Source organism: Myxine glutinosa, chromosome 5, assembly GCF_964187855.1.
Source record: "Myxine glutinosa chromosome 5, kmMyxGlut1.1, whole genome shotgun sequence".
NCBI classification, from domain to species: Eukaryota; Metazoa; Chordata; class Myxini; order Myxiniformes; family Myxinidae; genus Myxine; species Myxine glutinosa.
Genome location: NC_136265.1, coordinates 165,904,087 through 165,972,213, shown reverse-complemented (window position 1 = coordinate 165,972,213; position 68,127 = coordinate 165,904,087). Strand labels below are relative to the sequence as shown.

At 44.5% G+C, this 68,127-nt stretch overlaps 3 protein-coding genes across 12 annotated transcripts; all 3 read left to right on the top strand.

Annotated features, from left to right (window-relative positions):
- The first annotated feature begins 11,124 nt into the window (after window positions 1–11,124).
- On the top strand, window positions 11,125–36,488 carry MBOAT7 (membrane bound acylglycerophosphatidylinositol O-acyltransferase MBOAT7). Of its 3 annotated transcripts, none has more exons than XM_068115707.2 (7): window positions 11,125–11,292; window positions 22,969–23,181; window positions 25,515–25,641; window positions 29,099–29,255; window positions 29,467–29,818; window positions 31,127–31,309; window positions 33,976–36,488. In XM_068115707.2, the coding sequence occupies exons 2-7, from the start codon at window positions 22,973–22,975 to the stop codon at window positions 34,316–34,318; spliced, it is 1,371 nt and encodes a 456-aa protein (XP_067971808.1). In that variant the 5' UTR covers window positions 11,125–11,292; window positions 22,969–22,972; the 3' UTR covers window positions 34,319–36,488. The 3 variants fall into 3 exon arrangements, with proteins under 3 accessions (XP_067971808.1, XP_067971807.2, XP_067971809.1); XM_068115706.2 differs by having other exon boundaries at window positions 11,148–11,292; window positions 34,026–36,488; XM_068115708.2 differs by lacking the exon at window positions 33,976–36,488 and having other exon boundaries at window positions 11,148–11,292; window positions 31,127–31,313.
- A 2,314-nt stretch (window positions 36,489–38,802) lies between these two features.
- On the top strand, window positions 38,803–52,192 carry TSEN54 (tRNA splicing endonuclease subunit 54). Of its 7 annotated transcripts, none has more exons than XM_078779021.1 (12): window positions 38,803–38,848; window positions 42,232–42,286; window positions 44,663–44,827; window positions 46,124–46,187; window positions 46,346–46,429; window positions 46,873–46,971; window positions 47,114–47,166; window positions 47,339–47,446; window positions 47,553–48,394; window positions 48,511–48,571; window positions 48,837–48,947; window positions 49,112–52,192. In XM_078779021.1, exons 2-12 carry the CDS (start codon window positions 42,243–42,245, stop codon window positions 49,272–49,274), a joined length of 1,794 nt encoding a protein of 597 aa, XP_078635147.1. In that variant the 5' UTR covers window positions 38,803–38,848; window positions 42,232–42,242; the 3' UTR covers window positions 49,275–52,192. The 7 variants fall into 7 exon arrangements, with proteins under 7 accessions (XP_078635147.1, XP_067971760.2, XP_067971756.2 ...); XM_068115659.2 differs by having other exon boundaries at window positions 38,834–38,908; window positions 44,663–44,831; window positions 49,112–49,485; XM_068115655.2 differs by having other exon boundaries at window positions 38,839–38,897.
- A 2,122-nt stretch (window positions 52,193–54,314) lies between these two features.
- Window positions 54,315–58,126, top strand: LOC137426783 (protein NATD1). Of its 2 annotated transcripts, none has more exons than XM_068115661.2 (3): window positions 54,315–54,630; window positions 57,301–57,419; window positions 57,522–58,126. In XM_068115661.2, exons 1-3 carry the CDS (start codon window positions 54,363–54,365, stop codon window positions 57,651–57,653), a joined length of 519 nt encoding a protein of 172 aa, XP_067971762.1. In that variant the 5' UTR covers window positions 54,315–54,362; the 3' UTR covers window positions 57,654–58,126. The 2 variants fall into 2 exon arrangements, with proteins under 2 accessions (XP_067971762.1, XP_067971764.1); XM_068115663.2 differs by having other exon boundaries at window positions 54,324–54,519.
- The last annotated feature ends 10,001 nt before the right edge of the window (window positions 58,127–68,127 follow it).

The window sequence follows — 68,127 nt, the reverse complement described above, 5'->3', positions numbered from 1 at the left end:
ACGATTTCGATGAAACTTCACCACCCGTGACGTACCAAAGTCTGTTCACGGCATTTAAAAATCTGCCCCTTTGGGGGACTACGGGTGGGGTTGCCCCCCAGAATTGGTGTTTGCTTTCTTCTCAAAAACTACACACGCAATTCCGATGAAACTTAACCACAACCTTCATCACCCGTGATGTACCAACGTTGTTTCCTGGCATTTAAAAAAATCGGGGTCTAAAGGGGTCTATGGGGGGAGGGGGGGGGGGGTAACCTCCCAAAATAGGAATTTGCTTTTTCCTCTAACTACACACACAATTTTGATGAAACTTCACCACAACCTTCATCATCTGTGATGTACCAATGTTTGTTCAAGGCATTAGAAAAATTGGGATCTAAGGAGGTACATGGGGGGTGTGGGAAGGGAAAGTTTCCCCCCAAAATAGGTTTTTGTTTGTTTGTTTAAAGTCTTATGATTATGTTAGTATGATTCTACATGCTGCCCTGTCTTCTAGCAACCATTGAAATTGGTTTAAAATACCCTTAGTCAGTGCAGTATACTGTTTATTCCACCAGGTGAGCATCAGGGGTATTGCCCCTTTGTTTATTTTTATTATTGATATTTTTCTTTATTTTGAACACCTCCTCACATTGTATTGCAACACGCTTGTGGTGAAGCCTGCGTTGTGTGTGTGTATATACATATACATATTTATATATTATATATATATATATATTATTCTTTGGGCCTGTTTTTATTGATCGACACGATGGTATTTTGTATTTTCTACTTCCAGCGTGAAGTTGTTTCATTGGAGGATTAGAGTGTATATAACAAGTATATAATTCTTTTTTTTATCACCGATCACTGATGTTGCTCTGATTACGTTAGTCATCTTTTATTTCGGATCTCTCCAAGCGAGCTTAACAGTCTATCAGAGTTGTTGCTTTCTTGCAGGACACTCGACTGTCTCGGAGACTAACTTTTTAATCCTCTCGAAGCTAAATCGTTTTTACATTAATGATTTTTGTTTGGTTGATTTTTCGTTGTGGTTGTGTTCCTGATAGATGGCCTTTAAAACGACTTGTGGTTCCTGTTTTTTTTTTTCTTCTTGTGTTGTATTTCTCTCGGAATCTCTCAGAACGGTATCCTCCGGACATTGCTATACAACATCATGGTCCAGAGGACATGTTGTTCAGCTTTTTCGAATGAATCCTTGGTAACTAGGATAATGACCATGTAAACTTTAAAAAGGGTTAGAGACCTTCAATGTAATGCTTGTTTGAGCTCTGTGGTGGAGGCCTAAATGCACGCACCTTGCATGATAAAAATCCAGTCGAACCTTTCAGTCCAAGTTGCATGATGCTCCATGTGCTCCTCCTATATAACTCTTACACTGTTGTTTTACAAGTCGGGATGTTTGCTGTTTTTTTTTTTGTTTTTTTTGCTGGTTGAGCACATAATATGTGTAACATTGCAACTACACTTTTGGTAAAAATGGGATCTGGTTCTAAATTTGCTTGATGCATACTCATAAGTGCAAAGGTAGAGGATCTGCACTTTATCTCGGAATCGCTCGATAATGATATTGTGATGTGATTGAGAAATTAAACTGAAAAGCTCAACGTGTTCATTAAAATGTGCTTGCAATGTTTTGTTTGTGCTTGGCCAGTGTCTGACCTGTGTGTCTTGTGGTCTTGGCCAGTCACTTGTTGGCCAGTCAGAAGTTGGCCAGTCACTTGGCCAGTGTCTTGTGGTCTGACCCTTTGAGTAGAGAATTGTACGCACAATGGAAACCTTGTTGATACGAGGACTCGAGTCGATCTTGGTCGGCGGAAAAAAAAAAAATAGGGACTAACGTTTCTCAACCCAATGTTGAGCGGGGTATGCTAACTGTCATGCGGGGTTGCGGTGAGTAGTTTCGGGCATGAGGTCTTCAAAACGAGAGAGAGAAGAATTCATGCTGGAATTGTTGCTGATTGCCGTCCTTCCCGCTGCGATTAGCATACCTCTCTCAACCTTGTGGTGAGAGAGTCTATTAATTGAAAGAAGAGCTGCATTGTCTCGCAATTCCTTTTTCGAAGATGCAGATTTTTTTTTTTGGGGTGAGGGGAGGGGAAATTGATAGATTTTGGGTTTGTCAAGTTAGAGAGCTAATTTTTCATGTACATTGTTATAGAGTCTGTGGGTGAAGGCTAATACTATCAATGCCCTAAGACCTAAGTTATGTGGCTTTAAGAGTGGAGGAGCTTGTACAATACCACACACAGGATGTAGACAATAGGACACTCCTTTGTACTTTGGTATGAACCGCAAGAACATTGGTATCCTGTCGGAGGCGTCGCTGCAACATGCTACGGGCAAAATAAACCCAAAAAATATTGGGGCATTTATTTTCCACCTTTTACATTCTTATCCTTCAACATCGTCTCATGTCCATCTCGCCTTCCTTATCCTGGTTATATGTTCTTTCGCCACTGTAACACCAAGATTCCGTGAATGTTAAATGCAAATGCAGGCAATTCATCCTTCTGACAACCATTCTCTTCATATTCCATTGTGTCGCCACATTGAAAAAGAAAATTCCTTTCCCATAGCTGGCCAAGCTAATGGTCTTGTACACCTCAGGTTGAGATGTACTTTAACAAACCGTCGGCCTGTTTGGCATCACAACGACCGATCTGTATTTAAAGGGTCGTAGTATGTTTGCAGCGAGCCCCCAAAACACCTTTGCGTTACTGTCTACCTGCAAGCTGGTCGGGGCCGAGCCTATGTGCTGTTGCTGTGCAGACCAAAATAAAACTCGGTGATACATCTGGCTACATCTCCAATAGCTTTGGGACATTATGGGATCAAAACTTTGGATCCCAACATCCAAGAGCCACGCTGTCCAGAAGGTAACACCAATTGGATTTCAGTAATGCTTTTATCTTTAGCAGCTGCAGCATTTTATATGTAAACATCTGCTGCACTCTGGTGGTGAATGATTTATGGACCTGATCAACATAGCTTGTGTGATTCTGCTCTATGATCATTAAATAGTAATTGATGCAAAACTTTAACCAGAGTTGCATATCTAGAAAACCTCAACAATTTGTGGTTCAGGTACACTATTGATGCACTAACCCAAGTAGTATTGTTGGGAGAGTCCATAATGCCCATAAATGTCAGAAACAAATGGGAGAAACGTGAAAGCACAAACAACTTGAGGTTTATTTAAAATATATATTTTGCAAAAAGGCAAAAGCCCAGAATGTCCACTTCAACTGCAGAGTGGCCTTCATCTAGGATTAACACAAGCTCTCTGTACTTTGATCATAAGTGCCCTCCCTTTGAGGGACAGAGCAACAGAGTGATACAGACCAACACAGAGTGATACAGACCTACGTTGTATAGAATTGGGACTTCCAGATGTTCCTCCGGCACTCGACTCTTCCCTTCTCCATTTACATTTCCCCACTCCCTCACAGAATGCAATCGATCATCAATCATCAAATAGTATTTTGGATGTCTATGCCACAACAACAACAATAACGACGTCAAAATAAACAAGTTGGTTGTGCTTTTGCATTTTCCTCTCTGCATTTGTCACAATTTGGGTAACTATGGATACAGAACTGTTGATATGAGCTTTCCTTGGCCTCCATATCAGAGTATATTATTCTGAATTTTGTTTATTGGCCACATTTTCAATGCAACCAGTAGTTTCATAGATCTTGGGCCGGTTGATGTGGTTGTACCTTTGAAATGGCAAGGTATGGTAGATGACTACAGAAATATTTGTTGAGCCCTAAGTGGGGGTTAGCAGAGAAGTGGTTAGAATTAGAACTCCTTCTAATGCTGGCACTCGATAACAAAAACTCCTTTCAGATCTGGCTTGGTAATTTTGCCAAAAAATATATCCAGTCTCAAATGGACTCAGAACTCGGATAAGTATGAATTTTTTTTTTTTTTTTTTTTTTTACATGATCGAGGTTTGTGGAAGAGCTAGAATGAAGTGTATGTAAATCAATCGCATGGTCTCAATCTAAGCTATTTTGACAGGTACTGCTGGCCACATCACTGCTCGCATTACCATTCAACAATGTCATACGCAGGAAATGATAACGATTAATTTGTCACTTGATAGTGCAAAGATTCATGGGGACCGTGTTTTAATTTAAATTAATTAAATGTTTTTAATTTTAAATTTAGACCGTTTTAATTCAGTGTCATGGGGACCGCAAGGCTAACCCCCGCTCTTGCAGGGAAAATGGCCTTAAAATGCCTGTTGTGTAGTGCAAAGATTATTTCCCTTCCTTTCATCCTATAATCCATCCAGTAATATCTCGCTTCCTTCACGCTACCCATAGAACGCTGATTCATTAGAGAGCTCTTCGTCCTGGAGAAGAATTTCATTAAGAAACATAAAAAATTTAAATCCATAACATAGCGCTCGGGAGTAATTATTTTTGGTATTTTTGTGACTGAAAACTTCTAACTTTTCTTCACTCCTCTTGCAATTTGCATTGCTACTGGTTATCTGTACTACTACTACTACTACTACTACTACTACTACTACTATGATGACTTGATGGCCTCAATTATTCCCATCTACTTGTGGGGTCGGATGTGGTACGTATTTGGCCCAAGTCTTTCATGAACCAGCTTGGCCATGCCTGATGCTCTACTAAAGGTTGCAAGAATTTGTAATTTGTTCAAGGTGTCGGCAATATCTCGATTTACCATATATACCATGAGGGCTTTAAGGACCACAAAAGACCAGTGCTGGCAGATGGGTCCTCCAGCTTAAATACCTCCTTTGGACAACGCTCACATTGGCCTCTCATCTTGCATGCGAAATACCAGGATGACAGTTTGTAGCTAGGCCGAGATTCGAATCCAGGTTCCAGATAAGGGGTGAGTGTCCGAACCTCTCGGTTGTTCTGGACGCCCTATTGCTGGTCCAATGCATGTAATCATTTATAACCAACAACTGGAAAGGCTTTTTTTGAACTTTGTTCCACGACGACTCTTAGTTGTTTGTACTTTGTGATACGGTGTGCAATCAAATAAAATATCTATTGTCTTCCTCCTTATCGTCGCAGAAATATTTATTGTCTGCAAATAAGTGGAAAGGTCGATGAAAGTTTTGCACATAAATTGACTGTACCTCTTGTCTTCATCATTAAGCCAGAATCAATTTAAAATAGAGTGCAACGTGTCTGTCCGTCTGTTCGCTTATGGGTTCAAATGGCTTGGTCGATCTCCACCAAATTTTGCATAAAGTGCTGGGGATGCCCAGGGTCAGGTCATGGGCACAAAATAATTCAGCCTCCCAATCTCTCCCTCTTTCAAGCTGATCCTTCTTACATTCGTTTTGGCAGTGAAGCAGTCATTGGGTTAAAAGGATTTGGAGCCAGATGATGAAACGAGCGATAACGTGTGATATGTGACTTTTGCACACTTGAAATGCAAACTTGTGAAGGGTGAATCATTGAAATCGATTATCTTTTTTAATAAATCTGGTCCTCTTACATTGCTATGCTGAATGGCTTTGATAAGTAGGATTCATTGCTTCTTATACCGCAGTGATTGAAGTCTGCGTCGCATGGTCTTTCATTAAAAAAAAAATCGACAATTTATCACTGATTATACGGAACATTTTCAGTTGATGAAGTCACCTTGTAGATATTGAGTACCCACCTCGTCCTAAATGTGCATGTTTATGGCCTTGTGTTATTGTGGCTCCTGGAGCCTGCTTCCAGAAATATCCACAAGAGACGTCTCAGAAAAACAATGATTTTTTTTTACTGTTTAATAATTCCGATGTCTCTCGCACGTTGCTTGTTTATATTGTTGTAATGGTTGCTTGTGAATGTACAAATTTTTTGAGACCAAATAAATTTTCTCAGGATATAGTTGTTTTGACATACCGGTTTTAACTATCACACGCTAAGCTTGCATGGATTGCCAGGATGGTCTCTAGCAAGGGTCAGCAACATACATGAGTGATTTTGAGTGGCATGTGCAACAAGAAAGAGCAATCAGATTGCAGACCCTCGCCAGGATGTGTTTTTTGTGTTTTTTGTAAGGATTGTAAGGCTTTTGTGTTGAAACAAATATGGAGGCCGAACCATGTGACCAATGACGTCATCTTTTTTTTTCTCCGCCAAATTTATCTCAAGATTATGCTCAAGAAATTTCATCTTGATCAGAAGAAGTTTTGTACTTGTTGAATTTTGACATCATAATGGAGGCACCTATGACATCATCATTAACATTTTATTCCCCCATGGAGAGTTCTTTACAAAGAGCCATGTCACAATTTTTTCTATGCAGTGCTTTCATAGATATAGTGGTGCAAAGTTTTTTGGTTTTTCCAAGATGGCGCCCGTACCACGTGACCTATGAAGTCATAGTTATCACTAAAAATTATACAGGAGGTGGTGCACCTGTGGTGAAAATTTCCTGTCAATCAGACCGATAGTTGCAGAGAAAATCGTATTTATTTTGTGCGGACAAACAGACAGACAAACAAATGAAACATCACTCGTATAGCGACACTTGGCAAAACGGAACTATGTAGAATGGCACTCAGTAGAGCATCCTTTTTACCACAAAAATAATTAGTGGTTGAATTCGGTGACCTGATATGAAAATCGTCTTCAAAGTTTAAGTTAATCGGATGTAAATTGACAATTTTAGAAATTTGGCCGATGTTCATCTTTTGGCCTATGTTGACCTAAAAAATAGTTGGTGGTTGAATTCAGCTAACTGATATGTAAATCCCATACAATTTTCAAGTCAATCAGATGAAAATTGAGGATTTTAGGAATTTGAAAAAAGTAGTTGACCTTTGACCTTATGGCCTATGTTGACCTCAAAAATAGTTGGTTGAATTCAGTTTGCTGATCTGAAAATTCTATTCAAATTTCAAGTCAATCGGATGAAAATTGAGGATGTTAGAAATTTGAAAAAAGCGGTTGACCTTTGGCCTATATTGATCTTATGGCCTATGTTGACCTCAAAAATAGTTTGTGGTTGAATTCAGTTAGCTGATCTGAAAATTCTATTCAAATTTCAAGTCAATCGGATGAAAATTGAGGATGTTAGAAATTTGAAAAAAGCGGTTGACCTTTGGCCTATATTGATCTTATGGCCTATGTTGACCTCAAAAATAGTTTGTGGTTGAATTCAGTTAGCTGATCTGAAAATTCTATTCAAATTTCAAGTCAATCGGATGAAAATTGAGGATGTTAGAAATTTGAAAAAAGCGGTTGACCTTTGGCCGATGTTGATCTCAAAAATATATAGGATTTTGTCGAACCACGAACTCTTACCATTTGGTGAAGATCGGTTTAAAATTGTGACCTGCAGGCAAGTATAAGTGAGCGGACAAACAAACAAACACACACAAACTGGAGTGATCAACATACTTGATTAAAAAAAAAAAACCCAATGAAAGCACTTTGACGTCGAAAGAAAAACGATTCAATTTCCTTATTTACGACATTACATTTAGCAGGACCAGCCAGGCTTGATTCCTAGGAAATCTGGTGATAAATGCCACTGATGACGTTTTTATATTTGAACAAAATGGCGGTTCTTAAAGAAAAGTTAGACGTTTGCTCATTTCAGTCCTCTTGGAGAAACGAATACGGATTTCTTCAACATGAAGACTGCACTGCTTGTATTCACATCAAGTATCCAACGACATTTTCAGACAAAACATGAGAAACATTTTATAGATGAGGCTGAGTTAATCAAACGGGCCATAGCGAGATACGGAAAGCAAAGCAGTGCCTTCACTAACGTCTGTCAGTAAAAATCAAGCCGCAGAGGGAAGTTCCTTGACATATCACGTGCCTTCGATACGGTCTGGCACCCCGCCATGCTCACCAAACTCTCCTCATGGTATCCATGGAAACCTCTGCACATGGCTTGCGGACCATTATCGTTCCATTCCTCATCCCTCAGATCAGCAGTCTGCAGCCTCCTCACTCTCTGCATACCTGGACAAAATCACAAACTGGTCAAACAAGTGGAACATGTCTTTCAATCCTGACAAATCTCACTCTCTTACTATGTCTCTCCGAAAAGATCGACTGGTCAACCCTCCCATCTACTTTCTCAACAATCCTTTCGAATAAGTTCTGTCGCTCAAGCTTTTGGGTCTCACTATCTGCCATGATCTTTCTTGGGAAAACCACATTTCCAAGCTGGCCTCCAAAGCCAGTCGCCGACTGGGCATCCTCCGTCGTGTGAAGTCCTTCCTCGGCACACCTGAGCTCCTCACCACATACAAGGCTTTCATCCGCAGCTCAATGGAATACTGCTCTCCCCTCTGGGCTGGTGCTCCTGCCTCACACCTACCTCATCTTCACGCTGTTGAAACCAAAGCATTCAGGATCATTGGAATCTGCCGCGATGAAACTGATTCTGAGGGCCTTTCACTCGCTCACCGTTGGCAGGTTGGTGGACTTCCTGTCTTCTACCGACTCCTCTCCGGCCTTGCTCCCCTGCTCTGTCTGTGCTCTGTACCCCAAATATGCCTGCAGGATGCACAAGATCTGCCAGCAACCCTCTTCTGGTTAAACTGCCAAAATCAAGACTCTCTGCTCACCTTCACTCCTTCATTCCTCTTTTGTCCCACCTCTGGAACAAACTTCCTCACTCTCTTCAATCCCTCTCCTCCATCCAGGTCTTTAAAACAGCTGTTCACCACCATCTCCTATCTTCCCCCATCCAAAACCTTGATCTTTTCTACCCCTGTTAATTCATCCCAGATCCACTTTTACTGAAATAACGACTTCTTTCCTGGAAGTCCTTGCAGAGTCCATGTATTTTATACTTCTCCCACCACTCCCCCCCCCCCCCCGCCCTCCCATGCCTCATCCCTCCCCCCAAGCCCTCCCCCTCCCACAGATCTCCCGATGTCCTTGCTCTGAAATGTTGTACTTGTGTGCTTCCCTCTCTCTCCCCATCTTGTCTCCTGCTCCCTTTATTGTATGATTTGTGTGTCCGTTTGTTTTTTCTTGTTTTTTTTGATTGATGTTAGCTCTTACACGAGCCTCGATCTTGTATACAAAAACAAAAAACCCCTCGACTATCCGCTATTTCCAACGTCTAAAAGACGCACCGTCACTGTTGCTGACATTGTAATGTCCACGCAAGAAATCGCATCAGAATTTTCAGTCAGATTTGGCCTGATGTTTTCCTTTCTGATTAAACCAGACAACTTTGATACCAGCGACGTGGATTTGACAGTGTTTCAGTGGACGGGTGTTGAGGATTTCAAATTGCAGCTCATTGAGACCTCAAAGTTGAGGCGGGCCAAAATGTGTGGGCCTCAAAGTTGAGGGATCTGCGGCACACACCTGAGGCTACCAAGAAAGATCACGGGGATCTCTATCCTGACCTGTCGGAAGTCCTTGCTTGTGCCATTTGACTGTTTGAAGAAAGTGGATTTTCGCTGCTCTCGGCAGTTGGATCTGCCTACCTCTTTGAACAGATATTTTGCCGAATGAAGTCAGTTCTTTGTCCCTCCCGAAGCCTGTTAACATCTGAACACTGAGGCTTGCGTGCTGCTTAAAGTATCAAACTAAAGCGTAAAGTATCTTTGTATTTTGTTCATTCATTTTTGGTTGCTTTCCTTATCATTTTTAAGTTCCATTCTGCGTTACCTGAATGTCTTCAAGAAAGGTGAAATTTGACAGGGATGTAGCGTATGTGAGCGGGACGAAATGATTAGATTTTGGTGAAGATCCGGATTCGGATCCGGCTCGTAGAATTTTTTATGTGATTCTTCACCATTAGGAGATGGGGCCAAAAACTATACATAGCAGGATATCTCAAAAAGTTGTGAACGGATTTGGACGAAATTTGGTGGAGAGGTTGGGTGTCTGACAAGGAAGAATCGATTCGACTTTGGTGAAGATCTGAGTATGGATTAGGATATGAGAGTTATTTAATTTTACGATTTTTAAATTTTACCATTGAGAGATGGGGCTAAAACCAACAAATAGCAGGATATCTCAAAAAGTTATGGAATGATTTGGACGAAACTTGGTGGAGAGGTTGTTTGTGTGACAAGGACAAATAGATAAATTTTGAAGAAGATCCGGATCCGGCTAGTTTCATTTGTTTGTTTGTTATGTTTGTCATTTTTTAAGTGATGCTTCACCATTGGGAGATGGGGCCAAAACGAGTGGATCTGGATTTCGGCAAATTCACGACGAGGGCGTCGCTGGTGGAGTGTACCACGTGCGTCCTGCAGACACCTGAGGGAGAGGGCAGAGTATGATTGACAGAGGTGCTTCGTCATGTTGGCAAAAGTGATCACCGCAGTCGGATTCAATACGATACTGCAACCAATGGAATGTCCATAGGCATGCCACGGCATTTCATACTTTGTTACTACTACAGGGGGTGGGGGTTGTGCCCATGGGCCGTGATGACCTGACCCTGGGGACGACCCGTCGTATGCAAAATTTGGTGGAGATTGGAATTTTTAGGCGGTGCCGAGCGCTCCGTTCCGTTGCAATGCTTGCTTGAGCGCTTTCAATCAAGCAAGTCACATGGATTCGACCGCCTGGGTACATATGTATGTCACAACTGCGTTCTCCTTAATAATAGTTCTATCCCATATGACATAACCAGGTGGATACGAGAGGCTTCTTGAGTCCCCGTTATCCGGTTTAATTCGTTTTAGATAGTATTGTACCCGAAGGTATCGCAGAATAATCGGAATGTGTCAATAATGGTGAAGTAAAAAAAAACAAAAAAAAAACTGATAATTTTAGGTCGGATTTTATATCCCGAAAATGTCACAATTAAATTAGTAAGCGAGCGGTGTATAACCATATCGCTGTTCTGTCAGATTAGTAAACGAACGGTGTATGCCCTTATCTCTGTTCTGTCCGCTCAGTTAGTGAGCGGTGTATAGCCTTATGGCTGTTTTGTCAGATGACTAAGCGAGCGGTGTATAACCATACCGCTGTTCTGTGTGATATGCCTGTTGTGTCATATAATTTATGGACTAACCTCACTGACGTATAATATGAAAGTTTATTATTAAAGTGTGAGGTGTACGGTGATTCTGGTAAATTGGAGCAGCGTTAAAAGTAAAAACGCTTTAATAAATGTTTAATATTAATATTTATGGTGAAGAATTGCTGCGTGGCGGTAGAGGTCGCTGTGTGTGATGAGGTGTGGGCTTATTTGGACCCGTCGTGGTTTCCTGCACTGTAACGGGGTCCAGTCTCACGACGTGGAGGGCCAGGGACTATCAAGGCTTTTTCGGTGAACCCTTCCTTGACCCACGACCCGGTGAGTTACGGTAACATCAGGTGTGGCTCCTCGTTAACACCTCATTGGCTGCACTGGTGGATCAGGGGAGTGGTGAAACCGCATAATGAATGATTCAGCATGGCGTTTTCCTCATGAAACGATCGCTAATTTCCACGAGAAAGAAACAACAGGTTACGGGGGGGTTGAAGAAGATTGTTGTCATGGAAACACTAAAAGTGATAATTTATAAATACTGTATGTAGTTTGTTACTTGTCAGACCCGTAAAGTTGGTGATCCTCTTTCTATTTATTTTATTTATTTATATATATATATATTATATATATGTATATATATTTATGTATATATATTTATGTATATATATTTATGTATATATATTTATGTATATAATTATATATTTATGTATATTGTTGCGGAAACGGAGTACGGCTCTCCCCTTAGCAAGAGGTGGTTAGCCCCTTGTCTTGTTAAGCTGACCGTCTCCGCTCCTGGTACTTGTAACGCTCTCCGGCGGGATGGAATGGATCAGGGTTATGGGTCCAGGGTTTATCCCGAATACCTTTATCCGTCCCTCCGCAGAACAGGGAGACAAGTACTGCTCGAACCCCGGTTTTTGGATGTTCTCGTTGCCGAGCGGTCTTAGCAACACGACGTTCGAGCCATTAACAAATACTAAACCCGGTTCATATGCGTCGGCCAAATCGTGCCACAGCTATTCAATGGGGAAATCACAAAGACGATCGGACGAGCATGAAGAAGAAGACGAAGGTAGGAAATAACAGGATTTATTATTATTTACACAAGACTAAAGGAAGAAAAGCAATCAAAGTAATATACAGAAAATGGAAGGAGCAGAAGGACACAGAGCAATTTCTAGCTCATCTATACAGGCTTAACTTATACCCCAGACAACACAGACAGACAGACGACAGTCAGACTTACACGGGGATGATGACAGGAATGGCAGGAGGTTCGTTCATCTGGCGAGGTTCCGTTCCGACCCACGACTCTCTCTCTCTGTCGGTAACACTGGGATTCTCCTCTCCAGTACCTCGAACCCAGCTCAGCAGCACGCACCCCGCTCTCGTACCAGTTCAGCAGCAGGTATCGGCTTCTCGTACCAGCCCAGTAGCATGTACCCTCCTTGCGCGATTGTCGCACGCCTATTTTAAGCGGGGCGTGACACGCCCTCGGCCATTTGGGTCCCGCCCCATGCTCTGTTTTGTGGCCTTATATGGCAATGCCACGGGCTTGTAGCCTTACTTGGGTATGGAGCTGAACAGCCCCGCCCCCCGTGGCGAGCCATGGGCTTGTCTCTTCTCGGCGACCCCACCCTTCTTGTCCAAACAGAGCACATATTCAGTATGGCGGCGAACGCCGCTTCCAAACCAGGGCCAGTTGAGAGGGCGCGCACCCCACGCTTATCAAGCGGTTTTGCACAGAGAGGGAGAGTTTGGTTGGGAAATGCAATCCTTGAAGGGGACCTATCTTGTTTCATTTGGTGCAATGCAGAGTCAATTAATGGGAAACAGAGCCTTAAACTCACATAGAATAAAGAAATAACTATTGAGCGGTTCTATGGTTCTCTACGTGTGTGTGATGGACTAACTAAAAGGACGACCTTTGATCTTTACACAAATTGATGGAGGTATTTACAAAGAATCTATATAATAATAGCGTAAGGACTCGACTTTGTTATCCCTTTTACGCCGCACCCAGTGAACCGATGCCCACGGCACGAATGGATTTACGATATACGAACCGCCCTCTTTGTTTATCACGTACAGCCATACTCGAAAAATCTGAATTAGCCGACGTTGGGGCTCAAAAGCATCCGATTAACTGCCGATACGACGCCATCTTACGACGCCATCGTATTGGCGTCTGCTGGGCGAAGGCGAAAGCAAGCCATCCGCTGATTGGACAATCCAGAGCATGCATTTGTGCCGGTGTCGGCGATCGTTGTTCATATACGCACTCTTCATTCTCATCTTTCTTCCTAACTCTTACTCAGACAAGCAAATCCCCTATGCCATCCATAATGGTACACTCTATCCATACACCACATCCTCCCTTCCGTGGATGTTCCACGGGTTTCGGCTAGTTACTATTATTTACAGAGGGTGATATTTACAACACAGGATTCTCAAATCCGCAACAATATGTATTTATGTATATATATATTTATGCATATATATTTATGTATATATATTTATGTATATATATTGTTACGGACACGACTTTGATGTTATGCTGGGCCGAGCGGAATGGCCGCCGTGTTCGCACAAGTTACCCGATTACACTCGAACGTTGACTAAGTCGCGCTATGCTAAATCAATGAAGGAAAGGACACAACGGCTGGATTAAAATGACACGACACCAGGGGTACGGTTCTCAAGACCTCCGGAGGAGGTTATATTAGTTCGGAACGTTTAGATTACAGGGATGAGAGAGACAGCATAGAAAGATAGGCACTTAGACACACTTATCTTATTCCCGACAGACCACAGATAAACGGGACAAAACTGACTCACACGGGGATTGATGGCAAGGAGGGGCAGGTCTTCGATGGCTCAAGGTGCACCTTGGCTCAGGGGCAAAATCGACCCGGTCCGGTCCAAAGATGCGGGGAGGTCGCTCAGCGCTCGGAGGTCGCGACTTGTCTTTCCAAGCTGGGGGCGCATCTGACGTCACGTCCGGTAAGTGGCTGCGTATATCCGGCGGGGAGTGACACGCCCTCGGCTCGTTAGCTCCGCCCCAGATGGAATCGGCCCGCCGCTTCTCACTGGCTGCGGGGGGTTACCGGGCTCCGCCCCTGACGAGGAGCTGACAGCCAGCCCCTTCGTGGTAACCCCGTGGAGCGCATGGGCAATGGCGGCTAACCAAGCCGGAGTGAGGACGCACACTCCCCGCGCCGCGCCGCCCCCCTCTGTTGTTGTAGTTGTTGTTGTAGTTGTTGTTGTTGTTGTTGGGGAAGATGGGAGGAGGTATGGGGAGGTCCTAAACTCACTACTGGTGCCATACAATCACATTCTGGTGCAACGAAGAGTCAGAATTAATGGAAACGAGTCCTTAACTGACATAGACTAAGAATAACTAGCAAGATGTCCGAAAGTTGTCTACGTGAGATGCGGTGGACCTGGGCACGACATTTAATGGGGGAAGAAGGGGAAGGTCGGTTCTACAGAGTGTTGTTTACAGACAATGGGACTAGGGAATGGGGGATTGGGGATAGTTGGGGAGTATTGGGGAAATAGGGGAATATTTACAAGCGGATATGGAGGCCAAATCCCATATCCGCAACATTGCACCCTTCTCTACCCTCGGGGCGTCCCGACCCGATAAATTTTTACCTATTTTAGTGTGGCACTCAGATGTAGTTCCCTCTACTATTAACTCTACCCTGAGTGCGACAGTTTTACAGATATTCACAAATGAGTAAATATGTCCCCCTGCGACGTTGCACCCTTCTCCTCACAGAAACACACCCACAGGATAACCGAATCGCGGAAAGAATTCTCAAACTAAACATACAGCCGGTAGGGAGCATTATTTACAAGACTACGCTGATATTTACACTACGATCCAGGACCTGTTTTTGGAGGAACACATGCAGATGTTATGCATAGAGAGAGCACGCATGCCAGCATCGATACACCAACCCACGAGTGCTCTGTGGCCTTACGGCCTTTAATAATGTGCAGAGCACCCCTTCCAAGCACCAAAAGCACCACCCCAAGCACCAATCGGTGCAGTCACCATTGTTCATTAAAATAAAAACAACAACCCCTAACCCTGCAGGTGTCTCTTGCTCTTCGTGTGGTGCACTTGGCCTTCTTGCTTCCCTAGAACTAAAGAAAGGCGCCAACCGCGTCCATTTCTTTATTGTGGCCGTCAAGGGGGCCAACTATTAGTGGTTCACCTGTTTGGCATAGGTGCCACGTTGACCCAGAGGTCCATCAATGGGTGGTGCTTGGCCGCAAAAGAACTGCGGTCCATTGTGGGTGGCCACCAAAATTGCGGTCCATATGGTGTATCGATCCAGGCAGCAAGCAGCGAAAGTGCAGGCCCACAACTGCGGAGCCAGCACCTCTCTCTCCTCTCTCTCTGCCCCAAAGCCAGATCCTCGGAGGTGGGAGACAAAAGAAGAAGACAAGTGAGTAAGGTGGTAAGGGCGCAAAAGTGCACGCAATACAAGATGATGCACACTGGGGGCACATGGGAACCAGGTGAGACAGGTACGTTCCTACCGTACGCCCCCCCCCCCCCCACCAGGTAACCTACATTGCCCCTCCCTTACCCCTTACTGTTTCCACAAAACACAACACTACCCATAAACATCTATTTTACAAATCAACAAACGTCCCTACTGTCTTCCCCGTTCCTCCCATAAACCAAATTCGTCTTCTCTCCCTCCTAACCAATCAAATTTGCCATTTTCAACTTTCATCAAAATTTGCCATCTCCAACTCAACATCATAATTTGTCATCACCAATTCATCATCAGTCCCTCCTAAGGAGGGAGAGATGGAATCACCCCAATGTCTCATCCACGTCGTGATGCGTCTCACAAATCCTCACAGCAATTCTCATTTCCTGCACACAAAACAAAGAAAACACAGGTGTGGAGTCATCATCATCACCACAGGTAAGTGGCTGCGTATGGTGCGACAGGTTCATCAATCCTAACTATTTCCTAAATGACTTTAACAACTTTACCTTACCCGGGGTCTTTCTCCTGCCAAACCATTGGCCCTCTTACACTATGGGTTCTAAAAACCAATGCCCATTGACCAAACTGTGGTGCTTTTCAATTTGGGGTCTCACTCCCCCGATTCATCTCCCGGTGCCCTCGCACAATTTCTGGGCTGTGGCGTGTACCTCTCCCAGCGGGTCTACCCACCTGCACACCTCCACCACTGCAGTTGCCTCCGAGCTTACCTGCTCCTCACCCTAACCTAACTACCTGGGGAAGGCCCTCTGGCGCTCTCCCCACTCGGTGCCCTCTCTGGCACTGGGCTGCCCGATCCACACCCGGGATCCTCAGGCACCCACTCACAACTACCGGCTCCCAGAGCCCACCTGCGGCCTCACCTGGCCGACATCCTCACAGTGGTGGAGTGCCCAACCAACTACACACACTAACAGGCTACACGCCCAGCCATTTCCACAACACTAATGCACCCATCCACGATACCATTCTGCAATCGCACCACAAATGCCAATATCCAACCACAATTTACCTATACCCTCTACCTAACACTTACACTACCCGCCCCGGGTACTCGTGAAAGGGGTCCACTCTTCCCCCATCCACACCTTCGCACCATGCACACCACTCCGTACCACTTACTCCAACTCTCTCCACACCACTCATTCTCTGCTTCATATATTCCACACACCTGTGCTCTTACACCTGGTGCCACCTGCACCCTTCTCTCCCCAAGCGCATTCGCGCTGATCCACACACTCACTACTCATACACTGCTCCACACACCTGTCCAGTTGCACACCTGTGCAATCACCCCTGTTCAATTCTCACACACACGGCATCATCTCAGCTAACTACTCCCTTCTAAAACTTGCGCTTCCCAGTCGTCCCTTTTAACTATTGCGCTCCCTCGTCATTATCATCCATACTAATCTACCTGCGTCCCCACTACAGGTATCAGTCACTAACTAAACTTAACGTCACCTAATGTCATCTTCGCTAGATCCCTATCAATATCCTAACCCACCCGGGCTAGTTTTCACTGCCATACACCCCATAAGCTATTGCGCATTTGCCCCACCATGGGAAGGGTGGCAGGGATGCCAACCTTACCCACCGGGCCCATCGCTCACTACCAATTTTGCACATCAAATTTCAACTAATCAAAAATTTGCCAATCACTGCCCATCATCTGCCAATCACTACTGCCAATCCCTTGCCAATCATCAAATTTTGTTTTTCTCTAATTTTGGGTCCAAAACACTAACCTCATCACACAGTCTACTCACTAATGCCTCTCGGTGCGCCAATGCCTGTCCAAAGCCCGGCTTCGTAAAGCCAAGCCATGAATGCGGGTTGTTCTGTGCCAGCGGCTGGATACATCCCGCATTCGGTGCAGGGAAGGAGGTTTACCCGGGCCGAGATCCCACGCACCATCTCGGCACGGAGCCATCCCATGGCTCGATCTCGGCCTGCCGGAATGCCTCAACAAAAAGTGGTCGCCATGACGACCCTTCCTATCCAGCCGCCCGCTCCGCCTAGTGGAGCACGGACGCGGCCGTTCCAAGCGAGGCCCGGCACGCACCGAGGGCCCGATTCGGCTAAAAGTCGACCTAACCTCTAACCCGGTTACCTTCGATGCCTCACCTGCATGCTTACACCCCGCAGCCCGTTCCTTGCTCACACATCCAGCCGTTTCCATGCTCCTCGTACCTTTCCTTACACACCCAGGTACACCCATTCCACTCACAGCCTTGGTCACACACCTGACCACCGAACACTTTGGCACACATTCGTTGGTCGCACACCTCACCAACACACCTCTTCGCACCCCCTCCTCTGTCACCTCCTCTGTGACAATCACAGGTGTGCTCTCATTCGCACACCCAACCACGTGCCTCACCACCAACTCCAGCGTGCATTCCCACTCACGCTCTACCATTCCAGGTGTGCATCCTTCCATCCCAGGTGTACATCCTCGCTCACCTGTCACAACCAACTCACTCTCCTTGTCACTCTCACTACTCTCACCTCCATTCTTGACAGCGCACTCACCCTTACTCTTGACAGCGCACTCTTTCCTCATGCACCTGTCCGTCACACACCTTTCTCGCGCACACTCTCCCGTTACACCCTCTGTAACACTCACCACAGGTGTGCATTCTTCCTTGCCTTTGACTGCGCACTCTTTCCCCATGTACCCGTCCGTCACACACCTTTCTCGCGCACACTCTTGCGCACACTCTCCCGTCACACCCTCTGTAACACTCACCACACCGCGCTTCCATGTGCTCCCTCGCACACGCGCTACGACCGACTCACTCTCGCCAGCACCCTCACTCCTTGGCACGCACTTTTTCCTCACACACCCCAGAGTCGGACTTTCTCGCACACCTCCTTTTTCGCACACCAGACCTGTCGCACACTTCACCAACGGCCTCTCACGAACACCCGGGTCCATCTCGACCCCCAAGCTTCTTAAATCCCCTGGCGCATCATACGCCCGACCATATTGGTCACCACTTACACCGGGTCCTCTTCCTCTTCGCTTCTCCTCCATCACCTGCGAATCCCTCATCCGGTTAATGAGCACATCATCACGATCCAGACACAGACTTTGGACCAATTCTTTTATCTCCTCTTTTATCTCTTTCTTATCCTCTCTCCGTCGCTTCTTAATTTCGCTCACCCCTTCTTCCACTTCTTCTAATTTCTGCTTCACCTCTTTTATTCCCCGGTACGTCTCCTCAAGCTCGTCCTCCAAGGCTACCTTGACCGTTTCCATGTGCGTCCTCACCTGCCGGTCCTTCGTCTCCATTACCTCTATCACCTCGTCCAGCCTCGTTGTCAGTCCCTCACGTACCATCTGACATTCCCTCTTCGTCGCTACCAAGTCATCTTTTAGTTCTTTCTGTGTCGCTTTTAAACCTCCTAATACCGCAGTGTTCCTTTGAACCTGCTCCACTAACTCCGTCTGTCCCACCGTCAGCTGCTCCACCTCCTGCGTCAGGTCCTCTATGTCCCCTTGTAACTTTACAGTCCCCTTTCTCACCTCCTTCTCCATGTGCTCCTTACAGTGCCTCACCTCCTCGCGCACTCCTCCGACCTCCTCACTCACACCTCTTCTGATCTCCTCTCCCATCACTTGCATCTCCTGCCCAGATGCCACCCTCATCTGCTCCATTTCCTCCCTGTGAGCATCCAGTTTGGTTTCTACCCCCATTCTGACCCCCTCTATCTGCTGCCCCATTTGTTTAACTTCCCTTTCCGCTTGGTCCCTCATGTCCCTCAATTTGCCTTCCATACTATTTTCTAACCCCTCTAACCCCTTTTGCATCCCTTCCATTTGATTCTCTTGAGCGGCCATTCTGTTTTCCACCCCCATTAACCCCTCCTGTATTTCCCCTAATCTATTGTCTAATCCCTCTATTCTACTCCCTAACCCTCCGATCTGCGCCCCCATGTCCTCCCTCAATTTCTCGCTATTGGACCCCATTTGGCCCTCCAATCGCTCACCCAATCGCTCACTATCAGCCCTCATTTGCTCACTATTAGCCCTCATATCGTCCTTCTGCAGGTTGAGGGACGCCTGCATTTGCGCCATAAATTGCTCCATGAGGGCCTGCATTTGGGCCATCCCTCCCACTTGTGCAGCGGGTGCGGCCGCCGTAGCTATGTGCGAGGCGCCATTTCGCGCGCCCGCAACGTCGGGCGCAACGACGCTATTTTGTGCGTCTGCTACCCTCACTGCTTCGCTCTCCTCTTGTCCCTCATTTTGGTCCTGGATCGACCCTGCCTCACTCTCCTCTACCGGACCCCAGCCGACTTGGTCTGCCATAGCGCGACTTTCAAAATTCGGGTTTTTATATTTTGTAAAACACAATCAAATTTCGCCGTTATAATTTCGAGCACGTAAAACGCGCTCCGGATCGAATCTCACTCCTCGACACCAATTGTTACCCTAATGGTACAATTGGTGTTCCAAAATTTGGGCTAAATGAATTTAGTCCCAGGTCCGAATCCGACACTCCTGACACCAATTGTTACGGACACGACTTTGATGTTATGCTGGGCCGAGCGGAATGGCCGCCGTGTTCGCACAAGTTACCCGATTACACTCGAACGTTGACTAAGTCGCGCTATGCTAAATCAATGAAGGAAAGGACACAACGGCTGGATTAAAATGACACGACACCAGGGGTACGGTTCTCAAGACCTCCGGAGGAGGTTATATTAGTTCGGAACGTTTAGATTACAGGGATGAGAGAGACAGCATAGAAAGATAGGCACTTAGACACACTTATCTTAATTCCCGACAGACCACAGATAAACGGGACAAAACTGACTCACACGGGGATTGATGGCAAGGAGGGGCAGGTCTTTGATGGCTCAAGGTGCACCTTGGCTCAGGGGCAAAATCGACCCGGTCCGGTCCAAAGATGCAGGGAGGTCGCTCAGCGCTCGGAGGTCGCGACTTGTCTTTCCAAGCTGGGGGCGCATCTGACGTCACGTCCGGTAAGTGGCTGCGTATATCCGGCGGGGAGTGACACGCCCTCGGCTCGTTAGCTCCGCCCCAGATGGAATCGGCCCGCCGCTTCTCACTGGCTGCGGGGGGTTACCGGGCTCCGCCCCTGACGAGGAGCTGACAGCCAGCCCCTTCGTGGTAACCCCGTGGAGCGCATGGGCAATGGCGGCTAACCAAGCCGGAGTGAGGACGCACACTCCCCGCGCCGCGCCGCCCCCCTCTGTTGTTGTAGTTGTTGTTGTTGTTGTTGGGGAAGATGGGAGGAGGTATGGGGAGGTCCTAAACTCACTACTGGTGCCATACAATCACATTCTGGTGCAACGAAGAGTCAGAATTAATGGAAACGAGTCCTTAACTGACATAGACTAAGAATAACTAGCAAGATGTCCGAAAGTTGTCTACGTGAGATGCGGTGGACCTGGGCACGACATTTAATGGGGGAAGAAGGGGAAGGTCGGTTCTACAGAGTGTTGTTTACAGACAATGGGACTAGGGAATGGGGGATTGGGGATAGTTGGGGAGTATTGGGGAAATAGGGGAATATTTACAAGCGGATATGGAGGCCAAATCCCATATCCGCAACAATATATATATATATATATATATATATATATATATATATATATATATATATATATATATATATATACATATATATATATATATATATACACATATATATATATATATATAATATATATAATTAATATATACATACACTACAGTTGAGCCTCCATTCCAGTTTGTATAGAGATCAGAGGTGAGGACAGCGTGACCAGTGTGGCGAGTTGGTCATTGCAGACACCAAGGGACAACCAATGGCGCCAAACGTGCATATGCCCAAAGCTATGGAGCCTAGACGTGGTGCCGCAAGACACATATCTCTCTCGCCTCAGCCAACGCAAACATTGTGGCGTGGGGACTGGATTCTTCTGTCTTGTGACCTATCCCTGTGTGACTCTTTGTGGTGTGACTGATTAAGGTATCGTGTAAGCTGTCGTAGTTCTTGGGCACGGACTTTTATTGTGGAGATAATTATTGTCATACACGTTTGCTTCCTTGTTCTCACCACCCAGCTTATCAGAGAGTACGCTGGTACTCTCCATGTCGGGGTGGCACAGAAAATAAAATGCTGGTGACATCTGCGACATACAAAACAAAAATTTGAGTATATTCTCTAAAAAGTTGTTTAGGCTACCTGTGAGAACCTACCTGCTCTGTTTGACTGATTGTCTAGGTAGTACTGCGTTCAGTTAAGACTATGATCCCCCCAAGGTGCATCCAAATGTAGCCAAATTTGATGTTCATGTGGGAAGGCAAGAAAACGGGAAAATTCTTATTGTAATTAAAAGGGGGGTTATTTACAAAATATTTGGGGAGAAGGGTAGACGAGTTCCTCAATAAATGGTACAGATCTGCCGGTCAACAGACACAAGTCGGGATGAAGGCATATGCAATGTAATGTACAATAAATATAACCTAATTCAACTGCCGCCCCAAGTGCCCAAAGTTCATCTGCAGCGCACAGCGTGGCCACAGCCCTCATAAAACTCTGGGACTGCCTTCACCGGCAGATGGTCCCGTGATTGGTTGCCTGCTACTTGTCGGAGGTGACATCTTCCGGGCCATCCCGCAGGATTCCCCCAATAAAAAAATCATCCATCACTCTCCAGGGATCTGCTGCTGACTTCACCACCATGGCTTGCTGTTTGCTGACCAAATAGTCTGTATTGTTCTTTGGTGCCTATGAGGGTTGTGCTCACAAGTCCTCCACACGACCTCGCCTGAAAACAAGAGATTTTACACCATACATTCTTACTCTCTACTGCCCTATAATATTTGCTCACCGTCTTCTCAGTGCATATAACCACCTTTAGAGGCCATTTTTTCCCCGCAAAGCGGGGGTTGGCCTTTTTCGGGAACCGTGGTTGTTGTTGTTTTTCGGTCCCCTTTTTGAAGCAATGTTTTACGGCCGGATGCCCTTCCTGACGCCAACCCTTTTTGCCGCCTTTAACGACAAACAGGGAATTACCAGTGAACTGGTACTCAATTAGCCGACCTCGGAAGGATGACAGGCTGAGTCAACCCCCCTGGTGTTAATTCAGCGATTGACCTGGATTTGAACCCAGGATCCTAGGATCCTAAGCCGGCACCCTAGCCGCTATGGAGTATACAAAAAAGTGCATGGAGTATACAAAACTACTTACTTCTGATAAACATCTCATCACCGAGGGAATCTATTCTATGCGATCACGGTCCATGTTAAAGTCTTTATATGATGCATCTATGGAACCCTATTCCATCCCCGACCCCCTCCATTTTCCTTCCACGTAACAATATATACACACTATGTATGAAGGCACCCTATGCATGTTTGGTACCTCTATCAGTGGCCTTCGGTCTTTTGGAGAATTGACACAACATGCTCTGTGCTTTCTTTACCTGACATGACCCTTCAAGCACAATGTCTCCAGAGGAGTGGGGTTACCTTTTGGTGTTGCTTGCTTCGCTTCCTGGTGGATTTTTCATCAAAACCTTAGAAGGACAGTCTCTGCGTTGTGCTGTGCCAGCCCTGTTGGGAGCTGGGCTTGCCCTGTTGCTTTGTGGAGTCAATTCCCTGCATTCGGTGGTCGTAACAGCAGGAACCTGCCTCATAGTGCATGCCACACACAGGTGAGCATACATGTTAAGTAGTAATGACAAGAACAGTAGGAAGCTGAACGGGGTTTGGAGTACTGTACTTGTAGATAGACAGATATGAAGGAATTTTGACACCGAAATTCAACATAATAATAGTATCGGTAAAAGGATATTTTGCCCATCCTGACTGTGCCTTATCAATCGCACAGTTGCAATGTCACAAGAATGACATTTTTGGGTGGGCTCTGAATCCACAGTATGTGATTTGATCAAGTGTGTTACCAAATGAGATCTTCTACCAAGTATGGATGCTTTATGAAAATAAATAAAGTGAAGGTGATGATGCGCCATCTCAAATCCCCACATTCTCCTCCTAAAGCAAAGTTGAAAGATTGCAAAAAGTTCCACCAGCAATGACCCAATATCAAATTTTGTGGGTTTTTTTGCCCCCCTCCCATTTTTTGACCTCTGTGACCCTCAGTCACACCCACTTCCTGGGGCATGACCCAGGGGTCGAATCCAAAAAATTGTTGCATATTAATGCATCCCCCAATGTTGATTGCACATACAACGTTTCACTAAAAAAATGGTACTGAAAAACACAATGTGGTGTCTGTCTGTCGATTTTTGACCGTGATCCATTCAGTTGCTACTTATCCAATCACAACCAAACTTGACAGTGAGACTAAGGGTCATACAATGGAAGTTGTAGCGATTTAACTTACACCCCACCCCAAGGAGGTTTTCCCCACCAAGAGGGTGCGTGTTGAGGTGTATATCCATGTTAAAATGGCTTTGTCATGGCGTTTTTCCAAAGCCACTTCTATTAACAAAAGTAACAACACCATATATAATAGCATAATATTAATGTTAATACAAAACAATATTAATACTAATAATATCCTGTCTCCCCAAGGGGTTTTTCCTCCTTGAACAAACAGTGTTAACGTGTATAAACATCTTATTGTACCGTTTTTGTGGGAGCGCCCCTACCAGAAGTAAAACATATTATAAACCACAAACACGGTTGATTACCTTTTGAAACAGTCGCACCTGCTGTTTAACACGAAAATGAAAGGAAGGAAACCCGGGGAGTGTTCATTTACTAAGCAGCTAGCTAGCGCTTGCCAAGCCAGCCGTTCCTTATTAACAGTTTTGAATGGAGTGCTTGCTCAAATGCTTAAACCACTTGGCGAGCTCTACAAGAAACTTGGTAAATGAAAACACTCCCCAATATTCTTGAGGCCCAACCCTAGATCTACTGTAATCTATATACCCCAGAGAAGAATTGACCCTACCTGCCAGCTCCCGTAGGAAACGGGTATTCTTGTAATATAAAATATAAATTTTCCTTCATGGGTGTAGGGGGAAGTGTTTTTAGCCCCCCACCAAAAATATGAATGAATGATCGTTTTCAGGCCATTTTCCCCCATTTTCCCCCTTCCTCAGGCCTTGCGGGCCCCATGACAATCATGGTTCCCTGTTTGAGGCGATGTTTTTATGGCCGAATGCCCTTCCTGACGCCAACCCTTGGTCACGCTCTTACGATGCTCAGGGATACGGTGTACCTATTCTAAATCGGGGTACACACCGTGATCATTCATCCCAGCAAGCTGGTACTCGATTTGCCCACCTCGGAAGGATGACAGGCTGAGTCAACCCCCCTGGCATTAATTCAGCGATCGACCGGGATTCGAACCCAGGATCCTAGGATCCCAAGCCAGCACCCTAACCGCTAAGCCAACACCAGGCTTAGAAAAAATATGAAAAAGAATATAGATTTCTTCCAAATGCCAACAGGATTAGAACATCACCGGGCAATGCCAGGTACTCCTGCTAGTGTTTTAAAATGTGTAAGTAATTGCATTTTTTGGTATTTGACCCTTGACCCTGTCTCAGGGGATGGGCCCAAAATGATGCTGCTCCTGCACCTTCATGCCATGTGTTGATCATAATGACCAAGTTTGGTGAATTTATTCCCAGTCGTTTAGGAGGAGATAGTGTGACAGTCAGACAGAATGCCCATATAAAAATAAAAAAAATGGAAGGTGAGGGGGGGGGGGGGGTGGAGCCTGGAAGCCCGGAAGCCTTGATACATTTGAAAACCCACAGACAAATACATGAGACATTTTAAGACCATCAGTCATGAACCGAAAAGATATTCACTTCACACTTTGTTAATGGACAATCCGTTGCTTGTCAGATGCTGCGGTGCTATGAAAGGTTAATGAAAAGCTACCTGTTTAGGATCACCCAATGTATTTATAAATTGTTTTCAGACAAAGAACGTATTAAATATCAAACTGAAACTTGAACATAAAATTTAATCTCTTACTCCTTTCTTCCCTTTGTTTATCTGTTTGCAGGCATTGCCATATGCTGACTCTCTTGTGGACTTTTTCCTATCTTGCATTCTTCCGCACCTGCCACCTGCTTGGTCTCCCATCTCCACCTGCTTATGCCAATGCTATGCAACTAATTTTGACACTCAAGGTGATTATAAGTGGGGAACAATGTTGAAAAACAAAGATTGTTTTCATTCTCTCCATGTAGGATCTGCTACTCTGTTTGATTCAGTATTTTCAAGCTCTTATTAGAATCAAACTCTGAGTAGTTTGTGCATATTTTTCCCACTTTGTACTTCTAAAGTCATGGAGCCTCCCACAACCTGGAGAGGCATAATGGGAAGGTTTTTCTTTTTGTTATTTAGCTGCATCACAAATCACACACATACGCATGAGACAACAGCAGACTTTACTTCAGATAAGCAGAGCCACTCAGCTTGGGGTAAGTGACTCAACTTCCGGGGGAACTCTGGGTGCCTGCGTCCCCACCTTTATGACCGCGATCTCTTTCTTTCTGCACTCAGAGGGGCAATTGAGGATAAATGTCCTCCTCCTCATGAATGCCAACCTATGAGGTTTGTCCATACTCTATCCTATAAGTGCTGGCAAGTGGCAAATGCCATTTTAAACGTCATTGGCATGAATCCGTCAGGGTCATAATTGAACCACCGACCTAACAGACTGCGACGCTCTTAACATTATGCCACCGAGTCTGGTTAAATGAGGTTGAAATTCCACTAATTTTGCATGCATGATATGGATGTTGTTCCACACTACAGTTAAGATATACAGTATATCTGAAGTCAGGTTAACTCCTTCCACCTCAGGCCCACAAACCTCCCATTAACTAAGTATCTGTCTCCAATAGGGGCGAGTGCATCTATGTCTGCTTCATCATTGGGGATCATGTGAGAATGAGATGATTGCAATATTTGTGACTTTAAAAACTTGTATAACACATTTCCTCTCAATGTCACCATTGGCATCGGGAAGTGTGCGGTCATCCTATTAAGTACTTGTGCCAGCAGGAAGTGTCAGTTTCCCAATGCACGTGTGGTGAAGCATCTCGCAGGGAGTGGAGTCTCCAGCCTTTTGGCTTCTTGCCCAATTTTAATCACGATGCGTTTTTAGATTGCACAATGTTGTTGCATTTGTAGGCCATTTGACATTTGGTAATTGAACCATTGTGATGTGTGATCAATAAGTCTGCGGCCTCGCAAATTGGTGAAATTAGAATGAGGGTAACAGTTCGAAGGTGAAAATCTTTGCGAAATACATGAGCAAATTTACCATTGACATTTTTGTGAAATCGCCATCCGTGAAACGCAGTTATTCGTGGGTATTTCAGTATACACACAGTATACTGCTCCCACATTTGCAGCCCTGTGCTTTGCATATTCATGGTTTTTTTTTTTGGACATGAACCATCACCACCCACCCACGGACCCCCAACATTGTTGGTATTTTTTGTTTAAGGAAAAAGCTTTGCTCACAGAGATGATCGCAAACTCTCCACCGATAGGTGGGCAGGAGGGGGCCGGGAAGGAGATGAGATTATAAGATGGGTTATGATGTACGGAGTGGGTTCCTTGGTTTATTGCATAATTATTTTATCATATATTTTTGATCGGGTACCGCAAGTGTTTAATTATATATCTGTTATTTGGTTTTAAGTCTCATGATTCCTTTAGTCTGCACACGATTAACATATAATATATGGTGTAAATCTTGCGCCGATCAGCGAGGCTGGTTCATGGTACAGGGAGTAAAAATGAACTTTTATTTTGGATCTAAAATTAAATTAAATTCTAACACAAGGACTATGATGCCAGGATGTTTAATATTATGTAATTTAACGTAAAATAATACAGAATAAAGTGTCTTTCAAGTTTAAACCCCGAGCAGTTAAAATAGCAGCTATTTAACGGGATCAAGATGCGCTTTGGGGATCACACATGATCTAAGCAAAACAAACAGTTCGTTTCTTTAAAATAATATGATACTCGTGGCAAAAGAGTTTGCTAACCTTTTGGAAATGTTTACAGTATTTTCATTTTATAAATATACTCAAAGGCAAACGTTATTGTGACACACAAACAACAAACAGAATCAGTGTTAAACTTTTACTGCCGTGAATGAAATGTTATTACATGGAAAGACAAATGTTTCAAGGTATGGTAACGATCAACAGTCCATAAGAACAGTGCACCTGGCATATGCAAATGAGCCACAACACAAGAGGGGGTTCACAAGCAAGTTCACACGGTCAGTAGCGAGTGTGTCCACCTTGTGCATTGATGAAGGCCTGGCACCTTCGCCTCATTGAGGCCACTAAACGTCGATGAAAGTCCTGGGGAAGATCATTCCATATCCGAGGAAGGATTTGGCGGAGTTCCTGCAGCGTTGTTGGAGGATTCGGATGACGTCGTAAACGTCGCTCCATTTCATACCAGACATGTTCAATGGGTGACAAATCAGGGGATCTTCCGGGCCAGGGTAACACATTAACATTGTTCTGATTAAGATACAGCTGTACAACTCGAGCAACGTGTGGTCTGCTCCACTGGAGACGTCGACGTCGATGTTCTGGCGTTAGAATTGGCGGTCGGGCTGGGCGTCTTGCACGGATGCCGTAGACGCGTGGACGTCGTCGGACTGTTCTCGCAGATACACCTCTGTTGCCAGGTATGGTACGGGCTGTAAGGGTTGCTGGCTGGAACCTGTGTCGGAGGTGCGTGGTTCGAATGCATCGGTCTTGACATGGGGTCGTTACTGGTGCGCGGCCACTACGGGGACGGTCTATAACTTGATTGTTTTGCTGAAAACGTCGCCATAAGTGCCAAATGGTGTTTCTATGGACGTTGAATCGACGAGCAACGTCACGCTGCGAGGTACCAGACTGAAGCATACCTATAGCTCTCCATCAGTCATTTTCCCCGAGGCGTGGCATGTCGAACTTGTTCCAGAATGATGAATAGAGGTGTTTTTCTGACTTCTGCACTTCTTAAGACTGCATTGAGTGGAAATGATAAGCGTCTGGTTGTCTGGCCTTTTGAAGTGAACATTGCTGGCCATTTTTCTCGAATATGTCATGCTTCTTGCAAATTTCGTGCAATTCGAACAACAATTGCTTGGTTGCGTTTCTTCGGCCATTTTAACAAAGTCTTTCTCTGGTTCAAATCCAAAAATTCATTCACAAGATTACCAATGAAAAAATTCCATGTCACAATAACTTTTGCCTCTGAGTATAGAACCTAACCATCTTTTTCCCATTGAAACAATGCCCTGACATTCGTGATTCGCGGCAGTTTTCACGAGCATATCTCCCACAATGTCAGGGTTTTACGCTATGTATATTTTCAGCTCGCCCATTTCCGAAGGGATGGTGAAAGGCTCTTCTAATTGGCAGATCTACTTTAATATAGATAATTCTCTCAAATATACTTTAATTTATACACCTCTCACCTCCTCCCCTCATAGACTCTGCATTATTAAATGCTCAGTCTTGTTTTTATTTTATTACTATTATTTTCTTGGATGAATGCTTCTACAGTGACAGTGATGTACTCCTATTGGATATCAATAGAATCTTTGCACGTCAACAGTTGGTGAGCCTGGCAAATGAGGTCCGCGATCTTTCGCTGCTCCAGAAGGTTGAGGACAAAGCTGTTGGTCGGCCTTCTACAGTACTCGCTCTCCGCCGGATGCCTACCATATGGGAGATGTGGTGCTACTGTTACTGTTATGTCGGCTTACTGACCGGTAATGCGGCTTTGACAGCATGAATGTATATTGTGTGAAATGTAAATTTTTAGTTTTGTCGTACTTTTATATTGCTTTAATACATTTATATGTACTTTTATTTGTATCCTCCAGTAATTTTAAGTTGACCCTGGATTTGCTTTCTGTTTTCATCTACCCTCTTCTCACCATTGTTATCGTTGGACCTCCCCTTCTCATGAATGGTATGCAGGGCCATTTTATCGATTCCGCACATTTGATGACTGGGTGAACCAACCACATTCTGTCTCAATCCCAACCTGGCGACCTTTGCTCCAACGTGTCCGATATGCACCTGTTTTTGGTGTGCTTTTCCTGATTTCCGCGCGGTTTTTCCCTGCAAATGCCGCGCTGTCTGATGAATTTTACGAATCGGGTTTCGCTTTCCGCCTCTTCTACATGGTTCCTGTTTTCTTTGCGTTTCGCATGCGTTTTTACGTATGTTGGTTGCTGGCTGAGGCTGGCTGCATTGCTGCAGCATTAGGGGCTTATCCGAAACGAGCTCGGGCAAAACCTGGAGCTGGTCCGATTATGGAACTTGAGAGGTGAGAATAGCAATGTGTAGGTGTGAAAGTTTATTTGTGACGTGTGCTTGGTTTGGCACAATGTGTCGGTGATTGATGTGATTCTGGTACAATAGGTGTGTGTGTGCGTGTTTGCTCCATTTTTCACAAAGGTGGCCGAACAGATATTCATCAAACTGAGGTTAATCAGTGCGTGCTGTGTAGCGTTTTAGGCCAAAAAATATATATTAGAAAAAAAAAGTTGGATTTTATTTATTTTTACATTTCTCTATAGTGCCTAAGCTTTTGTAGCTCTGTGAAAGGTAATTTTAAATCATCCACAAACCCATTCCTTCGTGGATGTAGGGAAGTTTTTTAGGCCCCCATAAAAAATTATAATAAATAAAGACAGGTATTTCTTCAAAATGCCAACAGGATTTGAACAATGTGTCAGGAAAAAAGGCGTCAGGAAGGGCATCCGGCCATAAAAACATTGCCTCAAAAAGGGAACCATGATTGTCATGGGGCCTGCAAGGCTAACCCCTGCTCTAGCAGGGAAAAATGGCCTTACAACGATCATTCATTTGAACAGCACCGGGCAATTCCGGGTGCCACTGTTAGTATAAAATAAAACAAAGCATAAGGGGGCTATCTACAAATAATGTATGCCAAAAATGGTCATTTCAGCATAACCTACACACATTACCAGTCTAAAGTTTAGGTACACCGAACATTTTTTTGATATTTTACTGTTTAATGTGCAAAATGAACATAAGAGGTGAACAAAACTCTTACCAAAGATATATCTGCTTCCTGATGATATATTGTGCTTCAATGCATCTTTCTTGTGTGAAACGTAGGTTTAAAGCAATTTTGGGAAATATGTGGAAAAGTGCAATTCTAAATCCATTGTACTACAGATTTGTACTTTCTCATGCATTTATAATTGTACTACAGATAGATGGCTCTGCTGGAAGGTGCAAGGACATGAAATATAGGATGCAATTTGTAATCTTTGGATGAAAACAAAAAGTGTTTGGGCCAGGGTTATGAACCATGATCCAAAATAATATTCGATGAATTGTCATGTGCCTCTTGAGCATTGTCATTATGTGTATAAAATATCTTTGTATAAAGTGTGTTACTACTTCACTCATAACCAGGTTTCTCTCAATCGGTTTGTATTAGCTTTAACACAATGTTGAAGCCCAATTTGCTACTCATAAATGGTAGCTCAAATGAGAGAACCTCACAAAGAATATATCGACTGTAACTATTGTGTATTGCACAAGATGAATAAAGACCGCACATTGCACTTTGAAGGACTTGTTGCTTCTCCTTGCCTTCCAGCACTTCTTCTGAGGCAGAGGGCCCAGTGGAGTATGACTTTGACACGATAAAGAACATAGACTGCTACAGCGCCGACTTCTGCGTGCGTGTCAAGGATGGTATGCGCTACTGGAACATGAGCGTGCAGTGGTGGTTAGCGCAGTACATCTACAAGACCGCCCCTTTTCGACCATACATCCTCAGGTGACATTTCCCATCGTTTATATGCTTTTCAATGAACCTTTTTTGTCATCCCTTGGCCCTGTTACTTGTAGTCTAAAACCCCAAATTTACATCTTTTTAAACCCCACAAAGGTATTTTGAGCATTTTTGTTATGGAACAGATATCATTGACTTGTTAATTAATTCTGTGTTGATTATGTATGTCGTGTAACCTGCCTTCTTTTAGAATTAATTATTCTTGTGTGCATAGATACGAGTGGGGTAGAAATCTCACTGAAGTTGAACTTTGGAATGGGGGAAACCTTCATTTTTATGGGTAGTTCAGATGAGAGATGCCTCACAATTTGGATAGGTGTTTGCAAAACACTAGGGTTTTTGAATCACGCTCCCTTTTCCACCTGTGAATGTATCATGAGTTCCCTTACAAGGACCAAATATTTGATACGATTCGGCCGGGGTTCGAACCTCCGACCTCCCAAACTCAGAGCGCACGCTGTATCCATTATACAACAACAACAACAACGCATTTTAAGGCCATTTTCCCTGCTAGAGCGGGGGTGAGCCTTGCGGTCCCCATGCCGATCTTGACAATCTTGACAATTTTGACAATCAATCACTGATTGATGAATGACAATCAATCAATCGATGACAATCTTGACAATCAATGACAATTTTCATGAGCTGTATCCATTATACCACTGTATAAAAGGCTCATGAATGTCTTTGATCTCGTGCCATTGAGTCCTGTCTGGATTTGATGAATTGTGTTTGAATAAGCAAAAAATGCAATGAAGATAGGTTTGTTTGCCGATATGACCTTGGCTGGATGGGTCGCCTCCCTTTCTGTATGTATGTTTTGTTGTAGCACTAGAGTTGTGGCAATATTGAGTAATCTTCACATTTGTTCACAAATCGCAAGGCTACCGTATCTGAGGAAAGAAAAAGGCAAAAAAACCAAAAACGTTTATCCAGTAACTATTAAACCCGGGAACCATCTGTCGTTCAACGAAATTATTGCTGATGGCAAACGCTCAAAATTAGGATGTTTCGTTGGATATGGCGAGTCACCGTTCAGTTAATATTGGCAGTAAAATCTTTAGTTTTCACAATCGTTAGTGTTGTCTCGCTAAGAATATCATCTTCGACATAAACGTTGCTAAGATTTTTTTTAAAATATCGTTTTATTGATATTTTCAAAACTTATTTTGACAGAATTTGTCTGACTCTTGACAAGACATTCCAGTGTAAAGTTTCTCATTGCATCCAAAGGTGATTTTATCACCTGGCAATGCTTGTTCATTTTCAAAATATGCATCACTTTTTTAAAGAAAAGGTACAAATCGATTGTTTTGGCCATTATTTAACTCGACGTGTAGTTTGCGTTCGAGTTATTGATTAGCACCCACTGCTGTTCCAATCCGGGGGTAAAACAAGTGTAACATTTATGGAATCTGTTCCCTGTGAGATGCACCCGCATTGAGGAAAGCGATGCTGTCCATCTTTGTCCTTAGTGGATGCAGGATGAGAGGTTTGCAAGTAATACTGCCTGTCTAAATCCAATGCGAGCAACATTGATGGTGTTGCTCGTTTGCACCACGTGGTTGAGGCAATTTGGGACCAGACAGTTTTCATAACCAGTTTGATTGGTCATGGGCGGGATGTAGTGGCGAGGGCCGTCCTGGCCGATTCATTCTGCGTAGAAGCTGCCATTCGACGTCGCGGTTACTTTGTCACGCTGCTTGATTTTGGTTAGGAAGCTGAAACAAATGGTGGACATTCCATGGTGGCATGGTGATTAAAAGATGATCATAAAAACATCATTAGTCACAAGGTGTGGCAGCCGTATTGGATTGAAGGAAAATATTACATAATTATATCCCTGAAAACACTTACCCTATCGATGTCAAATTTTACAAATATCGAAGACCATTGTTGCATTTAGTTTCAAAATGATGATGTCGTAGGTAACGTGGTTTGGCAGCCATGTTGGATAGAAAAACGAACCTTGTACTATCAACAGGAAACTTCACAAACGTGATCCCTTACCCCATACACATGCAGAGTGTACATTTTTTAAGGTCATAGATCATACGTCACGTGGCATGGCAGCCATATTAGCTTGAAAGCCGATATTAAAAAAAAAAAGAAATCCCTTCTCTGAAACCGTTTCACAGATCGATGTGAAATCTGTCATTGCTGGTGAAAATGTGATACTTGAAAACAGCTGAAGGGATTTAAATCAAACTTGTTTATTTTTAGGACAGTGAACGAGGGCATCTACCCGTTGTGGGACTATGCGGAGGCATATTGGCGACAGTCGCATTGCTCTAGTTTGCTTTTGGTTTTTTTTTGTTCCTGATGAATGTATAATTGTGTTTGATGAAGTATATCATCTTGTGTGACAGTTTTATATGACATTGTATTTTTTGAGTGGCGCCCTGTGTTCCAAGCAGTGCTTGTGTGATGCATGCCGACTTTTACATTTGTGGAAAAAAAATATCTAGGAAAAGTATTTTTTTATCAGCACTTACTAATGATTTGAGGATGTGATCGAGTGTAGGTATTCCTTCCCACCCTTTTCTTCCCTCCTCCTCTACTCCCCTCCCCCTCCCCCTCCCCACACCTCCTGCTTTGAGCTTGTTCTGTAAATCCATAACATCTGCCCATTTTTTAACTTCACTGCCAAGGAGTGTTTGGACCATGCTGGTGAGCGCGTTCTGGCATGGCATTCATCCAGGGTACTACCTCAGCTTCCTCACCATCCCGCTGTGCCTCGCCGCCGAGAATGCCATGGAGAAGGCCGTACGGGACCGGCTTCCCACGCACCGCCGCGCGGCCTTCGACTGGGTGCATTGGTTCTTGAAGATGCGTGCTTACGACTACATGTGCATGGGCTTTGTGCTGCTGTCTCTGCAAGACACGCTGCGCTACTGGCACTCCATCGCTTTCGTCATGCATGTCGTGCCCTCGGCGTGTGCGGTTTTCGCGTGGCTGCTGCTTGCCTGGCGCGGATCATCGCGCAAGGCCTGAGGCACTCTTTTTTTACCTTCAAACCCCTCTACATGCGAGTAGCAAAAGGTGTCTCATCTCTGTCTGCCTCGTGCTTTCTTGTGGGAAAGGTGGTTGGTTCAGAATTTATGAAACTTTTTCCATGCTGACAAGGTTATGGCCGAAACCTCTGTGACGGATGAACGTTAATTCTCCTCCTTGGTCATTTCCCTCCAATTGTCCCTCTCTCATGCTCTGCTTTCACTCGGCATCCTTGTAATCCAAGGGCCACAAGTTTCTGACCTGAAATGATGTTTGCCCAATTGATTTTTATTATTTTTTCTCAAAAAAATCAAAACAACGTGTTGCTGTGTTGTCATCATGTGGCACACAGCTGGGCTGTGATCTCGGGTTTCCACCTTTAGGTATCCACGTGTTAAAATGAATGTTTTCTAGTTGGTAATGAGTGTTTTATACCGTTTCCTTTTGTTCCTTTTATTTCATTGTGTCAAGGGAGTAAAGTAGCATTGCCGTAGTTTATATAAAACACCAGGGCATAGCAGCCATGACATGTCATTGCAAACAGTCTCATTTGTTAAATGTTAATTATGGAGTCTGTTTGATCCATGAAGGTGATTTTTTTTTTTTTTTTTTTTTTTATTATAAATGGCAGGGTTAACTGGGGTTGGGGGTGAATGAGGGGGAACGGGGAATGCAACCTAATAAGTATAAAGAAGATTCTTGTGGATTGGAATAGTTTGACACAACTAGTTTTTAACAGCTAGCATCCATGTCTGTGCATTGAAGAAGAAGTTTGACTTTTGACAAACATTCCAAAAATTTGTGGATGGCTGTTTCTTTTTCAAGTTATTAAATTGGAAACCTGTGGATTTTGGGCTGAAGGTAGATTGTGAATTTGCGTTGGGGCTGCTACCTGAGCTTCTATTCACTTGCAGTATTGATGTTTTTTTTGTTTTTTTTAAATCGATGATGAAACTACCTTCAGCTTTTTTTCTTTCTTTGATATTTTGTACTTTTGTAATGCCATGTGCCAGTTGCTTGATCACTGTTCATGAGTTTTATTTTTTTAGTTTTTTTCTTTACATTTTTTGTTGTTGTTGAACATTTGTTGAGGCTTCCTGAGCAAGTGCATGCCTTGCAAGCTTGAAAATGTGTGCTTATTAATGAGCACTGGTGAGCTGAGCGTTTGACCTTGACATCCTTGTTTATCTACTACCAAGGCATGCCACAAGTTCATGAGTGTACTCGAATTGATACAAGGAGGAAGTCGTGAACAGAACCATGGCCAAATGGTTAAAACATACATTGCCAACCACTTCCTGGTTCTGAACCTCCCTTCAAACCAACTTTTGTTATCGAGCTTATGCCAAACACCTGTGGAAGAACCCATCATATTTACGTCTGCATAATGGATTTTGCCGAGAGACAAAAGGATGAGGTTTCTGGATAGATTGAGGCCTAGCATGCTTCTCATAGCAAGCACCTTTAATGGCATGACTTGCTTGAGGAATATGAGCGATGGCTCTTGAGGCATGATGCAATTGCACAAACAAAAACAATCGTTTCAGTTTGACTTTTCCGCAGCGCAACGGTAATAGCAGGCTACCTTTATGCCTTCCCCCACCACTCCCACAACCTGATTTGTAATGCCTGCAAGTGTACTATCTCACCTCAAATGCCTGAACGACGACTGTCCTGCTTGTCCTACAACCTTCCTTACAAGTTTCCATGACCTTGGTGCTCTGGTGACACCTTTAATTATTTTATTTTTTCCCATCCAATGAACGTTTTATGGAAGAAGGGAAGCAGTTTTGAAAAGGTGAATCCAGGATTGTGGAATGAGGAAGTAATGGCTGTAGTTGTATGAAGGGGGAATGGGGCAGGACCCCGGATGTCCCCTGACGGCTCATCCTATGACTGCCTGACCTGATCCTCTGACCCTGCTTTGATACTGGCTTCTTCCTCCTTCCTGTTCCTCTGTTGTTAGTTTTTTTTGTGATGCAAGTTAGCAAATCACTGTATACTGTATATATTAGGCTTGTAAATGGGAATGAAGATGTCTTCCATGAGCTGTCAAAACATGAACCCAAAACGAAGCATGAAGATGTCAAAATTCTGTGTCGTCGTCGTCGTCGTCGTCGCTCCCCCACTACCCCCCCAAAAAATAAAAAATGTTGAAAAAGAAAATGTTTTTGATTTGTGTAAGACTCCATCTTGCTATTCCTGGGGGGTTTCTGTAAATCCGAGTGGTTACAGGTGATCGAGTGGGCTTATGGGTACTTTCATGTTCAAGATTGGTGGTTTTTTTTTGTTACTTTGACATTAGCTTTAACACCTGAAATAAATTTTGGATAAAAGGTTGGGAATTGAGACCTGGGGATTTTGGGTAAAAACAATTGACGGTAAAATACCACAACAGAAAAGCCTTAGCGTATTATTATATAGAAGAGAAGATCGGACACCATCCCCATGAAGAAGTAAAGTTTGCTATGACGTTGTACGCTGGTGCTCAGCACAATAACCGGGCGTGAAGACTGCATGATGCGAACAGCCGGCCCAGCGTGGGTTATGTGAGCACAGTCGCACTCCCTCCCTCAGGAGAAGCAAAGTTGGTGTTTATAGTGATGACTGAGGGCGATTGGGAAAATCGAAGAGTGGTTTGCACCATGGAACGACATCCCGTGTAAAACTGGGGGATCAGCAGGGTGTGGGGACAGTTGTGGAAAAAGCCATTAGCTCCATTAGGATGGAAGGCCCTCGACATCTTCGGGTATTATTATATAGATGGGTGCTTTGTTTTGGCCTGCTCAAAAACGCCTTGCCTTGGACAGCCTGCAATGGTTTACTGCACAATTAAGTGCTTAATTTTGTTTTGTTTTTTTCACTTTCTTTACACGTCATCGAATGTTTCATACCTACAGATCACTGTATACATCACTTTTGTAGGTGCTATAGTTTTCAAATTAGGAGCTTCGAACGATTTCATGCATCATATGCAATTTTCCACGACGGCCTCTCATGGACTAATGAAAGTATATAATCGTAATCTGTCTTTTGATTTGAGGATCGGAGCTGGTGAATGAAATAACTGTTGAAATCTGGAATGAAATCTGAAAATTTAAGGAAATTACCGATTCTTATTACTAAACATATTTATTTATTTAGGAAAGGCTGTCATTCCTCGTTCTGCTCTGTCATCTTGATACATACCTCCATAGGATAGGATATCGTTCAACTGGGACCTGTGATACTTGTAGGAAACCTGAAAATATGAACCATCTGTTTTTCAAATCCCCTCTATAATGACGGATCCAGGTTGAGTCTATTCCAAATTATTAAATAGGTGGGGATTGGCATGTCAGATCTGCCGAACGTTTTCGGTCATTTGCACTAGAAGCATCCTTGTTTCCTCCCCCACCATCCTTGTTTCCTCCCCCACCATCCTTGTTTCCTCCCCCACCATCCTTGTTTCCTCCCCCACCATCCTTGTTTCCTCCCCCACCATCCTTGTTTCCTCCCCCACCATCCTTGTTTTCCCCCTCCCCCGTCTGTCTGTCCCCCCCTCCCTTTACCTCCCACGCCCTACCCCTCCTGTCTCTCCCCTCTCCCCCCATCTAGACCCCAACTGAGTCCTCCTCGTCCTGTCTCTCTCCTTGTCCCCTTTCTCTCTCTCATCTCTTTCTCTATTCCACTCTTTCCTCTTACTATTCCCGTTAGTCCGGAAAGAAGGGTGCTGGAAATCCGGAGGGTGGAAGGGGTGGGATGAGGGAGGGGAGGGGGAGGCGAGGAGGAACCTTGCGTTGCCTAGCAACGCCGGGTACCTTGGCTATTTAGAAATAAATGTGCTTGGAATGTTGACGTCACTTTGTGGCTGCCTCATTCTTTCTCTAATGCAGGACTTGTAATCGTACCTGAGGGCTTGGTTTTGGAATCTTCGTATTTGTACAGTCGCAGTGAGCAGGTGAGTAATGAATAGATTGTCAGCTGTGAATACATACTCCACTTCGAGAAGAGCAATTTTTAAAGCCAAGGTCACCGAGTTTTTTTTTCTTGGCTGGATCGGGATCAGAGAGAGAAGTGATTCATCAATGTGTGTGCAGTTCCTTGTATGCACCTTGAACTGGGCAGCACGTCTGCCGGAATTTGTTAGTGGGTGTGAAAGATCGATCCCACGGTATCCTTCCGCGCAGAGTAGGCGAGCTATCGCCGGCACCATGAACAATTTGCACTTCCGTTCCGGCCCTAATCAGCAGAGGGCATTGAATCAGCGGCATGATCACATCCTCACCCAATGGGGAAGAAGAATCGGCACGGCCAAAGGAACCTTGCGGTGTATAGTATACGCAGAGTTTGCTTGTACGTTCGACATTATCTATCATCATGTTTGGCGTCCCTGGTTATGCGATGAAATTTTAACACGCTTTTCGAATAAACACATCTTGCTAAATGTGCCGTTAAATGATGACACCGTTGAATTGAAATGTCAAGTAAACCAATCAGGAAGTAGAGTAAACCGGAAGTGACACCTGCCATTTTGTAATGAGTTTACCGGTGAGACCAGACTAACTGACACTGTACATTACTTTCGTGCATATAGGAAGTATGCTTTATGTGAGCGTTTCCTAAATTTCTTTGTTTAATGTAAATGCTGTTTTTACTCTGAACATGTCGCTTGGAATTCCTACTGTGCATTGTTGTTTATTTTAACAAATTAGATGCTGTTTTACTTTTATTTATCCATCACGATTTACCTTCACGATTTACCTTCACGGCTTCACACAATGTTACCACTCAGGTATTACAAGCCTAGGTGGTGTAATGGTTAGAGTGTTCCATTCGTCTCATCCCAAAGATTTTTTAAATGGTCCGTGCTGCTTCCTTGCTTAACGATCAGTATTTAAAAAGGATGGAGCACGGACATAAAGCCATAGGTTGGCAACTATTGCGCATGCCCGATGGACAGAATGGCCTCCAGGCTCCAGCATACGTATTACCTCCGCTACCGAAGGTGGAGGGACGTTGTTTTCACCCATGTCTGTCTGTTGGTCACTCGCCTACAGGTGACAATTTAACATCGATCTTCCTGAAACTTCACCAAATGGAATTGGTCATGAGGAAGAAGCCTATTGATTCTGAGGTCAAAAGGTCAACAACTTTGTCAAAGTTCTAAAATCCTCAATTTTCATCCGATTGACTTGGGATTTGAACAGGATTTTCATTTCGGGTCAATTAATTCAACCACCAACAACTTGTGACGTCAACATAGGCCATAGGTCAATAACAATTTCGGATTTTAAAAATCCTCAATTTTCATCTGATTGACTTGAAATTTTAATAGGATTTTCATATCGGCTAACTGAATTCAACCACCAACTATTTTTTGGATCAACATAGGTCATAAAGTCAACATAGGCCAAAGGTCAACCACTTTTTTCAAATTTATAAAATACTCAATTTTCATCCAATTGATTTGGGATTTGAAGAGTATTTTCATATCGGGTCAATTGATTCAACCACCAACAATTTGTGACGTCAACATAGGCCAAAAGGTCAACATAGGCCAAAAGGTCGACATAGGCAGGTTTTCTAACATTGTCACTTTTCATCCGATTGATTTGAAATTTGAACAGGATTTGCATATCTGGTCACTGAATTCAACCACCAAATATTTTGACGTCAACATTTCACCAAAAGATCAACACTGGCCAAAATTTCTTTAATCCTCAATTTGCATCCGATTGATTTGAAATTTGAACAGAATTTGCATATCAGGTAACTGAATTCAACCACCAAATATTTTGACGTCAACATTTCACCAAAAGATCAACACAGGCCAAATTTCTCTAATCCTCAATTTTTATCCAATGCAAATGACTTGAAATTTGAACAGGATTTGGATATTTGGTCTTCATATAATTCAACTACCAATTATTTTTAAGGTCAAATTTGGTGAAGGGATTTTTCAAATATCGTGCTCTGCATGATGTCTTTCTTGTTTGTTTGTCTCTGAGCAGGAAATTTCAAAACGTTGTGCCCAAATTCAGACTAAACTTGGTGGACAGTTTGGGTGTATGACGTGGCCGTCTTTCTGTCCTGTGCATCCTCTCTCGCCCCTATTCCTCCCCGCACCCATTGTTTGTCCAAGTCTGCCTCTGTCTCGGCCTTCATCGCTGCTGTTGGTGTTTCCCCCTCTCTCTATTGTTATATTTGCATCCTGTTTCTGTCTGTTGTATTTTGATTCGTTCAGTGCACTAGCTCTTCCACGAGCCTCGACTATGTATACAAAAAAAAAAAACACAGAAAGGGAACCAAAACTAATTAAATGCAGTCAACATGGATTTATTAAATGGAGGTGATGTTTGAAGAATTCATTACAGTTCGATGAGACGGTTTCGGATTGCGTGGATGGAGGAATTGCAGTTCATAGAGAATATCTACACTTTCAAATGGAATTTGATAAGGTGCCACATAGAAGGTTGTTAGCTAGAGTGAGATATTCATAATTGACATCATTGATTTGGTTAAGAATCGACTTTTCAAATTTGCAGATGGCACTAAGCTCATAGGTAACGTCGACAGTAAAGAGGGGTAATAAGATTCAGGAAAGTTTAGATACTTTAATAGATTGGTAAAAAGATTCACACATGCAGTTTACTACAAACAAGTGTAAGGTGATGGGAATGGGTAGGAATAATGAAAGTAGAGATCACATAATGCAAGGGGCAATTTTGAAGTGTTTCACACAGGACAAGGATCTTGGGGTGGTAATAGATACGGAGGTAAGCAGGCAGGACAATGTCAGGCAGCTATAGGTAAAGCAAACAGGGTTTTAGGTTGTATTCGTAGGGGGATAAATTATAAATCAAAAGTGGTGTTTTGTTTACGGCGTAGCCAGTTTTGTCCCCACAAACGTCCACCATTCAGAGCTGAGGATTTGGTCACATGACAGGGGGACAGTATTTAGTAACCATTAAAGTTGCATAATTTAATAAAAGGAAATAGAATCACCTTCTCTGGAACATTTTGGGGTCCCAACGGGTGTCGTAAGGTAGGTAGGAGGTTTCAGAAATTCCTCAATACAATTATGATTTTGAAATGGATCGACACGGACCTTGCTCCCGAATCCGGAAGTGAACAGATGACGACGGTTCGCTGGTTTGATAATATCTCAATACAATCGTGATTTAACATATTTTGATATATTAATACCATGGTATTAATTTGTTATTGGAATGATGAATTATGCTGTTTGGAATGAAAATATAGAGATGTTGAGTTCAAAGCAGAATGAGGAAATGATGTAAGGGTTTCCATCCGTGACATTAGCGGATTCCCCATTTGCAGTTTCGCCATTGATTGGATATCGCAACATTCAGACTGGGTACGTTTTTGAACAAGTCCTTCACAAACATGCTGTCAATGCCTGACGTTCGACTGAAGATGACAGGAATGTGGAATTTATTGATTCATCGTTTGCCATATGATTGCACATGCTTTATGGGCCTATTGGTCTTGTCCTGCGTCGAAGTTCCTTGTATTAATCCACAGTGGACGTTGTTACCAGTACCGGAGCAATCATTGGAAACTATGGCAGATAGGTTTGGTGTATTAGCCCGAGTAGTGATACCGGTGGAATAGGGGCTGCCCTCTACCGGTTAAATAAGTTGGCATTGTACTGGTGGAATCGGGTTGGCGTTGTGCAGTTAAATAAGCTTCCCGTTATATTTGTGAAACAGTCGCTGGTTTTGGGAGTGCTGTCACTGCATTATCCAATGAAATTACTCATGGCGAAAACTACTAAGGGGAATTTGACTGGTACCGGCTAAATATACACTGCCGGCTTTTAAAAACCTAGTTGTGAAAATGGTGAGTGTAACGTGTCCAGATGCTTGTTTTATGATCTTTGTTCATTCTTCTCTTTTTGGAAAATTTAGGAGAAGGTAGAATGGACACTGAGGGATTTGAGGTCCATACGTCACCATGCCTCAGGTACATTGAGTCCGTCGCCTTTTGGATACTGTGCACCCAAACATTTGTGAATATAAAGTACGTACCTTGATCGTCCGGGGATATTGCAAAATTGTAGTTACGTGATACATAGAGTCATAGACACTGCATGACGACTGTTTTGACTGCACTCGTGGCACGTCACGAGAAACGCCCGAGTTAAGGGGGATGACAAATGCAAAGTCACCTTTCACTGTGAACCTTAAAAATCCCAAATATGAACCTTTGAACTGAAGATGCAGTGAATAGATCTTTTAAACTTTGAACTGAACGATTTACTATGGTGCTGTCGGTCTTTTTTACATTTCATTCTGTACATATGAGATTATTGTCCATTAATCTTGTCCTGTTTCTTTCGTGTTGGCCTTTGTTAAACTGGTTTTAATTAGAACGGCATTCAGTAGAGAGTACCACCACCTGCCTGGCCATATCACTCAATGGTGAAGAATCACTTTGAAAATGCTACTAGCTGGATCCAGATCCGGATCTTCACCAAAATTCAATCGATTGTTCCATGTCCCATACACAACCTGTCCAACAGGTTTTGTCCAAATCCATCCGTAACTTTTTGAGATATCCTGCTATTAGTCAGGTTCACTATGTTTTTTTGTTCAAAAATTTGGTAGATTAGCAAAACTCTACATTTTTGGAATATTCAGAGCATGAGGAATCCAAAAATTAATGTTTACATTTGCGTAGACACCTTTGCGAAAATGACACTCAGGACAGTGATGAAGATCTGTAAAAGCATATTCCTGAACGGTATAGACCTCGTAGATCCTGTGTATAGGACTTATAGTTCAATTTGATACTACCTATAACTTCCTATAACAACCTATAACTTCAAAGGACTTGCAATATCATGTATTATGTAATACAGTTATATCACAAATATAAAGACAATGGTTTTCAATTACCTTTGTTTGTTGCTTTTCTATAATCCTGAGCACTATTTTGAGGCCTTTATTGGATTCCTTGACCCAGAAAACATAGGATTAGCATATTTAATTAAGTTTCTAGGTTGACTAGAAGCCGAGATCGCGCAAAATATGTATTTTATGGCGGCCATTTTCAAAATCCAAAATTTGCAGGTGTCTGTGCAAATGCCAACATTGATTTTCAGATTCTCCATGCTCTGAAGATTCCAAAAATGTACAGGTTTGCTAATCCCAAATTTTTGAAAGAAATTATATTTGTTAACATAGTGAACCTGACTATCTTCATCACTGTCCTGAGTGTCATTTTCGCAAAGGTGTCTACGCAAATGTAAACATTAATTTTTGGATTCCTCATGCTCTGAATATTCCAAAAATGTATAGTTTTGCTAATCTACCAAAATTTTGAACGAAATTATATTTGTTAACATAGTGAACCTGACTATATGTATCGTTTTTGGCCCTATCTCCCAATGGTGAAGAATCACTTAAAAAATTATAGTAGCCGGATCCGAATCTTCACCAAAATCTAATCATTTCGTCCTTGTCACATACGCAACATCTCTGCCAAATTTCGTCCGAATCCGTCCACAACTTTTTGAGATATTTTGTTTACAAACGGACAAACAGACAGACAGACATGGGTGAAAACATAACCTCCATCCACCTTTGGTGGCGGAGGTAAAAAGTACGCAAGTCCCCCACGAAGACCAATCCGTCATACCTAGATGCATCATTAGTACGAATGAATGTTGTGCTTTTTCTTTTTATGTTTTCACCACTGTTGTCTGTTTGTGAGCAGGATATCCTAAAAAGTTACAGACGGATTCAGATGAAACTTGGTGGGCAGGTTGGGCGTGTGACAAGGACGGATTGATTCGATTTTGGTGAAAATCCAGATCTGGATACGAGCATTTTTTCTTATTCTTCACCATTGAAAGATTGGGCCAAAAATGATATATAGCACGATATCTCAAAAATATTCTGGACTGGTTACGACAAAACCTGGTGGATGAGTTTGTTAGGCGACAAGAACAACCAATTACATTTTGGAGGTCTGGATCCAGATCTGGCCTGTCAGTGGGATACAAAACGTAAACTGTTCAGCCTGGCGGAGGTATGTTCTCTACCAGGTGCTGTTCTAGTTTTATTTATTTGTCATTCCTACTGTCCTGTGTTTTCTTATGTTAACCTTTTGAAGTTTTCTCATTTGGCCTTCCTTCCACTCACTGTGCCTGCATAATACGTAAATGAACCCAATTTGTGTTTATTCCTGCCAAAGTACCTCACGCGTGTCGTTTGCAATGCTCGAGTATTACTTACAAGCTGAGTCTAAAATCAATGAAATTTTACCCATACATGACTAGTTTGTCATTCGGTTCTATATTTCCATGTGACCAATGTGTGTCATTCCATGTTTCAGCACGGAAGACTTGCTAGCAGCAAGGCATCGGTGCCAGCGGTTACCTCCATATTCCTATGGACAGAAGGACTTCCTCCCAGATGGCACCAAGACGCAAGCCGATCGTCTTTCTTTCTGCCGCAAAGAGCTGTGGGATCTACTTGCTGAGGAGCGTGTGGAACGTCTGTAGGTGATCTCAGGATCCGCACTTACCTTGATTCCTAATAATTTATATTCCATATGTAATTGATGTCCTTAGTTCTTTCATTTGTTTCTATACATTTCCTCTGAATTCTGGCAGAGCTAACACTGTAAGCAAGAGTTATTGTACAGAACTTTCAGGTTAGGTTTTTACCTGAGATGTCACTTCAATAACAGTTGTTGACTTTTACCGCCTACAAGAGCTTTGCGTTGCTGTTGTTGTTGTTCTTCTTCTTTTTCTTCTTCTTCTTGTTCTGGGGTCGATTTTTGAAATGTGCACCCATTGGTCAGACAACTGCTGGACTACACCCACATCTGTCTCCACCCACCATAGCACTAAAACAAAATTATATGGCCGCCATCTTGGTTTTCTGGTTGGCCTAACGCAATAGGCCTGTAGGCCTCTGCTGATTATACACTGCCTGGGTTTGTTGCGTCATATTTCCATTGGTTTTGTTTGGGTTGAGTGTTGATGATGAGGGACCCTGGAAAATATAATCATATGTCAAATTATAGTAAGGTTTAATCAAGCCCATCAGAACGCACGGTAATCAAGCGTTATGTTACATAACATAATCGAGCGTTACGTTAATTTATTTACTAAAAAAAAAACGCGTTTCGTAATTTTGAATGGCTCCACATTGGGGTTAAGTAATCTGTGACAGTGTGACGAATCACCCCATTCTGATATGATTGTGGGTAGGGTGACATGGATAAGAGGTGTCGAGTTAATCTTTTAATAGCGCATTAAATGTGTGTTTCCCAATCGCGATGTTTATATTTTAAACAGTGCTTTAAATGCGCTCCTGTTGTATCATAATCACGAGCATTAGACTCACAGGATAGCTTAGAGGCATGCTGGTTGGCCTAGGTTTAAATCTCGATCCAGCTATAAACTGTCATCCTGGGGTTTCACAGGCAGATCGATGCATCAGTGTGTCCCTCGGAAAGACGTTACGCAGGAGGACTCCTCTGCCAGCCTCGGCCGGTGGTGGATCTTAAAGTTCTCACGGTATCTTTCAAAATGAAATTTAAATCTAATCTTTCTTGAAGGGTCCAGAGTACGCGAGTTATCGCCAACACCCTGAACAAATTAAAAACTCTTGCCACCTTCAATTAAGCGTTAGGCCTGGCCATCTGTTTTGTGAAAAACTTGGTCCAAAAATGTTCCCTGGCCAACCCCACAAGAAGTTTGGAATAATTGGGATGGTGGTAGTGTGGTAGTAGTAGTAGTGGTAGTAGTAGTAGTAACAGTAGTAGTAACATGCATTGTGTTTCCAGAGGAAACTTGGTGCAAGCGGAGTGGAACAGCAAGCTTGGAAAAGTGGAATTGAAATCCAATCCTGTGAGTGAAATCCATTCCTTACCTCTGTGCTCATTTTGGGAGACATCCCTTACTTGTACACTTTGTAAATGGGTTGTTTAGTTTTGGGGTAAAACAAATTGGCCATGGCTGAGCACCCTTACCTTGCACCACAATGGCCATGCACTCGTGTACTGCAGGGAAAGTTTTGGCACACAATGGGACATACGGAAAATGGTGTCAATTACTTGTTCCCAGAAGAAGCCCTTTACCTCCTGGAATGTGTGAGTATGTCTCGATCATTATAATCTCTACCACATGGCTCAAGGCACAATACATTGCTCTGCACAGCTATGATGACAAGGTTGCTTTACATTAAAAAAAAAAATAGCATTTTGGAATGGTCTTTGCGTTCCGAGTAGTTGTTCCTTGTGCCGAAACATAGGGCTTTCCAAAGTATTTCCGAGGCTACAGTTTTACTGTGTGGGCGCAAAGTAACACCACTCATCGGAAAGCTCAGCAAGGGGAGACATTAAACCATCATTCATGCTTTTGGCATCGCCTTCCGGTGGATTGTGCACAGGTGGATTGCTCAGGTGGTGGGGTAGACAGCCTTATTGTGAAACGAGTTCGCTCCTGTTCTTCTGGGAAGACATTTTGTGTTTGGTGCTAACAGTGGAATCGTGCTCATTTTGAGATAATCTCCTTTAAAATGATCTTGCGTCAGGCCTCCCTGGAGATAATTGTCCGAGGTCTGCCACTGTCGATACAAGATGGATACGAAATGTTGATCGGCACCGGTTCCTTGTCTCTGGAGGACTACCATGTGAGTCTCGCAATGCATCCTCATTGAGCAATTTCCGCAAAAACAATAACTTTTTAAAAATCTATTTATTTTTCTCTTTATATTTCCACTCTTGAGTAACCATTTCCATTATTGTGCCCTTTATTCAAGAGTCTCGTTTCAGGTGTACGCTCACCTGAAGAGATTGAGCTATGTGGTGTTGCGCTTTGACCCAGCGTAAGTCACCATATGACGTCTGTGACACAAATAGTACTTCACCTTTGGTTGTGTCACCAAGTTTTAAAATCCGTGTTCAATAAATCGAGTGCAGTGGGTGATGGTGGTTGGTGCTTAATTTGAAATGCTACGCTTTGAGAGGTGGGGCACGTACGGAATTCTGTGTTTCCAGGCATGGGTTAACGTCATCCAAGCGGCGCAGCGGGCGGGGGGCGGGACGTGGTGAGGTTAACAAAAGCAAACACGAACACAGTACGAATAGAAGCAATGGTATAAAAAGGTGAGAAGCAAAGCATAAATACCTGTGTTGACACGGATATGCTGGAAATTTGTGTCGGACAAACGTGGTTTACATTCATTGCTTCCATTCCTGCATGTTTTTCCAGCGATAGCTTTTCAGCGTGGTCAAGCGTACCGACAGATGTTCGTCAGGAAGACTCCAAAGCAGCTGACTGCTGCTTTGATTGTTCGTCAGGAGATGTTCGTCAGGAAGACTCCAAAGCAGCTGACACCAATTCCACATTGGATGGTACAACCAATTCGGGAGACACTCTTCCACCCATTCCTTTCATCCTGCCATCTGCTGCTGGACCCCTGAAAATCCCTGGAAATTCAAATGATTTTGGTGCTACACTTCATACTGCCCCTCAAAGCACTTGTGTGAGTCCACCGACCTCTGACCTCATCACTTCTGATCTTCCATTATCCAAAATGTTTTCTCAAAGCCCCCGTCAAGGTCGAGGTTTTGTCACACTTTGTGACCCAGTTTCCGTTCTTGAGGGTACACGAGCACCACCTCGTCAAAGACCTGACGTTGGAAAAGGGGGTGGCAACAAATGTCGCAACCAGAGTCCTTGTCAGTGGAACTTTGACAAGATAGCTTTTCCAAACTTGGGGCGCCATCATCGCCAGACTTTCCTGCCAAAACTCGACGCCTCAGTGCTGCCTCCCAATATCTCTGCTGTCCGAGAATCTGACCAGAGCCGCTGGATCTCCAAATTGGACACAAAGCGAAGGCAGCCGTGGCACGAGGATACCATGGACTACGGGCCACCAAACCGCAACGTGAACAATGATGAGGAGGTCCGTAAGTGCACTTCCTGGGCGCAGTACAAGACTCTGCATGCTCGTCGGATGGTGGCAAATGAGCCAAAGCAGAGAGAACTTGACCCGTGGCATGGGCATGAGGTGCAGCCGCTGAGCAGACCTGAAGCGGGTCGAAGCACAGGTGAGGAAAAAACACCATTTGATGATGCAGGTAGGCTTCTTATGTCCAATATTTATTTGTTTAAGAGATAAGCTTTTACTCACTGGTGTTTTGTTACTGTGTACCTTTTTCAAAAGCGGAGTTGTTGAAGAAGATTACCGTGGTGCAATCCATAAGCCTAGGGGATGAAGCAATCACGTGAGTGAAGTAGACACTGGGGATCCAGTAATAGTGCATTTTTACGGCAACATGTAAAAATGGAGAATGTCAGGCAACTAATCTTCTGTACAATTTTTTTGATGATCGTAAAAACCATGAAGTTAAGAGACTCCGTGAGTTATGTTCATTCACGTGCGGTTTACGTGATCATTTTCTCATGGCTGAATTACATAGAAGGTCGATTGCATTTGAATGTATCGTAAAAGGCCATACCATGTTGTCGTACATCTGTTTGGGGTCACAGGTTGGAGGAAAACAACCACGCAGACATTACTTTTGACATTTATATGAGTTCCACAGGAGAGTTTCGCAAAAGCCAGCCGAGGACGCCGTATGCTCGTGTGTGCGTTTGCCGGTGAGTCAAGGAAATTTCATCTCATTTCTTCCTTTTTATTCTTGGCAGTTGTGTCGTTGCTCGAATTTCTCTGTTCCACAACAGATTTGTGTTTCGCACGTTGTAGTGAGCCGCTGCTCTGTAACCCTCTCTTGCGCCATCCTGTGCCCACCGTTTCCTGACAGGTTTTCCTCCCCTATGCCCACACTGTGCGACATAAAAAGGCTCAGTGAGAAGTGCGCCGGCTCCCAGCTCCTCTTTGCCGCTGTGGATGGCGCGGATATTTCATTTTTTTCTTTCCAGGATTTCAAGCTTCCATTGGATGTCAACATCCCAGCAAGCAAATAGGCCTTTGACTTGTGCAAGGCTGTGGTTTGAACTTTTCCGCGATATCGTTTTTACAATGTTATCTCCTGTGGCTCCTCACTTGCCTGCCACTCTTTATCGATGGCTTAAATAAGGGCTTTCCAAATGTGATTTCACGAATTTGACGTTACCAGTTTCTTTGTTTTCTCACTCTTTTGTTCATAAATCAAAGCACTCACTACAAGAACGCTCACCTTTTGTTGTTTTATTGCTCACTGATCTTATTCATCGAAGCTCACTGATGCCTGTTTGTGCTGTATCTTGCCCACTGAATGTAATTGTTTGGGGGGGAGGGGGTGGGGGATAAAATAAATAGAAATTGCAAGTAAGGATGGGGGTGCACCCCTGGAGGGAGGGTGGGATTGAACAGACTCGAGATAGCAGTCGGTATCCTACAGAAAGCTCACGGGTGAGCACACTATAGGTGTTAGGATTTATTTGTCAGCCAAACTTCCATTCAAGTAGTTCAAAGACTCCACTCTGCTTATTTCCTGAGTTATTGCAAGATTGGCCACATTTCAGCCAATGAAGGTCCAAACCACAGGTGAGAAGTTTCAGAAAAGGTTTCTTTTGCGGGACCTGATAGGAGGGTAACGGGAGTATTATAGAACAGTTACACTACATGGCCAAAAGTATGTGGACACCTGAACATCACCCCCGTATGTGCTCGTCGAACATCTCATTCCAAAATCATGGGCATTCATATGGAGTTGATCCCCCCCTTTGCTGCTATAACATCCTTCACTCTTCTGGGAAGGCTTTCCACTTGATGTTGGAGCGTTGCTGCGGGGAGTTTCTTCCATTCAGCCACAAGAGCATTAGAGAGGTCGGGCACTGATGTTGGGTGATTAGTTCTGGCTCGCAGTCGGCATTCCAATTCACCCCAAATGTGTTTGATGGGGTTGAGGTCAGGGCTCTGGGCAGGCCAGACAAGTTCTTCCACACCGATCTCGACAAACCATTTCTGTATGGACTTCGCTTTATGCACGGGGACATTGTCATGCTGAAACAGGAAAGGGCCTTCTCCAAACTGTTGCCACAAAGTTGGAAACACACAATAGTCTAGAATGTCATTGTATGCTGTAGCATTAAGATTTCCCTTCAGTGGAACTAAGGGGCGTAGCCCGAACCATGAAAAACAGCCCCAGACCATGATTCCTCCTCCACCAAACTTTACAGTTGGCACTCTGCATTCGGGCAGGTGGCGTTCTCCTGGCATCCGCCAAGCCCAGATTCGTCCGTCAGACTGCCAGATGGTGAAATGTGATTCATCACTCCAGAGAGCATGTTTCCACTGCTCCAGAGTCCAATGGCGGCGAGCTTTACAACACTCCAGCCGAAGCTTGGCATTGCGCATGGTGATCTTAGCCTTGTGTGTGGCTGCTCGGCCATGGAAACCCATTTCATGAAGCTCCCAACGAACATTTGTTGTGCTGACGTTGCTTCCAGAGGCAGTTTGGAACTCGGTCGTGAGTGTTGCAACCAAGGACAGACGATTTTATACGCGCTACGTGCTTCAGCACTCATTCTGTGAGCTTGTGTGGCCTACCACCTCGCAGCTGAACTGTTGTTGCTCCCAGACGTTTCCACTTCACAATAACAGCACTTACAGTTGACCGGGGCAGCTCTAGCAGGGCAGAAATTTGACGAACTGACTTGTTGGAAAGGTGGCATCCTATGACGGTGCCATCTTGAAAGTCACTGAGCTCTTCAGTACGGCCCATTCTACTGCCAATGTTTGTCCTTGGAGATTGCAATGCTGTGTGCTTGATTATATATACCTGTCAGCAATAGGTGTGGCTGAAACATCTGAATGTACTAATTAGAATGGGTGTCCGCATACTTTTGGCCATGTCGTGTATCTCTTTGATAAATGTTCACCATAACCGTTAGTTGAAGGGATAGACAAGGGAGTTTGTTGAGTTCTACAAACCGCAGGTCGAGGAGTCAAGAGATGAACAGAGCTTGGATGAGAGGGTTAATGAAGCCCTCTGAAGGAGCCGGACATGGGTGCATCGAGAAGCATCCGACTCTCTCCCTCTCGTTCCCGCCACACAAGGATTCACGGACCTCTCTCAAGGATTCACGGACCTCTCTCAAGGATTCACGGACCTCTCTCAAGGATTCACGGACCTCTCGCAAGGATTCACAGACCTCTCGCAAGGATTCACAGACCTCTCGCAAGGATTCACAGACCTCTCGCAAGCCATCGTGCAGGGAAAAAGGTTCCATCTCTCTGTCTCGTCTTTATCTCAGTCTGAGCTATCTGCCTTGTGACTGAGTAAGGTAACCACCTTAAGCCGATGGAGTTATCGTGGACGCGGTGGAATTTGTAGATCTATGCATTTATTGTGAAACGTGCTTTCTCCCTCTTTCCGGTTCTCACCATTAAATGATTATTTTTTAAACCTGTTTATCATCATCGGTGTGTTCGCCTGGTAGGTCGTTCACAATTGGAATTATAACCACAGCGTGAGTAAATCCATGGCCGTTGGGAATTGGCGCCAAACCTCGTTAAGTGGCCTTCAAATTGCGATTATGGTTCCTCAGGGTTTCTCGCTCCCAGAGTCCTGAATAAACGGGGAAGCTATCGCAGCGGCAGATTCGCGTTTGAGTTTTCTTTCCGCTGAAATCCGAAGCAAAGATCGGTTCGGCTTTGCCTGGGGACAGCATATCTTCTCTCATTCATTAAATTGGTCCATCATTAAATTGGTCGTGTAGAGGGTTTGGTCCATCATTCCATCATTAAATTGTCCATCATTAAATTGGTCATGTAGAGGGTTTGATCTGTTGTCCACCTGGTGGTCCACTGTTACAAGTAGTTTAGGGACTCCGCTCTGCTTGTTTCCCGACATCTTGCAAGATTGGACATGTTTGAAGCAATAAAGGTCTAAACCACAGTTGATCCAAAGTCTATTAAATCTTTGTAAGTACTGCATGTGCTTCTTGATCGATGTATTTCAAGCCAGCTGGCCTGTTGTGTAATCACCATCACCAGTCTGCGATGCTGAACCAGTCTTTTGGCAGGAGTTATACTGGGACCGTGGGAGGGCAGAGTTCGGCTATTCTGGGTGGTTTGTCGTCGCCTTCCCAGCAATCGGTCAGAGCAGGGATTTGTAATTTATTCAGGGGTGTCGGCAATAGCTCGCCTACTCTTTGCAAAAGACACAGTAGGATCTTTAACATCCACCGACGACCAGTGCTCATAAACCAGGGGTACAGCCTCGTCCATCCGGAACGCACTGGAGTGGTGCTCCGGCACGTCAATCCATCGGAGGCGGAGCTTAGCTACGCGACAGTTAAAATAAACAAATAATACTAAACACCCACGTTCGTGATTGGTTGACTTTTTGTGCTTTGTGTGTTTGCATGGCCAAATAATAGAAGGGATTAAACCTTGGATATGTCGATACGTTGGAAACTGTTTCGGGAGCGATGTTATAACAATACAAGTAAATATAGGTAAACACAGACCTGGATTAATTGCTGCACACAACAAGGTCTGGAAACGAGACGAACCTTCCAACCATTTTATATCCGGATTCTATGAATTTTTTTTCGTTACAAAAAGTATTTACAATTTGGAAGACGTGACGGCATTGAAAAGTTTGGATGCCGACGATTAGTTAAAGTCTGTATGGATGAGTGATGTGACTGTTCTTGTGAAGTTTGTGTGTTTCGGTGGTTATTATCTCCATAATTTGGGGTTTAGAAGGTGGAACGGAGTCCTCCCAGGACTCGAAGTATCCACCGCCGTCCGATTCGGTGAAGAATCGCGATTCATGGGATAAGAATCGCGATTCATGGGATAAGTTGTGAAGTTGTTGTTCTCAGAATTTTGTTCCAAGTGCTCTTTACATCTGACACCAAAGGTGGATGGAGGTTAGGTTTTCATCCCTGTCTGTTTGTTTCCGTTTGTGAACAAAATATCTCAAAACGTTGTGGACGGATTCGGACGAAACTTGGTGCAGATGTGTGTGTGACGAGGAAGAATCGATTCGATTTTGGTGAGGATCCGGATCCAGCTAGTGGAATGTTTTAAGTGATTCTTCACCATTGAGTGATATGACCAATCAGGTGGAGGTGGATGCTGTCGCGTCCCTGAGCCCCGTACATCCTCCAACTATAGTTTACTTGTGGTAATGTTTCCAGGAATGGTTTTTAAGATATCTGTAAGATTCTTCTTCATCATTCCCGTTCCTCCAATTATCTCTGGTACAATTTCGGTGTTCTTCAGCTTCCAGGATCCTTTCACCTCATTCTTGAGGTCTTAATTTTTATTTTTTATTTTTTTTGTTTACAGAATCGAGGCTCGTGAAAGAGCTAACATTTATTTCACAAACAAATCAACCAGACAAACAAAATATACAAAAAGAGGGAGCGGAAGACAAGATGGGGAGAGAAGGGGAAGCACACAACCATAACATTTGAGTGCAGGGAGATGTGTGGGAGGGAGAGGGCTTGGGGGCAGGAGGCGTGGGAAGGGGAGGGGGAACTCCTGACCGCCCGAATTTCTGCATTATTTAGGCCAAAATCGCTGATGTGTGCATGTTCCGTACTTGAATGTATCTTTTGCTTATCATGGTAAAATGTGCGTCGCTGTCGTCGACACATGTCCTCCAGCTTCACGTCATTCGATTCCGATGGAGGACGCGCACGATCATAATGAATGGCTGCCTCTATCAGCCCTGCACGCAAAACACCACAGTGACATTTTGTTACAGGATCGAGATTTGAACCTTCGTTAGATTGCTCAAAGGGTGACGGACGATGACGTGACCTCTATGTTTTTCTGCCATCCAGGTTGTCATTGCAGCGATATTTATTATAAGCGGAGAATTCCAAACTATGTAGCTCGTTCGGGCGGTGTATAAGACTGGTGTAAACCGAACGGTGTAACTTGATATATTAATTTTTAATAGCAAGCTCGTTTCCATTTATGATAAATATTCTCTTCTCTCTTTTTTTTCCCAGGACATTTTAATAAACAATCTGTTCGTTTTTTCCCGTTCGTGAGAAATCCGAAGGTCGACTCCAGTGATTGGTTGAAGGTGTTTATATCGTGGAAATATGTTCAGCCTGAGTTCATGGAACTTGTGTCGCCGGTTTGTGGGTCTTGTCCCCAAACGGCTCGTCGGCCATATTGTCCATCACAGTTCTGGGCCGTTTCAGCACAAGCAGGAGATCGTGACCCCGCTAAAAACGACGATGGAGTGCGAACGAAGAGGTGAGGCAGGTGGACCAAACGTCCAACCGGTGGACCGTGCACACCATGTTACATCGTTGCCCGACGTTCACCACGATCGTCAAAATGGTCGGTTCTTCATCCGTCTGGAAGGTAAACAAAACGGAGAACTCGAACGATACTAGGTAGAGCGCATACTTCCAACAGGTTGAACAGTTTACCTTTTTGAACACTCACTCACCTCGTCAACACAAAGTAAAAAGTAACTTTTCAAAGTAATAATAATAATAATACATTTATTTTATATAGCGCTTTTCAGGAAGCCCAAAGACGCTTTGACAGAGTACAAAAAACAAGTGCAAAAAGACAAAAATCAATAGGTAAATAATCAAAGCAAAAGGAAGGAGAAGAGATAGTCAGGGGTTAAATGCTGTGGGTTAAATGTTGAATGCAGTGTTGAACAGGTGGGTCTTGAGTGATGTTTTGAATGTGGTGAGTGAGGAGGAGTCTCTGATGGTGTGAGGTAGTGAGTTCCAGAGGGTGGGAGCAGCGATGGAGAAGGCCCTGTCCCCTGAGGATCTGAATTTGGTCCGGATGGGGGGGATCAGGAGGTTGGTACCAGCAGAGCGGAGGTTGCGGGTGGGAGTGTGTCTGGAGAGGAGGTCATACAGGTAGGATGGGGCCAGGTTATGGAGGGCTTTGTAGGTCAAGAGGAGGATTTTGTACTGGATTCTCTGGGGGATGGGGAGCCAGTGAAGCTTGTAAAGGACGGGGGTGATGTGGTCACGGGTCCGGGAATGGGTGAGTAGACGGGCAGCGGAGGTCTGAATGTATTGGAGTTTATTGGTGATTATTGAGGGTGAACCAAAGAGGAGGCTGTTGCAGTAGTCCAGACGGGAGGTGATGAAGGCGTGGATGAGGGTTTCTGCAGCCGTGGAGGAGAGGATGGACGGAGACGGGCGATGTTTATCAGGTGAAAGAAGGCTGTCTTTGTGATCTGTAAATGTTAAGTAAACACAGTAAATGTTTTTCACACTCAATTCCCACCACTCAATTCGACCCTCATGCGTCTGACAAAATACATTCAAAACGGCTATTCGAATGTATTGTCGTGTCAGCCCTGTGGTGAAGACCTCAGGGTGACGAATAACTGAACGAGCTTTTAACTCCGAGGCGTACAAGCCGAACCTGGCGGGATTATCTCTTTGGCGCACGCAGGGGAGAACCCGAGGCCATGCAAAAGTAAAATGCAGAAATAATTGGTTTCTTAGAATCGTGCCAGGGAACAAGGAAAAGTAAAGTCAACTAAAATTCCTAAATGAGGATCCCTCCACACGCAGATTTGTAAAACAGACAAGGGAAAACGAAAGTAAAAATATATGTCGGATATCGTGTAGCCACTTAGCTTCGGTCTGAACGAGGGTTTGGTGAGGTTCACAGGTCCCGTGTGACCGCGGGAAAACACGCGTTGGTGCGGAGTTGCGTCCACAGCCAGCCGCTGGTGCGAGGCAAACAGGCAAGAGCTCTTCCCTGTTCATGCCCTCAATGGGTCCTTCACGTTCGGCTGCACCGAGCTCAGACCATCTCTTAGCCGAACACCGCACGGAGCGCAGCACGATCGCGTCTTCGTTTGTCGGCGACCAGGCAAGAAGAGACGAAGAGCAAGCGACCAGGCAAGAGAGACCACCCAGACCAAAACCAGAACAAAGAGAGAGCGATTCAGGTGGAATCTTCGTGCTTTTCCTCTCCTGTCCAACCTGCCTGACATCACATCACCAATTGCCGAGCGCAATTCAATCACCCCATCATTCCTCAACCACTCACAAAGCTCGGGGCGTGGTTTCCTTTTACACCTAGTTTTGTTGCGCCAAGTCCTTCATCGAGAAGGTTCACGTGACGTCAGTTGTAGGAGGGGTGGGGTTTAGTCCTATCGAGCAGCTGTGGGGTTTTTGTTAGCCCTGCCGGTGTTGTGGGTGAATGGAGCATTCGTGGCATGGCTTTTTGATGAATATAAAAATGAAGGGCAAAATTACAAGAGGCCTTTACACACAGGGGAATTATTACCCATAATCCTGAGCTAAACAACACAACTCCACTCCTCCGTGTGGAGACACAAACGCTCTTACCCGGACAGTCGGCCTAACTTAATTTACATCGAGGTGTGTGCTTCTTCGCGACACCTGGAGCATGCTAATCGACACATTCTTAATTTCATTGGGTATTTCATCCATACCCCAAAAACATAACAGTATTTTTGCCAATAAAACGCCGAGATCCGTCCGATTTTCTCACCCCTTGCTGCAGCCAAGGATTAAATCATCTTTGCGATTACAAAAAATGAAATTAGATAGTGAATTAGAGTCGAGATGTTGTGGGGGAGTCTGAATGGACTTCGTAATACAGGCCATGATTTCATTTAAAATGCATTTTTGTCTAAAGACGTTAAGTTTCATCCAACTTTCTTCCCGTTCTTTGCAACAGAGTCTTAAAGCATCTTAGCGACTATGAAACATGAAATGAGATATCAAATTAGAGCTTAGATAAAGCTGTGACAATCAGAAAGTGTAATCCTTACAAAAGAGGCTGATGAGGCCTCAGAACTATTTGGAGCAAACAAAATGGTGGAGATTTGATTTTGAAGCCTGTCCCTGAAGGACGGACTGACGGACAGACTGGAGGAGAGTGTTAGATTGTACATAGAAATAGAATAGATATAGTTATGCTTTTATAGATGAAACACTTAAAGTTCAACACATCAGTAATGTGGATTAATTTCTTTTTCTGTGCCCATAACGTTCACCCTTGTTTGAAATGTCTTATCAGGGTCCAGTGATCCGGCAGTGCTGCTCTATGACCACATTGGAGAACGAACCATCAACCTGCATCACACAGAGGTTCCGAAAAGCTTCCGTAACCAGGGATTAGCAAAACATCTCACCATGGTACAAATGCTCAACCAATATATTAATTTTCATTTTAAAAAAATCTTAAGTGTTGTCTATGTATCACATGCTTCCATACTTCTTGTCTCTTTGTGGGTCCAGGCAGCCTTGGACTTTATGGTGGAGGAAGACCTCAAAGCTAAAGTGACCTGCTCGTACATCCAGAAATATATCAAGGCTCACCCACTTCCTCAATACATGGAGAAGCTACAAGATTATCACTCCTGGTTTTAATCCACATTCCAAACTGTCTTCAGATATCCAATGGATCTCGACCGTTTCATTTCACCAACACGATGGCAGAGACAATGGGGTCACCGTCGATTAACTGAGGCTATTCACGTTGATTCAAGTTAGCAAACTAAGGTGCGATGGGAATGTGATAGCTACACTGCCGACAACTTTGTAACAAATGTAATTTTCATACCATGATCGTCTGCAAAGTTTTATCATCGCTCACTAGTAGTTAGGAAATGTACTTATTTGAAATGCTTGGAACTTCTCACAATGAAGCTCCATCTCAAAGGCGGGAAATCTATGCAAGTTGAAACACCATGAATGAATTGCAGAGCCAACGAAATGTGCAATGTTTGCTTGCTTGCGGACTGGAACGCCTAATCACATGTACTGTACGAGCGGGCCATTCTTGGCCTAGCCGGCTTTGTAGATTGCACCAAAAAAAATCAAATACATGTCGTCACACTTTTTTTCCCCCTTTTTTAAAATTCCATTACATTATGAAGATAAAGGAAGAGATTTGTAATAGCAGCTACCATCAACGGTGGCGCTCTATCTGCCATACACACATATGTATATAGTCTATATATATTGACTATATATATATATGTCTATATATATATATATATATTGTTACAGACGCGGCTTTTAGATGTTATATTGACCGAGCGGTGGTGTATTTAACCGCGTCCGAACAGTTACTCCCCGATTAAAACCCGATTCCACCCGACGTTGACCAGATCGCCCCACAGATATTCAATCGGGAAATCTCTAAAGCGACCGAAAGAGAAGGAAAAAGAAGAAGAAGAATACGGAGGAAGAACAGATTTATTATACACACACAGCAATGGATGGAAGAAGCAGTAACACAGCGAATGGTTAACTTACACTATTCATTTTCACTTAGCCCCAAGACAAACGAACAGGACAGGACGTTCACACTTACACAGGGGATAATTGCAGGCAGGTAGGCTTGAGATCGATCGCTTGGTCGGGAGCGCGCAGTTCGCAATCCCTCCCGGTTTTGGCGGGAAACCCTCCGTCGTGTATCCACCGCGGTAGACGTCCCGCGCTGGTTCGGCACACCTGCTCCCCTTCTTGGGGCGGGGCCGTCTCCCTCCTTTCAGCGCGTCTCTCCAAAGCTGGTCTCCTTGCCGAGTACCTCTCCTCTTTGGCTTGGAGCGTTTCGCATCTCACCGCCTCTCTTTGGTGCAGCCTCGTTGCTCCTCTTTCAGGGTCATCTCCAGTCATCCCCAGTCATCTCTCATCTCCAGTCATCTCTCATCTGCTAAAGCAGTCCCTTGCAGTCGCTTTTATCACCTCGAGCGAAATCAAGCCGCCGACTCCGAGGGCACGCCTACCGGGTCACTCACCGCGGTGTTGATTGGCTGTTAGGGCTGGTTCACTCCTTGCTTCTTATGACGAGGTGGAGACATGCCTTTCTTCCCCAACCTTACCTCGTGGCCAATGGTGGTTTGAAGAAAACCAGCCAAAATGCGGAAGGCAATTGGAAGGGAGGTTTTGGGGAAATTGGAAGGGCCTACGCTTATTTTGTTTGATACAATGCAAAGTCAATCTAGTGGGAAAACACATACTTAGCCTACATGGAATAAGGAAATACACTATTTAAAAGATATATCGTGACCTGCGTGTATATTTCATGCAATTAACTAGGACGCTGACTGCGACCATTATTTACATTACAGGGTGGTACAGTACGTTTGTAACGTTCACATTGTAACGTTTCCATTGTAACGTTTTCACATTCATTACACTTCCTCCAAAATTGTTACACTTCTCAAAAACCGTTACACTTCTCAAATTCGTTACACACTTCTCAAATTCGTTACACACTTCTCAAAATCGTTACACTGCACCCCCCTTTCTTCAGGTCCGTCCTCGGGCCTATTAAACTTAAACTTAGTGTGGCACGTAGGTGTAATTCCCTCTACAATTAACCTGACCCTGAGTGTGACAATTTTAAAACACAAATAAGTATGTCCCCCTATTGCATTGCATCCTGTCTAACAGACTCAAGCCCACAGCTAACCGAATTACGGAATTATTCTCAAACTATACATTTACGGTGGGGAGCATTATTTACAATGACGTGATTTCTTATTTACAACGCAACCCAGGACCTGTGTTTTTTTTTTCCTTTTTTTTTAGGGAACAAGAGAAAGAAATTCCTGTTGGGAGGGAGGAGACAGCACGCATTGCATCGATGCACCAGTACCAATACCACCAAAGCACCCAAAAGCACCCAAACACCACAAAGCACCCAAAAGCACCATCCGGTGCGGTCACCATGGTTCATAATAAACACAACAAAACAACTGGTGGTGGTCTTCTCTTTCTCTGCTGGGCCGATGTTCTTCCCGACGTCTTCTGGCTTCATGCGGCCTATTTGGACATAATAAAAAGCACAACTTGTGTCCATTTTTATTTAGGGCCTCAGGGGCCAACTAAGGGTGGTCCACCTGTTTGGCATAGGTGCCACCTTACCGAGGTCCGCAAGCAAGATTCCCTGGCCACTATGGCCGGTTTCCAACAGAGGTGCCCTGCCCCCGAACCTGGGGTCCATCAAGTGGTACTTGGCCGCAGAACAGCGGTCCATAAAGTGGTACATCAACGCAATGCATGCTGGTTCTGGGAATCTCGGGCGCACAATGGCCACCTCACGCACGCTCCCATCGGCACCCAATGGCGCACAGGTCATGTGGGAGACAAAAGAAAGACAATTGAGCGAGGGGTAAGGTCACAAGGGTACACGTCAATAAGGCAATGCAAGGTGAAATGCGTACGGAGGCCGAAGTGAGAAACCTCGTCCCTACCGTACGTCACCCCCCTGTCACCTACCTTACCCTTGTTCTCACCCCATATGTAAAAAAATCTACACATTTACAAATTCGTCACTACTGTCACGTCTTCCCCATATTTCCCCTATACCAAATTCGTCTCCACAATCCCTTTACTTCAAAATTTGCCATCACCAATTCATCATCAATCCTCCTAAGGAGGGAGAGATGGAATTACGCACAATGTCACACCCACGTCATGATGCGTCTCACAATCCAAACATTTGCATCATAGAAAATAATCAAAACATGGCATGGTGTGGAGTACCTGTCACCTCAGGTGAGTGGATGCAGATGGTGCGAGGAGATCCTTCATCCTAACTATCCTCTAAATGACTTTAACACACTTTACACTACCCGGGGTCTTTCCCTGCCAATCCATTGGCCAACTTACACTATGGGTTCTAATAACCAATTCCCATTGGCCAAACTGTGGTGCTCCTCAATTTGGGGTCTCACTCCCCCGATTCATCTCCCGGTGCTCTAGCACAATTTCTGGGCTGCGACGTGTACCTCTCCCAACAGGTCTACCCACCTGCACACCTCCACCACTGTAGTTGCCACCCGAGCTTACCTAGCTCCTCACCCTAACCTAACTACCTGGGGACAGCCCCTCTCCTGGCTCTGTCACCCCATGGTGCCCTCTGGCACTGGGCTACCCGGGTCCGTCCTCCGGATCCTCGGGCCCCATCCACAACAACTACTACCGGCTCCCAGAGCCCACCTGCGGCCTCACCTGGTCGACATCCTCCCAGTGGTGGAGTGCCCAAACCAACTACACACACTAACAGGCTACACGCCCAGCCATTTCCACAACACCAACGCACCCATCCACATACCATTCTGTCACCCGCACCACAGATGCCAATATCCAACCACAATTTACCTGTACCCTCTATCTAACACTTACACTACCCGCCCCGGGTATCCGTGATGGGGGTCCACTCTTCCCCCATTCACACCTTCGCACCATCCACTCCACTCCACAATTTCCACCATTCTCACTCCACGACCATCCATTCCAATACTCCAGATATTCCACACTACCATTTATTCCACACAGCCACATACACCTGTTCTTCATTCACCTGTCGTTGCACACCTGTGCAATCATACCTGGTGCCACCTGCACCCTCCTTTCTTCCTGGACCATTTGGTCAACACAACACGCAATCACCACTACTCCCTCATACACTGCTCCACACACCTGTTCAGTTGCACACCTGTGCAATCACACCTGTTCCATTCTCACCTGTTCAATCCTCACACACACGGCATCATCTCAGCTAACTACTCCCCTCTGAAACTTGCGCTTCCCAGTCGTCCCTTTAAACTATTGCGCTCCCACGTCATTATAATCCACACTAATCTACCTGCGTCCCCACTACAGGTATCAGTCACTAATTAACCTTAACGTCACCTAATGTCATCTTCGCTAGGGCCCTATCAATATAACCTAACCCACCCGGGCTAGTTTTCACTGCCATACTAGTCTAGTAGGAAGACTAGGTCCCCCTGCACCCCCCGGAGATATACTTCTAATCAGTGTTTCTAGATTGGAAAAAATGTGTAGAAAATGACTAGCTATGGCCCCAAGCTGAAAAAATGTCCCACATACCATTTTTATGCAAATTACTGCTGCCATTATCAAAAAAACGATTTTTGACATATCTCAGCCAATATTGCAGATAATTGAAAAATGAAGGTGTCTAGACCCATGTTTTGAAGGGCATAGATCATGATAGAACTATTCATAACATGATTACATGTGTCTATGGTATACTAGTATGCTAATTAGTGCTTTATTTACAAAATAATCACAGTTTTACGAAATAATAGACTCATATTAAGGTCCGTCTACACAGACGTTAACACAAAGTTTTATTTTTCTAAATATTACAACTGTCAAAATAGTCCTAGCACTCAATGTGACCACTCTTCTCTTGCTTGTTTTAGATAAACATCATTAGCATTAGTGATTCTACACTGAGTCAGTCATCATCATTTTCATCGAAATCGTCAGAGTCAAACTCTTCTTCTCCTTCCTCTTCCTCCTCCTCTTCGTGCTCTCCTGTGTTCAGAAGATCCACCAGTGAGGTTGGTAGGATGGGACCACTGGACCACATTGGTTTCAACAGTCCTTCATCAGTCCTTATCCATCCTTGCTCCTCATAAGGTTTTGGCTTTTCGATGATAGGTTGATCGGCTCTTTTGTACAATGCTACGCGGTGGTTCACACGCTGGATGTGCGGCTTCAGGGCAGACTGGCATGGAGGAAGGCGAGCCAGATCAACCTTGGACTTGGATGTGAGGGTCTTGTCCTCTCCCACCATTTTTCGTAGCAGCTTGGCACGGACAATGTCCACTGATGACTCGCGACTCTGGCCGTACATCACACAGGTGAATTTTTCTAACTGCCTCTCCACCTCAGGGTTGGCATCCCAGTTGTCACCCAGTTCACCGAATGCCCTGTGAAACCTGGGATTCTTCTCCAGCTTTTTCAAGGGCCCGACTTTTCCCTTCCCTTTGAAGGCACTGGTGCAGTCTTCTCCGCTGAACACATAGTACCCCAGGAGAGTGGCACAGTAGTCCTCTCCCAGGGATTCTGCCAGCTCAGAGACGTTGACAAGTTGGCGATGCTTCCCTGACCCTGTATCCAGGTACACCGTCAGCTTGATGTTGTGGGCATGGTGGAGCAGGATCAGGAGGATGTCTGTGTCCGGTGTTCTGACTACAGCGTTCTTGTATCCGATGGTAGCAGCATGATGGAGGTACAGAACCACCCTGGTATCAGTCTCTTCCTGGTTGCTGTAGATCGTGGGGATCGGAACAGGTGCCTTACAGTCACACAGAGGAGAATGTGCTTTGGTAACTTCCATTTTCCATCTGACACTGCACGGCACAGATCTTGTCCAATGGAGAAGACCAGACGCTTCACCTTTTCTGTCTCGATGCCCTCCTTGCCAGTCATTAGCACGCTGAGAAAGCGGACAAGGTCTGGAGGTAGGATGTCTTCAGGATTGAGCTCCATGTCTTCAGCTGTTGGTGGCCATGGTTGGTCTTTACACTCTCTGAAAGCCTGTAGAATACCCTGGCGAAGTTGGAGGGCAACATTTTGGTTCTTGTTTGTGCTTCCGAGTGTGAATGCTCGTGCGAGAGCATTGGAAACTGTTATGTTTGAGCTGTGCACAAGCCAGAAAGAAATGACATCACATTTGTCATGATCAACCTTCGTGAAGTGGATATGCTCCTTGATTGGGTCATTCTGTAGGCGTTTCAGTAGTTTCTCTGACCGATAATTTGAGTTCTCATATCCATTCAGTTTCAGTTCCTCGACATAGAGCAAGCGCAAGGAAGAAAGCTGTAGAACTTTATTCTGCTGGATGACCTGGGTTTGAATGTGTTCCAGTACTGAGTTGAATGCCTTTTCATGGGCGGCTGACATGCAAGCCTGCTCCTTTGGTGCTTCGGCTCTGTGAATCGCACGCTCATAGTTGTAGAATGCTGTGCGGAAAGCTTTAAAACATGACGGATGGTGTTTGGCCTCACATGCAAAGAGGTCTTTGTTTTTCACCTTTCGATGGAGTCGATAGAGACCCATTTTCTCAGCCCGTGTTTCGATTTGCTCCCATGCATTTTCTTTGTTTTTAAAGGATGGGAAGGTTGTAGGCCTCTCAGTATTGCGATGAGCATCTTTGGTCTCAACTTTCTCACAAAATATACACTCTGGCGGGAAGATGGGTTCAGCAGAACCTCCTGGTTTACGAGGAGAGTGATGCCATGATGAGGTTGATGGCCCTGGTTCTGTATCATCTCCCAGACGATGAAAGTGGCGGACAAAGTGCTTATAACACTTGCTGTGATATCCTACTCTTTCTAGGTCATCAGGAAGAGTTGCCGGGATCTGATCACATACTGATTGCATACGACATGGGGAGTCATGCGGTTGGTTGAGACGTCTATCCCGGATCTTTTGAAGCAGTTGCAGTTTTTCTGAAGCAGATCCTTTAATTTTACGGAGGGGCGTGAAATCCCCATGATCAGACATGGATGGTACATGAAGGATGCATGTAGGAGGAGAGCTTTGGGCTGCAGGTTCTACACTCCGTTTTCTTTTGGGCATGCTTGCTGTCGATGTCTACCATCACTGTTAAATGACAAATAAGAAATCACGAATGATGTTAAAAGTGCCTGTGAAAGGAGGCTCTGAGTTTTCAGTGAGGTAACAGAGGTTCTGAGTCATGTTCTACACTAGGGTACTTTTTAGCTGACTAAACCATGTTTAGTGGCATCAAAAGTGCTAATAGCTAAAACATCTAAATTCTTCCACACTAACGTTAGCTATCTAGGCCAATGAAACATTGTGCTAAGTTACTGTAGCTAGCTCAGCTGTCGTGCCTCTTTCTGGTTCAATTCATATACAGAAGTCAACAGATATGTCTCATGTTTGGCATTAACAAAAGTTTAAGTTACACCGACATTAGGAACATACTGTACATAGATGAGGCTAGCTTTAACGTTAGCTAACATGGTGCTAGCTGGCTCAGCTGTTATTCTGCCTGTTTATGATTTCATGCAGAAACTGAAGTCAAGAGTGTGAGTAACATTATAGTTAGCATCTTACCTGGCTAGATTGGAGGATGAATACCAAGAACAACACACAGATGGAATGGAAGACTGAACTTTCAACTGAGGTATTCAATAACATCAACGTTACCAATTGATACGAGCGCGCGACATTACCAATTGATACGAGCGCGCGAGCGCGCATGTTACATGGATGGAAATGTAAAATGGCAGCTATAGCAGCACTAATTTGGATCTCTAGTCTGTCATTTCTGCACTGTGATTGGATAACATAAAAAAATATGTTTGGGAGTTAACAGCAGGAGTTGGTAGATTTTACGTGGGCTGGGTGAGAAACCTTTAAATAAGCAAGTGAAAATCTCTCGCAATACAAAGTCAATGGTGGGAAGAAAAGTTGAGTGGTACCAATGTTACTGCCAATGTCCCGCCCCTATGCAAGACTCAGGAGCATCTTGTTGACATTTAACCTTGAAAATACCTGGGTTTAGACCCCTTATGTACCATGTTAAGTTATCTGCAGTATTAACGTATCCTTATCATTTGTAAAACTGATTATTTTGTAATTACAGCATTAATATGCATACTAGTATACCATAGACACATGTAATCATGTTATGAATAGTTCTATCATGATCTATGCCCTTCAAAACATGGGTCTAGACACCTTCATTTTTCAATTATCTGCAATATTGGCTGAGATATGTCAAAAATCGTTTTTTTGATAATGGCAGCAGTAATTTGCATAAAAATGGTATGTGGGACATTTTTTCAGCTTGGGGCCATAGCTAGTCATTTTCTACACATTGTTTCCAATCTAGAAACACTGATTAGAAGTATATCTCCGGGGGGTGCAGGGGGACCTAGTCTTTTTTTGATAATGGCAGCAGTAATTTGCATAAAAATGGTATGTGGGACATTTTTTCAGCTTGGGGCCATAGCTAGTCATTTTCTACACATTGTTTCCAATCTAGAAACACTGATTAGAAGTATATCTCCGGCGGGTGCAGGGGGACCTAGTCTTCCTACTAGACTATACACCCCATAAGCTATTGCTCCTTTGCCCCCACTCTGTGAGGGATGGTGGATTTGCCATCCCACCACATCGGGGGTCTCTCACTATCAATTTTGTTCGTCCAGATTCCAACCAATTCAAAAATTTCCCATTTACTGCCAATTCTACCCACTATTACAAATTTCGTATCGAATCACTACCATTATCACGATCACCATCACCCGTCTACTTATTACATCCTCTCGGTGCGCCAATTCACATCTACAGCCCGGCTTCGTACAGCCGAGCACTGAACGCGGATTCTTTTGTGCTGGCGGCTGGATGCGTCCCGCATTCGGGGCAGGGGCGGGGGCTTACCCGGGCCGAGATCCCACGCATCACCTCGGCGTGGAGCCATCCAATGTCCCGATCTCGACCTGCCGGCACGTCTCAACAAAACGTGGTCGCCATAGCGACCCTTCCTATCCAGCCGCCCGCTCCGCCTAGTGGAGCCCGGCCGCGGCCGTTCAAAGCGAGGCCCAGCACGCACCGAGGGCCCGATTCGGCTATAAGTCGTTCTAAACTCTACCCCGTCTAACGTCGATGCTTCACCTGGACGCTTACACCCCGCAGCCCGTTCCTTGCTCACACATCCAGCTGTGCCCATGCTCCTCGTACCTTTCCTTACACACCCAGGTACACCCATTCCACTCACAGCCTTGGTCACACACCTGACCACCGAACACTTTGGCACACATTCGTTGCTCGCACACCTCACCAATACACCGCTTCGCGCCCCCTCCTCGGTCACCTCCTCTGTGACAATCACAGGTGTGCCCTCATTCGCACACCCAACCACGTGCCTCACCACCAACTCCAGCGTGCATTCCCACTCACGCTCTACCATTCCAGGTGTGCATCCTTCCATCCCAGGTGTACATCCTCGCTCACCTGTCACAACCAACTCACGCTCCGTTTCACTCTCACTACTCTCACCTCCACTCTTGACAACGCACTCTTTCCTCATGCACCTGTCCGTTACACACCTTTCTCGCGCACACTCTCCCGTTACACCCTCTGTAACACTCACCACAGACGTACGCTTTCTTGTTACATCCTCTGTAACACTCACCACAGGTGTACACTCTCTCGTTACTTCCTCCCTAACACTCACCACACCGCGCTTCCATGTACCCCCTCGCACACGCGCTCCGACCGGCTCACTCCTGACGGCACACTCACCCCTCGGCGTGCACTTTTTCCTCACACACCCCATGGTCGGACATTCTCGCACACCTCTTTTTTCGCACACCTGACCTGTCACACACTTCACCAACGGCCTTTCACGAACACCCGGATCCAAACCAATCCCCAAGCCGACTGAAGCTTTCCTCACATCATATACATTGCCACTCACCTCCGTACTTCGTCTCCGCCCCTCCTTTGCCACCTGCAAACTCTTTATTTGGTTAGTGAGCATAACATCATGATTTGAACACAGACCTTGTACATATTCCATGACTTCCTCCTTTATCTCCCTTTTAGTTTCCCTCCGTCTCTTCTTAATTTCACTCACCCCCTCTTCCACCTCCTCTAATTTTTCCTTTACCTCCTTCAGCTCCCGGTGCGCCCCCTCTATTTCTTCCTCCATCGCTACTTTAACCGTTTCTATGTGCGTCCTTACCTCCCGGTCCTTCGTCTCCATTACTTCTGTCACCTCTTCCAACCTCTTCGTCAATCCCTCATGTACCATTTGACATTCCTTCTGTGTCGCTATTAATTCATTTTTAATGTCTTTTTGTGTTGCTTTTAAACCCCCGATGATTGCAGTGTTCTTTTCCACTTGGTCCGCTAGTTCCTTTTGTCCCACTGTCAGCTGTTCTACTCCTTTCGTCAGATCTTCCATTCCCCCCTGTAACTTTGCCGTATTATTTCTCACCTCTTTCTCTATACGCTTTTCGCCTCGCTTTACCTCCTCGCGTAGCCCCGAGACCTCCTCACTCACCCCTCGTCGTATTTCCTCCATCTGTTTCCC

What these genes read in the sequence shown, in the direction of transcription:
- TSEN54 (XM_068115657.2), top strand. Translation starts at nt 39,159, where the DNA reads ATGGTCCGTGCTGCTTCCTTGCTTAACGATCAGTATTTAAAAAGGATG. An exon ending in GAGGAGCGTGTGGAACGTCT is followed by an intron (nt 44,828 to 46,123) that starts GTAGGTGATCTC and finishes TTGTGTTTCCAG; the next exon opens with AGGAAACTTGGTGCAAGCGG. An exon ending in TGTCTCTGGAGGACTACCAT is followed by an intron (nt 46,972 to 47,113) that starts GTGAGTCTCGCA and finishes GTCTCGTTTCAG; the next exon opens with GTGTACGCTCACCTGAAGAG.
- LOC137426783 (XM_068115661.2), top strand. Translation starts at nt 54,363, where the DNA reads ATGTTCAGCCTGAGTTCATGGAACTTGTGTCGCCGGTTTGTGGGTCTT. An exon ending in GTTCTTCATCCGTCTGGAAG is followed by an intron (nt 54,631 to 57,300) that starts GTAAACAAAACG and finishes ATGTCTTATCAG; the next exon opens with GGTCCAGTGATCCGGCAGTG. An exon ending in TAGCAAAACATCTCACCATG is followed by an intron (nt 57,420 to 57,521) that starts GTACAAATGCTC and finishes TTGTGGGTCCAG; the next exon opens with GCAGCCTTGGACTTTATGGT.
- MBOAT7 (XM_068115706.2), top strand. Translation starts at nt 22,973, where the DNA reads ATGTCTCCAGAGGAGTGGGGTTACCTTTTGGTGTTGCTTGCTTCGCTT. An exon ending in ATAGTGCATGCCACACACAG is followed by an intron (nt 23,182 to 25,514) that starts GTGAGCATACAT and finishes ATCTGTTTGCAG; the next exon opens with GCATTGCCATATGCTGACTC. An exon ending in AACTAATTTTGACACTCAAG is followed by an intron (nt 25,642 to 29,098) that starts GTGATTATAAGT and finishes GCACGTCAACAG; the next exon opens with TTGGTGAGCCTGGCAAATGA.